The 54,324-nt window shown below is 44.5% G+C and overlaps 1 protein-coding gene across 1 annotated transcript; it reads left to right on the forward strand.

Moving 5' to 3' along the window:
* Positions 1-1,012: 1,012 nt before the first annotated feature.
* Positions 1,013-34,585, forward strand: LOC140719368 (histone H3-like centromeric protein A). The gene is made up of 5 exons (XM_073033965.1): positions 1,013-1,082; positions 7,876-8,068; positions 13,976-14,094; positions 20,157-20,234; positions 31,708-34,585. The coding sequence occupies exons 2-5, from the start codon at positions 7,888-7,890 to the stop codon at positions 31,840-31,842; spliced, it is 513 nt and encodes a 170-aa protein (XP_072890066.1). The 5' UTR covers positions 1,013-1,082; positions 7,876-7,887; the 3' UTR covers positions 31,843-34,585.
* The last annotated feature ends 19,739 nt before the right edge of the window (positions 34,586-54,324 follow it).

Genomic DNA, 54,324 nt, shown 5'->3' on the forward strand with positions numbered 1-54,324 from the left:
GAGGGAGCACCGGGAAAGGGAGGAGAGGCACTGAGGGATCACAGTTAAGGGTGAGGAATTGCATTGAGGGAGCACCGGGAAAGGGAGGGGCAGCACTGAGGGATCACAGTTAAGGGTGAGGAACTGAATTGAGGGAGCACCGGGGAAAGGGAGGGGCAGCACTGAGGGATCACAGTTAAGGGTGAGGAACTGCATTGAGGGACCACCAGGGAAAGGAATCACAGTTAAGGGTGAGGAACTGCATTGAGGGAGCACCGGGAAAGGGAGGAGAGGCACTGAGGGATCACAGTTAAGGGTGAGGAACTGCATTGAGGGAGCGGCAGCACTTAAGGATCACAGTTGAGGGTGAGGAACTGCATTGAGGGAGCACCGGGAAAGGGAGGAGAGGCACTGAGGGATTACAGTTTAAGGAACTGCATTGAGGGACCGCCGGGGAAAGGGGAGGGGTAGCACTGAGGGATCACAGGTTAAGGGTGAGGAACTGCATTGAGGGAGCGGCAGCACTTAAGGATCACAGTTGAGGGTGAGGAACTGCATTGAGGGAGCACCGGGAAAGGGAGGAGAGGCACTGAGGGATTACAGGTTAAGGAACTGCATTGAGGGACCGCCGGGGAAAGGGGAGGGGTAGCACTGAGGGATCACAGGTTAAGGGTGAGGAACTGCATTGAGGGAGCGGCAGCACTTAAGGATCACAGTTGAAGGTGAGGAACTGCGATTGAGGGAGAGCCGGGGAAAGAGGGGGATCGCACCGAAAGAGCACCAAAAACGGGGCTGCACTGACGGAACGGGGAGCACTGAGGGCGAGTATCATCGGTTGACCTAAATGTCAATCACGTGAATACTGGTACGTTATTGGAGGAAATCCATTCCGGCCCTCCCCTAAAGATCCCGCCTTCTCACTTGTCAATTATGCGGCTCCGCGCACTGATTGCGAGACGGGTGGGGACAGGTTGTCTGTCTTTTGGAAGGCGGGGCGAGAAAGCGGCCTCACCGCCCCTTCGCTGACGTCATCGGGACGTTTCAACCGTCGGCGGCGTGGTTGCCCGGGAGACGTTGGAGGCGCATTATTTGAATCTGCCGAGGTAAGGGGGCTGGGTCACGGGCCCGCGTCGCGCTCGGTGGAGGCTCGAGACGGCGGTGACGGTGAGCGGAGCGGAGCGGGGCGGGGCGGCCGTGACGGTGAGGGGAGCGGCGGGGATCGGGCCGGTCGTGACGGTGAGGGGAGCGGCGGGGATCGGGCCGGTCGTGACGGTGAGGGGAGCGGCGGGGATCGGGGCGGGGCGGCCGTGACGGTGACGGTGACGGTGAGGGGAGCGGCGGGGATCGGGCCGGCCGTGACGGTGACGGTGACGGTAAGGGGAGCGGCGGGGATCGGGGCGAGACGGGCCGGCCGTGACGGTGAGGGGAGAGGCGGGGATCGGGGCGAGGCGGGCAGGCCGTGACGGTGAGGGGAGAGGCGGGGATCGGGGCGAGGCGGGCAGGCCGTGACGGTGAGGGGAGCGATCGGGGCAGCGGTGAGGGTGAGGGAAGCGTCGGTGGGTGGAAGGAAAGGCTGCCAGTGTCGAAAGGCCTGTGCTCTGCCATGTTGACACTTTAAATGCCAGATCAAGACCTATTTATTTAACTATCTTTTTGTCTTTTCATTTTCATGTTTTTTAATGTTTTGCACTTGATCCCATTGTAAAGCAGTTTGCGCTACGTCTGTATAAAAATTGGTCTAGAAATAAGTTATTGTTGTGGGTCGACGAGGAGATGACGGGAGAGATGATGTTGCGGGCCATAAGATAGGGACAGAATTAGGCCTTTCGGTCCATCGAATCTGTTCTGACATTCCATCATGGCTGATTTATTATCCATCTCAACCCCATTCTCCTGCCTTCTCCCTTTGACATCCTGACTAACCAAGAATCTATCTACCTCCGCCTTAAATATACTCAATGACTTTGCCTCCACAGCTGTCTGTGACAATGAATTCCACAGATACATCACTCTCTGGTTAAAGACATTCCTAAATGGACGTCCCTCTATTTTAAGGCTGTACCCTCTGTACCACTCCCATTCACTATCTGAAACATCATATCAACTCTGTCTAGGCCATTCAATATTCGATAGGTTTCAATGAGATTCCCCCATCCCCATTCTAAACTCCAGTGAAAGCCCTTTAATTCCAGACATCCTTGTTAACCTTCTCCGGACACTCTACAGTTTCAGCAGATCCTTTCTCAGATAAGGGGCCAAAAACTACTTGCAATAGCCCAAGTAGGTCCCACCAGTGTCTCACAAAGCCTCAATATTATATTCCTGCTTTTATAGAAACCTAGAAAACCTACAGCATAATACAGGCCCTACGGCCCATAAAGTTGTGCCGAGCATGTCCATACCTTAGATATTACTAGGCTTATCCATAGCCCTCTATTTTTCTAAGCTCCATCTACCTATCCAAAAGTCTCTTAAAAGACCCTAATGTATCCGCCTCCACCACCATTGCCGGCAGCCCATTCCAAGCACTCACTCTGAGTAAAAAAACTTAACCCTGATATCCCCTCTGTACCTACTCCCCAGCACCTTAAACCTCTGTCCTCTTGTGGCAACCATTTCGGCCCTGGGAAAAAGCCTCTGACTATCCACATGATCAATGCCTCTCATCATCTTATACACCTCTATCAGGTCACCTCTCATCCTCTGTCGCTCCAAGGAGAAAAGGCCGAGTTCACTCAACCTATTCTCATAAGGCATGCTCCCCAATCCAGGCAACATCCTTGTAAATCTCCTCTGCACCCTTTCTATGGCTTCAACATCCTTCCTGTAGTGAGGCGACCAGAACTGAGCACAGTACTCCAAGTGGGGTCTGACCAGGGTCCTATATAGCTGCAACATTACCTCTCGGCTCCTAAATTCAATTCCACAATTGATGAAGGCCAATACATGGTATGCCTTCTTAAACACAGAGACTTGGACACCAAGATCCTCCACACTACCAAGAGTCTTACTATTAATACTATATTCTGCCATCATATGTGACCTACCAAAACGAACCACCTCACACTTATCTGGGTTGAACTCCATCTACCACTTCTCAACCCAGTTTTGCATCCTATCAATGTCCTGCTGTAACCTCTGACAGCCCTCCACACTATGCACAACACCCCCAACCTTTGCGTCATCATTTTATGTTCTGGTCCTCTGCAAATGATGGGTAACATTTCATTTGCCTGCAAGTTAACCTTTAAGGAATCCTGCATGAGGACTCCCAAGTCCCTTTGCCCCTCAGATTTTTGAATTTTCTGCCTGCTTAGAAGATAATTTATACCTTTACTCCTTCTACCAAAGTGATTGATCATACACTACCGGACACTATATTCCGTCTGTATCTTTGTTCAATCTCCTGATGTTACCAGTCATTACCAGTCCAAGTCCTTCTGCAGACTTCCTGCTTCCTTAACACCCTCTTCCCCTCCACCTATCTTTGTATTGCCCTCAAACTTGGCCACAAAGCAATTAGTTCCATCATCCATATCGTTAACGTGATATATAATATGAAAAGTAGTGGTCTCTACACTGACCCCTCCATCACACCGCTAGTCACCAGCAGCCAAGTAGAATGGCCCCCTTTATTTCTTCACTTTGCTTCCTGCCAGTCAGCCAATCCTCTATCTATGTTAGTACCTTTCCATGGGATCTCGAATGGCACTTTTGCAATGTGATACCAGATTAGGTGATTTTAGTTTATGTCCTATAGAGCATTGGACATTAACACCTGAAATTCTATAGATGCCAAAACCAGAGCGATGCACCCAAAATGCTGCAGGATTATCAAGTAGTAGGGAAATAAAGAGCTCTTACAGGGTTGGTTATCAGGGAGTGAACATCTGTAACAAGCTCAGCCGGCCTTACCCATAAAATGCAGGCCAAAGTGAACTCAACGCAAGCAAGAGTAAGTCTGCAGATGCTGCAAATCCAAGTGACGCGCGTGCGCACACACGCACAAAATGCTGGAGGAACTCAGCAGGTCAGGCAGTAAACAGTCGGAAGACCTTTCATCAGGAAATGATGACTGTTTATTCTTTTCCATTGATGCTACCTGACTTGCTGCGTTCCTCCAGCATTTTGTGTGTGTTGCTCTGAATGTAGAACAGTACAATAAAGACCCTTTGGTTCTCGATGCTGTGCCACCCTGTTAATCTACTCAAAGGTCAGTTTAGCACCTAATGAAACCAACTATATTCTAAGAAGGGTTGACAATGCAGATATTGAGACGATATTTCCTCTGGTGGGGGAATCATATCATTGTAATTGCAAAGAAAGCACTCTGTTTCCTCCGAAGGCTGCGGAGATTCAGCATGTCATCCCAAACCTTGACAAACGTCCATAAACGTGTAGTGGAAAGTGTACTGACTGGCTGCATCGTGGCCTGGTATGGGAACACTAATGCTTTTGAATAGAAAATCCTACAAAAGGTAGTGGATTTGGCCCACTGCATCACGGGTAAAATCCTCCCAACCATTGAGCACATCTGCATGAAATGTTGCTGTAGAAAAGCAGCATCCATTATCAAAGATCCTCACCACCCAGGCCATGGTCTTTTCTTGCTGCTGCCATCAGGTAGAAGGTGCAAGTGCCTCAGGACTCACCACTACCATGTTCAGGAACAGTTATTACCCCTCATCCATCAAGAACCACCATCCAGGCCATGCTCTCATCTCACTGCTGCCGTCAGGTAGAAGGTACAAGTGCCTCAGGACTCACCACTACCATGTTCAGGAACAGTTATTACCCCTCATCCATCAAGAACCACCATCCAGGCCATGCTCTCATCTCACTGCTGCCGTCAGGTAGAAGGTACAAGTGCCTCAGGACTCACCACTACCACGTTCAGGAACAGTTATTACTTCTCAGCATCAGGCTCTTGAACAACAGTGGATAATTATGCTCATTTTATTGATGTTCCCACAACCAATGGTCTCACTTTAAGGACTCTTTATCTTGTTGTTTCATGTTCTCATTACTTATTGCTATTTATTTACAGATGCATTTCAACAGTTTGCTCTCTTCTATTCTTCTGCTCTTTCATTGATCCTGTTTGCTGTGGTTCCTTTGATTTGCTGAGTAACCCTGCAGGAAATTGAAGCTCAGGGCGGTACGTACTCTGGTGATGAATTTACTTTGAACTTTGGAATCTAGTTCTAAAGCATAGATTTAGAATAAGGAGCCCTCTATCTCTTGTGCAGCTGAGGGGTAATTCATTGAAAACACTGAGAGCCAGTTTCTGGGCTCTGACAGCCAAGCGTTATGATGAAGAGGCAGATAAGTGGTACTGAGGTACTAAACAAGTACGTGATATTGGTGTTCATCAAGGAGAAGGATATGGAGGACAGTGAGATCAGAAAGGGGTGTGTTACTATCAAGAAGGAGAAAGTGTTTGATCTTCAGGAAGGACGTTCAGGTGCATAAATGCCCAGGGCCAGATGGGATCTATCCTGGATTATTGAGAGAGGCAAGAGAGGAGGGGACTGCTGGGTTCTTGATGGAAATCTCATGTTTCCATGTTAGCCATAGGCAAGGATGGGTCCGGGGGTGGTGGGGTTGTGCGAGGGGAAGAGGAATACAGCCGAAGTTGTTCAGTTAATGAATGGCAATAGAGACAAACCAGGCATTTTTCAGCTGGCAAGCCTTGTATCCATGGTAGGGAAATTAATAATAATAAAAATCTTATTTATAGTGTACCTCATACAGATAGATAGATCCCCATGGGGAAATTCAACTTTTTTTCCAATGTCCCATACACTTGTTGTAGCAAAACTAATTACATAGATAGATAGATAGATAGATAGATACTTTATTCATCCCCATGGGGAAATTCAACTTTTTTCCAATGTCCCATACACTTGTTGTAGCAAAACTAATTACATACAATACTTAACTCAGTAAAAAATATGATATGCATCTACATCACTATCTCAAAAAGCATTAATAATAGCTTTTAAAAAGTTCTTAAGTCCTGGCGGTAGAATTGTAAAGCCTAATGGCATTGGGGAGTATTGACCTCTTCATCCTGTCTGAGGAGCATTGCATCGATAGTAACCTGTCGCTGAAACTGCTTCTCTGTCTCTGGATGGTGCTATGTAGAGGATGTTCAGAGTTATCCATAATTGACCGTAGCCTACTCAGCGCCCTTCGCTCAGCTACCGATGTTAAACTCTCCAGTACTTTGCCCACGACAGAGCCCGCCTTCCTTACCAGCTTATTAAGACGTGAGGCGTCCCTCTTCTTAATGCTTCCTCCCCAACACGCCACCACAAAGAAGAGGGCGCTCTCCACAACTGACCTATAGAACATCCTCAGCATCTCACTACAGACATTGAATGACGCCAACCTTCTAAGGAAGTACAGTCGACTCTGTGCCTTCCTGCACAAGGCATCTGTGTTGGCAGTCCAGTCAAGCTTCTCGTCTAACTGTACTCCCAGATACTTGTAGGTCTTAACCTGCTCCACACGTTCTCTATTAATGATCACTGGCTCCATATGGGGCCTAGATCTCCTAAAGTCCACCACCATCTCCTTGGTCTTGGTGATATTGAGGCGCAGGTAGTTTGAGTTGCACCATATCACAAAGTCCTGTATCAGTTTCCTATACTCCTCCTCCTGTCCATTCCTGACACACCCCACTATGGCCGTGTCATCAGCGAACTTCTGCACATGGCAGGACTCTGAGTTATATTGGAAGTCTGATGTGTACAGGGTGAACAGGACCGGAGAGAGTACGGTTCCCTGCGGCGCTCCTGTGCTGCTGACCACCGTGTCAGACCTACAGTCTCCCAACCGCACATACTGAGGTCTATCTGTCAAGTAGTCCACTATCCAATCCACCATGTGAGAGTCTACTCCCATCTCTGTTAGTTTGTGCCTTAAGATCTTGGGCTGGATGGTGTTAAAGGCACTAGAGAAGTCAAGGAATGTAATCCTCACAGCACAACTGACTCCATCTAGGTGAGAGAGTGATTTGTGCAGCAAATACGTGATGTAGTTCAAAGTGTTTTGAGGCCCTCCATTCGTCAGGGTTGACCGTGGATATTGTGTTCTAGCTGTCTACGTGATATACAAGCCAGGACAGTACGATATGGAGAGCAAGTTGTTGCCCATGCGACAGGCTTGTCCTCTCTGAACAGCTGATCAATCCAATGGAACTGCAGAGACTGATACAGTTTGGCACCAGTGGCATCACAGTAGTTGCCATTCAGCATTGAACTCAACAAAGGACTGTTTTAGGGACTTCGGCTCTGGATTTTTCCTCGGGGTTTAATCCCGAAGCCATCCCCATGAGTGGGTATAGCCGCAAGGCAGCGGAGGTTTGAGATCAGAGTTTTCCTTCTCCTAGTTGAGCTGCCAACCATGGCTGACAAGCCCCATCTGCCCGAATCAAAGTGCTTTACAATGGGATAAAATGCAAATGTGAAAATAAAAGACAAAAAGTTGTTTGTTAAAAGTAAGGTTAAGTAAATAGGTTTTGTGTTGGTCCTTAAAAATGTCAACTGAGTCTGCGTCCCTTTAGTTTTTAGGTATTGCATTCCACAGTTTAGGAATGTAGTTAAAAAAAAAACCTGAAAAATCCTTTTGGTGAAGACTCTTGGTACATTTTGTAAAAGTGTAGTTGGCATAGCTCTGTGTGGGGCAGGTCATGTCTCACAAACTCAGCTGAGGATTTTTGTAGAGGGTGCAGATAATTGGAAGATAAGGCAGTGTTTGTTGTATACATGGATTAATCCTTATGAAAGGAGTTCTTGTCATTGTGCAACCTTTCTTCTGTGTTTTCATTGTCAGTGAAATATTTTCAATGTGATACCATGCAAATGGAAGAATTGGTGTGATTCACTGCAGGTAGCAACAATAATGACTGGGAGACCTCATGGAACAGCCAAGCGGAGGGGCGCAGCACCCAAGCGAAGATCACCACTGAGATTATCACCCGCAAGGTCTCCACAAAGGTTGCCGAGGTCTCCGAGAAGGTCACCAAGGGCAGAACCAGAGAGATCCCGTGGGAGACCGTCCATTAGCCCCAGAACCCTACCAAGTAAGACAGTTTCACTCCTCTTGTTTGCTTTTGTCTGTGTCTCAAATAAGGGACAGATAATGAAGACAGTCAAAAGTGAATAACTTCCTTTCTCCATGAGGTGACAGTCAATGCTATTTCCAAATAAAATTTATTGGGAGCACACTGTAATAAAGGAATAGAAAATAGAATTTCTCTAGCATTTCAACAGTATAAATTAGTTCACGTTATTTTTCTCCTTCAGAACCTGCAAGTAGGGCATAGAACAGTGCAGTGGGCCACAATGTTGTGTCAACCAAATCTACAGCTGTGTCAGTCGAACCCTTCTCTTCACGTAACCCCCCAGTTTTCTTTACTGGATGTCTCTTAGGTACAGAGCAGATGTCAAGGGTAAGTTTTTTCCGCAGAGAGTGGTGAGTGCATGGAATGGGTTGTTGACGGTGGTGGTGGGGGCGGAAGCGATAGGGTCTTTTAAGAGACTCCTGGATGGATACATGGAGCTTAGAAAAATAGAGGGCTATGAGTAACCCTAGGTAGTTCTAGGGTACGGACATATTCAGTCTATGTATCAGCCTCTATCACCACTCTTAGCAGGAAGTTCCACATGCTCACCACTTTCTGTGTAAGGAACTTGCTTTTGACATTCCCACCCCCCCCACCCCACCATACTTTCCTCCAAACTCCTTACAATTATTCCCTTGTCTTAGCCATTTCCATCTTGGGGCAAAAGTCCAGCCCATTGCCTCCTGAGCTTTGTTGATTTCCCTATTTTTCCTGTGTCTCAATGCCCTGAGACTGTTCTTCAGTTGGGTGTTCTGTGCAAGCAATCAACATGGCTGAAGGCTAAGCAACATCTACTAGAGGTGATTGAAGGAGGATTTCTGGGGTGCAAATGTGAGTCCTGGTAAAGCCACGCTACTTCAAATTTGGAACCAGACTGACTGAGGTTGGTCACAGGATTGGTGAGGGATGTGGCAGGGGGATGGCAATCGGAGTAATAGGGCTGAGGAAGGGGAAAACAGAAATAAATCAAAGTTAGCATGCAATGGAGATTATAGAAAGAATAGGCAGCAGATGAGGCAAAATCACAGCCAGTGGGATGAGTTACCGGGCAATAGAGGCATGGTGCAGTTAAAACAGAAAGCAACAAATACTGGATTGAAAATGTTCTATTTGAATGCATGCAGCATAAGAAATAAAATGGATGCTCTTGAAATTCAGCTACAGATTGGCAAGTATGACATTGTGACCATCAAGGGTGAAAAGGAGTTGTGGGTATGTAGATGTAGGCCTCTGTTAGTCTTGATAGACCATGGATTTGCACCTTGGAAAGTTTCCAGGGCGCAAGCCTGGGCAAGGTTTTTTTTATGGAAGACCGGCAGTTGCCCAAGCTGCAAGTCTCCCCTCTCCACGCCACCAATGTTGTCCAAGGGAAGGGCATTAGGACCCATACAGCTTGGCACCGGTGTCGTCGCAGAGCAATGTGTGGTTAAGTGCCTTGCTCAAGGACACACACGCAAGCCTCAGCCAAGGCTCAAACTAGCAATCTTCAGATAACTAGATGAATGCCTTAACCACTTGGCCACGCGCCAACACAGTTGTGGGTAGATATAGGGCCAATAGAAAATGATGCTGGAGATATTGTAATGAGAGATGCAGAGATGGCAGAGGAACTGAATGCTAATTTTGCATCAGTCTTCACATTGGAAGACATCTGCAGTATACCGGACATTCAAGAGTGTCAGGGAGGTGAAGTTTGTGCAGTGAAAATTACGACTGAGAAGGTGCTCAGGAAGCTCAATAATCTGAGGGTGGGTAAATCTCCTGGACCTGATGGAATACACCCTCGGGTTCTGAAGGAAGTAGCTGGAGAGATTGTGGAGGCATTAACAATGATCTTTCAAGAATCGATAAATTTTGGCAACATTACTCTACTATTTAAGAAGGGTGGGAGGCAGCAAAAAGGAAACTATAGACCTGTTAGCCTGACATTAGTGGTTGGAAAGTTGTGGGAATCGATTGTTAGGGATGAGATTACGGAGTACCTGGAGTCACATGACAAGATAGGCCAAAGCCAGCATGGTTTCCTGAAAGGAAAATCCTACCTGACGAATTTACTGCACTTTTTAGAGGAAATTACAAGCAGGGTAGACAAAGGAGATGCATTAGATGTATATTTGGATTTTCAGAAGGCCTTTGACAAGGTGCCGCATATTAGGCTGCTTAGCAAGATAAAATCCCATGGAATTACAGGGGAGTTAGTAGCGTGGGTGGAGTATTAGCTGATTGGCAGAAAACAGAGAGTGGGAATAAAAAGATCCTATTCTGGCTGGCTGCCGGTTTCCAGTGGAGTTCCACAGGGGTCGGTGTTGGGACCGCTGCTTTTTATGATGTAAGTCAATGATTTGGACTATGGGATTAATGGATTTGTGGCTGTTTGACGATGATACAAAGATAGGTGGAGGAGTGGGTAGTGTTGAGGAAACAAAGAGCCTACAGAGCAACTTAGATAGTTTCGGGGAATGGGCAAAGAAGTGGCAAATGAAATACAATGTTGGAAAGTGTATGGTCATGCACTTTGGTGGAAGATATAAATGAGCAGATTATTATTTAGATAGGGAGAGAATTCAAGATGCAGAGATGCAAGGGGACTTGGGAGTCCTTGTGCAGGATCCCCTAAAGGTTAACCTCCATGTTGAGTTGGTGGTGAAGGCAAATGCAATGTTGGCATTCATTTCTGGAGGTATAGAATATTAGAGGAAGGATGTGATGTTGAGACTTTGTCAGGCACTCGTGAGACCACACTTGGAGTATTGTGTGCAGTTTTGGGCTCCTTATTTTAGAAAGGATATACTGACATTGGAGAGAGTTCAAAGAAGTTTCACAAGAATGATTCCAGGAATGAAAGGGTTACCATATGAGTAATGTCTGGCAGCTCTTGGGCTGTATTCCCTAGAGTTCAGGAGAATGAGGGGTGATCTCATAGAAACATTCAGAATGTTAAAAGGCCTGAACAGATTAGATATGGCAAAGTTATTTCTTATGGTAGGGGAGTCCAGGACAAGAGGGCATGACTTCAGGATTGAAGGACGATCATTTAGAACAGAGATGTGGAGAAATTACTTTAATCAGAGGGTGGTAAATCTGTGGAATTTGGTGCCACGAGCGGCTGTGGAGGCCAAGTCATTGGGTGTTTTTAAGGCAGAAGTAGATAGGTTCTTGATTAGCCAGGGCATCAAAGGTTATGGGGAGTGGAGATGACTGGAAGGATTGGATCAGCCCATGATTGAATGCTGGAGCAGATTCGATGGGCCGAATGGCCTACTTCTACTCCTATATCTTATGGTCTTGTATCTGGGGAAAAAGGTGCTGGCTGTCCAATCTAATAAATGCCTATTAAATCATCTTGTATATCCCTACCAATGGCTTGCTCAATCTACACTGTAGTCCAGGCACGATCCTGGTAAATATTGTTGGTATCCTTTCTAATGAGGTGACCAGAATTGAACAGCATACTCCAAATATGGTATAACCAGTGTTTTATACAGCTGCTTTGTGATTCTTAACCTCAGTCCCTCAACGAATGAAGATCAACACACTACTTCAACTTGTACACCCTATCAACTTGCACAGCAACTTTGAGGGATCTACGCATGTGGACCCTGAGATAACTCTGTTCCTCTACACTACTAAGAATCCTGTTCTCAATCTTGCATTCTGCCTTCAAATTCAACCTTCCAAGTGAATCACTTCACACTTTTCCAGATTAAACACCATCTAGCCACTTCTCAGCCCAGTTCTGTGTCCTGTCAATGTCCCATTATAAATTATGACAACCTTCAGTAAGTATCCTGGTAAATCTTCTCTGCACCCTTACTAAAGATTCTATATCCTTTCTATCATGAAGTGACAAGAGCTGAACACAATTTTCCTAATGTGGTCTAACCAAAGTGTAACTCTCTCACTGTGCTCGTTAGCCAGCTCTGCTAACAGCCACGAGACTCACAAACGATACCCGTCTCGGGTCCGTATGATTTTGGGTTCAAAATTGCAACATCGTGATGAAAGAAACCTCGTTTAAATTAAAATTAAAAAGAAAATGTACTTACAAATCTCAGGGAAGAGAAAAGAAAATACTAAAAGGGCCCATTACAGTTAAACCAGTCCGGTGTGTGTATAAAGTTGGAGCTGATCATGGAGTTGTTGTTCACTCGCATGCTGGACCCATGATCTGCGTTGAAGCACACACCACATCTCAACTGCTCATCCATCTCGGACAAACAGGTTCTCTCGGGAGTATTGGCCCTTCCTCCTTGGAGCTATTTATCTGCACAAGACACAATGAGCTGTTTGGTCTTGTAGATCGTAAGACATAGGAGCAGAATTAGGCCATTCAGCCTATCAAGTCTGCTCCGCCATACCATCATGGCTGATTCCGGATCCCACCCAACTGCTTTCACTTGCTGTCTTGCCATATTCTTTGATGCTCTGACCGATCAGTTAAGTATCAAATTCTGCCTTAAATATACCCACGGACTTGGCCTCCACTGCAGTCTGTGGCAGAGCGTTCCACAGATTTATTTCTCTCTGGCTCAAACAAAATACCTCCTTACCTCTGCTCTAAGGTTGCCTCTCAGTTTTGAGACTGTGCCCTTTAGTTCTTGATATCTCCACCATCTGAGGAAACATCCTCTTTACATCCATCCTATCTAGTTCTTTCAACATTCGGTAGCTTTCAATGAGATTCCCCTGCATTCTTCTAAATTCCAGTGAGTGTAGGCCTAGAGCTGCCAGATGCTCTTCATATGTTAACCCCTTCATTCCTGGAATCAACCTCATGAGCCTCCTTCGAACTCTCTCCAATGACAAGACATCCCATATGGAGCCCTAAACTGTTGTTATAAAGGCTCAGCATTATCTCCTTGCTTTTGTATTCTCTTCCCCTTGAAATAAATGCAAACAGTGCACTTGCCTTCTTTATCACAGACTCAACCTGTAATTTAACCTTGTGGGAGCCTTGCACTAAGTCTCTCTGCACATCCGATGTTTGAATTTTCTCCCCATTCAGATATAGATTGTACTATTGTTCCTTTTACAGAAATGCATTATCATACATTTCCTAACACTGTATTCCATTTGCCACTTTTATCCCCATTCTTCCAATTTGTCGAAGTCCTGCTGCAATCGCATTGCTTCCTCAGCACTACCTGCCCCTCCATCTATCTTTGTATCATCTGCAAACATTGCCACAAAGTGCTCAATTCCATTATCAAAATCACTGACAAGCATCAAAAGCCCCAAACGCAGACTACTGTCCACCACAAATCTCTCTCCACCCCGTCCTCTCTAGAACTTTCTCCCAATTCTACAAACCCGATTGGAAGTCCTGCTGAAGGGTCTCGGCCTGAAATCTTTTCCATAGATGCTGCCTGGCCTGCTGAGTTCCTCCAGCATTTTGTGTGTGTTGTTGTGTTAACCATTTGGGCTGATGAATGGCAATTCAAAAAAGTGTTTCTTTGATAGTTTTTTTTTACTTTAAAAATATTTCAGACCCTTGCCAAGATACCACGAAAAAATTGACACTGCTGGAAAAAGTAGCTCTATGGGACCAAACTGAAAGTCATCCACTTGTATATTGACAGATGGCAACACTACTTCGTGCAGGAAGGCAATGAAGCCAGTCCATTACCTTTACTGATTTTCTTAATTTTCAATCAATCCAAAGAAAACAGCAGCATACACTGGATGAATTCCTCCGTCAATCGTTTAAATACATAATTTGTTACTCAGTTAAACAATCTTTTTTAACTATTTCCATGAAACCGGCTAATTGGGAGCTGCTTAATTGCGTTAAAATGTACTGGTCTCAATGTGTCCCAATTAGCCAAAATAAACATTATCAAAATGCAGACTTGCTGTGTTTTGTAGGGCCGCGCCCAGCTCCCACACGTCGGAGGTTCCGCCCGGGCACCAAGGCCTTGAAGGAAATACGCCAATATCAGAAGTCGACAAGTTTGTTGATGAACAAGCTGCCATTTAGCAGAGTGGTGAGTGGCCAGGGGCAAAAATACTGACTGCAAGGTGAAACGAAGATGCTCTTTCCAGATTGATTTGTATTGTTGTTAGCCGTGTGGACGAAGGGTTCAGCTCTGTTTGGTGTTGGGATTCAAGATTTTTAAAAGTAATTTCCAGTACACAAGTGTAAAAGAAAGCAAAGTAATTGTTACTTCAGATCCAATGCAATGCAAAAAAAAAAATCACAATAAGATATGTATAACAATAATACTAACACAATCAATATAAATACATAAGATACTGTAGCTTACATACATAGATTGTATGTCCATAAAGTGACAGGAGTGACTATACATAATGTGACTTTGACAGGAAATGATAAAATACTGGTGGGGGTGTGGACAGGGAAGTGTTGATGCTTGGGGAAAGTAAGTGTTTTTAAGTCTGGTGGTCCTGGCATGGACGCTACGTAACCTCTTCCCTGATGGGAGTGGGACAAACAGTCCATGAGTAGGGTGAGTGGATCCTTCATGACGATACTGGCACTTTTCTGTCTATACTGTACGTCCTTGATGGCAGGTTAGCTGGGACTGCTGACACATTGGGCAGTTTTGACATTCTGTTGTACTTGTACCACAATATTTTCATTTCACTTGCCAAAGGTTATCAGCTATGGGAAGCACATTTGGGTTGTTAGAGAATTGGCAGTAAATCAGAACCCGTTCAAAACAAAAGGTTGTTTGCCACGTTGTCAGGGACAATTAGGAGTGGGCAGTAAATGCTAGCTGTCGGCTTTCCTTGTGTTGGTCTCACTGATAAAACAGACTACATGTGGGTTCTGGAAATTGGGCAGAAATTTGTGCTTCATCAGTACAGAGCACTGTCTGAATTTGGGTAGCATACTTTAAGAAGTAATCAGATTAAATAAAGGATTAAGATAATATTAGCAGTGACAAGTGGCTTCTGGGATGAGAGAATCATACTTTGCACCAGAGGCCTTCTCCAATCTGATTGTTTTCTGTGATAGTAGAGCTATTTATACTTAACACTAATGGCTGTTTTTACATAACCAGCTAACCACCTGACTGTCAGGTATACAGAATCAGATTGATTATCATTAATATATGACATGTTGTGAAGTTTCATGTTTTGCAGCAGCACAGTTCAATGCATTAAAATATTACAATGTTATAATAAGAAATATGGTGCGGCAGGGCTAGAGATACGTTCTACTAAAGGAGGTGAAGGCGCTTCTTCCCTCTGCTAGCCTGCAGGTCACTCTTAGGCAAGGTGTAGCACCTGATCACACCCCCCCCCCCCCCCCCCCCCAATCAGGGTCACGTAAAGTCATGGGAGCAGTGGTATGAACAGCCAGTGCACATCACAAGCCCTGGTTATGTGACCAGTGACGCCAGGCAGACAATCTCTGAAGTATCTATAATGGCTGGGGTTACCTGTCCTGTAAAGACACTGCCCAGAAGAAGGCAATGGCAAGCCACTTAAGTCGAAAAATTTGCCAAGAACAATCATGGCCATGACGGATGGAAGATAATGTAGAAGATAATGATCGTCCACGTCATATGGCACCATACATGATGATGATGAATAAGAAATAAGAAAAATAACTAATGCAAAAAGGTAGTGTTCATGAGTTTATGGACTGTTCAGAAATCTGATGGCATTAGGGAAGAAGCTGTTCCTGACACTGTGTGGGCATCTTCAAGCTCCTGCACCAGCAACCTAATTGAAGAGGCCTTGTCCTGGATGGTGATAGTCTTTAGTGCTGGATACTGCCTTTTGAAGATGCCCTTGATGATAGGGAGGTTAGTGCCCATGACAGAGCTTGCTGTGTTTTTAACTCTCTGCAGCTTTTTCCAATCCTCTGCATTGGTGTCTCCATATCAGAAGGTAATGCAGCCAAACAGAATGCTTTCCACAGTACATCTGTACAAATTTACTAGAGTCTTTATGACATAGTCGCCTGGTGGCATAGTGGCAACAGGTCCTGATGGGCAGTAGGTCCTGAGTTCAGGTCCAGCCGGCCCCCGTGCACACTTTCCACCAGTGCTGGGTTGAGCGTCGAGCTAGTGACTCGACCTCGTAAAAAAGAAATTGCCTGCTACAGAAACCTCAACGGCAAAAAGTTGATGGCCTATGCTCTCTCATGAGTTGAAAGGCAATTTCTCTTTGGCGACATACCAAATCTACTCAAATTTCAAATGAAATATAGCTAATGGCAAGCCTTCTTTGTAATTGCCTCAGTTTGTTAGGCCAAGGATAGAACTTCAGAGATGTTGACACCCAGGAACTGACCCCTCCTAGGACTTGTCTCTGTTCTCTTGACTTCATCTTCCTGAAGTTTACAGACAATTCCTTTGTCTTGCTGATGTTAAGTGCAGATTTGTTGTTGCGGCACCAAACAGCTGATTCATTTTGCTCCTGTATGCCTCCTCGTCACCATTTGAGATTCTGCCAATAACAGTTGTGACATTGCGCCTTGCCTAGCCACACTCTTGACTGTAGAGAGAGTAGAGTAGTGGGCTAAGTATGCATCTGTGTTGACTGTCAGTGAGGGGGAGAAGCTATTTGCTATCCACACTGACTGGTTTCCTGATGGAAGTCCAGCTGCAGAGGGAGGTTTTGGAGCCTGTTGATTAGAACTGACCGGATGATGATGTTGAACATATACTAATCTTGAACTCATCATATGTTCATCGCATTTTATTCTCCTTATAGTTCCATCAATTCCCCTTGAATCTTAACACTCATCTACACGGAGGATAACTTATAGTGGTCAATTAGCCTATGAACTACATGCGTCTGGGATGTGGGAAGACCTGTCCAGTACTAATGTGCTTGAGTTTAATGCAGTCAGTGCAGAAGTCAGGATTGAGCCTGGGTTGTGGTGCTGACTGGCTCAAGCTGCTTCACTATGCCTCCCCATGTTGCATGTTGGAATGTCAACAATGGCAGAATCCAAGTGGATTTTAGAGAAGGATGCAAAATAAAAACCTGAACGATGGGAGACATTGGGTAAATGGAAAACTTAAAGCTGAAATGAACACATCAACAAGAAAGTGATACAGAGATGAAATGCTGGAGGAACTCAGCAGGTCAGACAGAATCTATATAAATGCATAAACAGTTGATGTTTCAGGCTGAGTCCCTTCATCAGGACTGGGAAAAAAATGTGAGAAGAAGCCAGAATAAAGAGTTGTGGGGTGGGGGGGGGGGAGGGGGAGTGAAGGAGGGCAAGCTAGAAGGTGATAGGTGAATCCAGTTTGATGAGGGAGGAGGCATGAAGTAAGAAGCTGGTAGGTGGGAAAAGTAAAGGGCTGGAGGGGAGGAGAGTGGACCATGGGAGAAAGGGAAGGGGGAGGTGATAGGCAGATGAGTAGAAGAGATAAGAGGCCACAGTGGGGAATAGAAGAAGAGGAAGGGGAAAGAATTACCGTAAAGACAAGTTGATGTTCATGCCATCAGGTTTAGGCTACTTTGATGGAATATAAGATGGTGTTCCTCCAAACTGAAAGTGGCCTCATCGTGGCAGAAGAGGAGGCCTTGGACTTGCGTATTGGAATGGGAATGGGGATAGGGATTAAAATGTTTGGCCACTGGAAAATTCTGCTATTGGAGTGGGGATGCTCAACAAAGTTTCAACAGGAAAGTATTTGTGATGTACGTGTTTTCTAGTATCATGAAAGGGTTGTGTTCTAAGAAAACATTCCATTAAATGAAATTTTGTGACTTGAAATTTGATTTCTAAGGGCTACTGTAAGTGCATACTGTGTTCTTTTAAAACACTGAAAGATTTTTAAATCGAAGGCACATATTCTGAACGCTGAAATGGTATTGTGTTGACATTTCACAAGTCACACATTTGTTAGTTGAGAAATGCCTATAGAAAGGTACAGAGGGACCTGGGCAGCACGATGGCGTAACACAGCAGCAGCAGCAGCATTCAGTATAGTTTGTATGTTCTCCCCTGGACTGTGATGGTTTTCTCCTGGTGCTCCAGGTTCCATCGGAGCAGGATTACACTCAACATCAGTAAGAGCAAAGAGCTGATTGTTGACTTCAGAAAAGGTAGGACATGAACCAATCCTCATAGAAGCATCAGAAGTGGAGAGAGTGAGCAATTTCAAGTTCCTGGGTGTCATCATCTCTGAGGATCTAACCTGGTCCCAACATATTGATGCACCTATAAAGAAGGCAAGACAGTGGCTATATTTCATGAGTTAGATGAGATTTGGTTGGTCACCTAAAACACTCAAGCATCTACAGATGTATCGTGGAGAGTGTTCTGACAAGCTGCATCACTCTCTGACATGGGGAGGCTACTGCACAGCATCGAAAGAGACTACAGAAAGTTGTAAGATTAGTCAGCTCCATCTTGGGTTCCAACCTCTGTCGTAAGACATCCTCAAGGAGCGGTGCCTCGGAAAGGTGGCATCCATTATTAAGGACCCCCATCACCCAGGACATGTCCTTTTCTCACTGTTATTGTCAGGAAGGAGGTACAGAAGTCTGAAGGCACACACTCAATGATTCAGGAATGGCATCTTCCCCACTGCCATCCGATTTCTAAATGGACATCGAACCCATGAACACTGCCTCATTTAAAAAAATATTATTACTGGTTTTACACAATTTTTAATCTAACTATTTAATATACACATACTTAATGTAATTGATTTACTTTTGTTCTGTATTATCATGTATTGCATTGTATTGCTGCTGCCAGGTTAACAAATTGCACCATATGCCAGTGATATTAAACCTGATTCTGAATTAGACAACTTAGCATATCGTGTCTGCCCTGCTTTTCCATGACTGATTTATTGTCCTTCTCAATCATTCTCCCTGTGACACTCTGACTAACCACAAAACTATCAACCTCCACTTTAAATATAGTCAATGTACCAAAAGTGGCAATGAACTCCACAAATTCACTACTCTGTGGCTAAAGAAATTCCTCCTCGTCTCTGTTCGAAATGGACGTCCATCTATTTTGAGGCTGTCCCCTCTAGTCTTAGACTTGTCCACTATAGGAAACATCCTCTCCACATCCAGAGGAGAAGATATTTCTTTCCATATTCCAAGGATGTTCATGTTAGTCAGTGAATTGTTCACATGGGTGTAGGTGGGCAGCGCATAGTCTGGGTCCAGAAGGATCTGTTACCGTGCTGTATCTCTAAATAAAAAGAAAAATTATCCTGCAGGTGTTTAATATAGGCACAGATTCTGCTAGCTATCACTCACAGGGAAATTGGTATGTCACCAGCGATTCTCGCATGTACTATGGAAAGCATTCTATCTGACTATATCACTGTATGCAGCCAGCTGGTGGCTTAGTGGCATCAATGCTAGGCTTTGGGGTGGAAGGTCCCGAGTTCAAATGCAGCCGGTTCCCGTGCACACTTTCCATCCATGCTGGGTTGAGCATCAAGCTAGCAACTTGACCTCGTAAAAGAGAAATTGCCTGCTACAGAAACATCAACAGCAAAATGGCCTATGCTCTCTTGTGAGTTGAAAGGCAATTTCTTATATCATTGTATGGTATGGGGGGGCACTGCGCAGGATCAGAAGAAGCTGCAAGCTCAGACAATTCCATCATGGGCACTAGCCTCCCCTGCATCCAGGACACCTTCAAAAGGCGATGGCTCTCATCATGAAGGACCCCCATTATCCTCTTTTCATTGCTACCATCAAGGAGAAGGTAGAAGCCTGAAGAGACACGCTGAATGTTTCAGGAAGAGCTTCTTCCCCTCTGCCATCAGATTTCTGAATGGACAATGAGTCCATGAACACTACCTCACTTTTTTTTTTGTTTTTTGATCTCTCTTTGCACTACTTATTTAATTTAATTTTATACATTAATATATTTATTATTGTAATTTATTTTCTTATTCTCTATTGCAATGTACTGCTGTGCAAAACAACATTTCATGACATATACTGGTGATATTAAACCTGATTCTGATAGGGTGACTAGAGTTAGCATGTGTACTCAGTGAATAATGCGAATCGTTTTATTTAATTACTTAAATAATTTAGATTTATTTGATATTTTTTTGGGGCTTTATCTTTCCAGGTTCGTGAGGTGGCTTCTCGGTTTACAAGAGGTGCCGATTTCAGATGGCAAGCAAACGCTTTGTTGGCACTGCAGGAGGTAAGGACTGCATCTACCAGAGAAGAGGCTTCCCTTGCTAATTCCTTATCATGGTTTGCCTTTCAATGACTTGCAGAAAATAAGGCAATCTGTCAGAAGTATCTCAGAGGTTAGAGCAATGCTTGGAAATGTGGGTGGGACTGAACAAACACATGAGGGAACCTTAAAACCACAGCTGGAGTTCTGCTTGGGGATTATCCAGGACAGTTCTTTCCACAACCCAACGCATTGTGGAAATGGGACACATGAGATTCTGCAGCTGCTCAAAATCCATAGCAACACACACAGTGCTGGAGGGACTCAGCAGGTCAGGCAGCATCTATGGAAATGAACAAACAGCCGATGTTTTGATCTGAGACCTTCATCAGGAATTAAGGTCCATCTGTGTAAATGCAAGTGAGGATGGAAAATCTAGTAAGCAAGTTGTAGGGTAAGGAAACTAAATAAACCAGACTTCATCACTTATGGTGCAGCAACAGGCCCTTTTGACCCAATGAGCCCACGCCACCAGATGCACCTATGTGACCAATTACCTACTACCCCTTATGTGTTTGAAATGTGGGAAGAAACTGGAGGACACAGAGGAAGCCCATGTAGTCACAGGGAGAAGTTATAAACTCCTTACAGACAGTGGCTGGAATTGAACCTGCTTCGCTGTTATAACTACTGTGCCACCCAACCACTTGTTTCCCCAAGGACTGGTAAGTCCCTCAAAAGGGGCCTGCTGCAAGAGGTCTAAGCAATTATACCTTTCTCATGGCCGGTAGCAGGAATAGGGCCAGAGGTTTGTATTTGTTTTTGGCAGTAAGCTTTTTGTTCAAGGGATTAGCTGGGCTAGTTCTTTCCACAACACAACACAGACATGACTTGCTGAAAGGCTTTTGTGCTGTAAACAGTAGAAATCTATCTTGAAAAACAAATACACTAATTTGGTCTCAGTGTGACCAAATTTCCCTAATTCTGCTCTGTCCACACCAGCAACCCCAAACAAACACCAACAATTCAGTGTAATTTACCCACCTCTTTCAGGGTGGATGGTAAGAATCTATTCTCAAGTTCAAGTTTAATTATCATCAGATGAATTCAGCCAAGTGAAACAGCATTCCTCTGGGGCCAAGTTGCAAAACAGAGCCAAGTCACATATAATGTATGGCACATATAATTAGAATGGCAGAAAAACATGCAGTGATAAAAAGAATAATAATATAGCCCAGTTCCTGAGTGACATGGCCTGCAGGTTGATGATGCATGAGATGTTGTCCTGGAGCCACGTTTCTGCAAGAACAGTCCTCAGCAGTTCCTCATGTTGCACAGCGCAGATGCAGATGAAAGCTACTTTGCAACTCTGCAGCAGAGTTGTCAGTAATCAGAAGGCAGAGGTTTAGGGTAAGGTGTAATAAGTGTAGAGGGGTTGGTTCTGTGGAAGATATGTTTTTAACTCAGTGGGTAGATAGAATCTGAAATACAAGAGGTGATGGTGGAACATCATGTACAGGATGATGAAGTTCATGTTGAAGTTGTATAAGACCATAATATATAGGAGCAGAATTAGACCACTTGGCCCATCAAGTCTTCTCAACTATTTCATCATTGCTGATCCAGTTTTCCTCTCAGCCCCAATCTCCTGCCTTCTCCTTGTATCCCTTCATGTCCTGATTAATCAAGAATCTATGAACCTCTGCCTTAAATGTACATAAAGACTTGGCCTCCACTGTGGTCTGTAGCAAAGAATTCCACAGATTTCACCACCCTCTGGCTAAAGAAATTCCTCCTCATTTCCATTCTAAAAGGACGCTTCTCTATTCTGTAGCTGTGTCGTCTGGTCTTACTCTGCCACCATAGGAAACGTTCTCTCCATGTCCACTCTATCAAGGCCTTTCACCATTAAATAGGTTTCAATGAGGTCTCTGCTCATTCTTCTGAATTCTAGTGAATACAGGCCCAGAGCCATCAAATGCTCTTCATATGACAAGCCATTCAATCCTGGAATCATTTTTGTGAACCTCCTTCAAACCCTTTCCAGTTTTAGCATATGCTTTCTAAGATAAGGGGCCCAAAACTACTCACAGTACTCCAAATCAGGCCTCACCAGTTCTAGTCCTCTTGAAATGAATGCAAACATTGCATTTACCTTCCTCACCACAGACTCAACCTGCAAATTAACCTTTAAGGAATCCTACATGAGGACTCCCAAGTCCATTTGCTATTCAGTTGTTTGTATTTGTTCTCCATTTAGAAAGTAGTCTACCCTTTCACTTCTTCTACCAAAGTTCATTTCTCGACACTGTATTCCAACTGCTATTCCTTTCCCCATTCTCTTAATCCGTCTGTCCTTCTGTAGCCTCTCCACTTCCTCAAAACTGCCTGCCCCTCCACCTATCTCTTCTCATCTTCAAACTTTGCAACAAGGTTATCAATCCCATCATCCAAATCATTAGCATATAATGTTAAAGATTCAGTCCTAACACAGACCCCTTTGAAACACCACTGGTCATCGGCAATCAGCTAGAAAATGTTCCCTTTATTCCCACTCATTGACTCTTGCCAAACAGTCAGTGCTCTATCTATGCTAGTATCTTTCCTGTAATACCACGGGCTTGTAGCTTGTCAAACAGCCCCGTGAGGCACCTTGTCAAAGGCCTTCTGAAAATCCAAGTACACAAATTCAACCGGTTCTCCTTTGTCTATCCTGCTTGTTATCTCTTCAAAGAATTCCAATCAATTTGTCAGGCAAGATTTTCTGTTGAGGAAGCTAGACTGACGACAGCCTATTTTATCATGTGACTCCAAGTACCTTGAGACCTCATCTTTAATAATCGACTCCAACATCTTCCCAACCACTGAGGTCAGACAAACTGTCCTATAGTTTCCTTCCTTCTTGATGAGGGAGTGACATTTACAATTATTCAGAACATTCCAGAATTTGGTGACTCTTGAAAGATCATTACTGATACCTCCACAATCTCTTCAGCCGCCTCTTTCTGAACTCTGGGCGGTATAACATCTGGTCCAGGTGACTTAACCACCTTCAGACCTTTCAGTTTCCCAAGAACCTTCTCTCTAGTTATGGTAACATTTCATGCCCCCTGACACCAGGAACTTCCACTATACTATTAGTGTCTTCCACAGTGAAGACTGTTGCAATCATTTTGTCCACCATTTTGTTCCCAATCACTACCTCTCCAGCATCATTTTCCAGTGGTCCGATATCCACTCTCGCCTCTTTTACATTTTATGTATCTGAAGACACTTCTGGTATAAGTCCTTGGTGAGATCAAATTTGGAGTCACCTACCTACAGGAAAAATATCAATAAAACTAAAAGAGTAGAGAGAAGATTGACATTGATGATGCTGGGACAATGTGAGTTACAGGGAAAGGTTTTATTCCCTGGAGCTTAGGAGGATGAGGGGAGTTTTGATAGAGGTTTGCAAAATTACGAGGGGTATAGATTGAGTAAATGAAGACATCCTTTTTCTACTGAAGTTGGGTAAATTTGGAACTCGGAGTCCAGATAAGAGTTCTATATGAGGTCATTCATTCTTTCGGCCATTAGGCTCTATAATGAGTCAACGTAAAGCCAGGGAAATGATGACCCTTGCTGTTAGTTTATTTGAGGTAATGCATTTTTAAAATTCCTTCTTGCTTCTCTTCTAATATTTGTATATCTGTGCTACTGAAACACTGTAATTTACTTTGGGATCAATGAAGTATATCTATCTATAGGTTAAGGGTGAAAGGTGAAACATTTAATGAGAACCTGAGGGGGGATCCTCTTCAATCAGAGTGTGTTGAGGGTGTGAAACAAGCTGCCAGCAGAAGTGGTGGATGCAGATTTGATTTAAGAAAACTTTGTGGATGGGAGGGGTATGGAGGGCTAAGGTCCAGGTGCAAGTCAATGGGACTAGGTAGAATAATACTATGGCAGGGACTAGATGGGCCGATGACCTGTAATTGTGCTGTAGAACTCTATCACTCTACTGTTTTCATGGTAGCTTAATTGACAATCAATGTAAGAAGTTATCAAGGTGCCTTGCTTAGGAAGTAAAGATGTTGAGGATGGTATAGTTGCATGGAGTAGCAGAACAAGCTGTCTTTCAGAATGGAGATGACATACACTGTTAGTGGGCAGTATAGGGCACTGTTGGGTCTATGTTCAGGGGCTGGTGACATACTCTGATAGTGGGCAGTATAGGGGACTGTTGGGTCTTTGTTCAGGGGTTTGTGACATACTCTGATAGTGGGCAGTATAGGGCACTGTTGGGTCTATGTTCAGGGGCTGGTGACATACTCTGATAGTGGGCAGTATAGGGCACTGTTGGGTCTATGTTCAGGGGTTTGTGACGTACTCTGATAGTGGGCAGTATAGGGCACTGTTGGGTCTTTGTTCAGGGGTTTGTGACATACACTGTTAGTGGGCAGTATAGGGCACTGTTGGGTGTTTGTTCAGGGGTTTGTGATGTACACTGTTAGTGGGCAGTATAGGGCACTGTTGGGTCTATGTTCAGGGGCTGGTGACATACTCTGATAGTGGGCAGTATAGGGCACTGTTGGGTCATTGTTCAGGGGTTTGTGACATACACTGTTAGTGGGCAGTATAGGGCACTGTTGGGTGTTTGTTCAGGGGTTTGTGATGTACACTGTTAGTGGGCAGTATAGGGCACTGTTGGGTCTTTGTTCAGGGGCTGGTGACATACTCTGATAGTGGGCAGTATAGGGCACTGTTGGGTCTTTGTTCAGGGGCTGGTGACATACTCTGATAGTGGGCAGTATAGGGCACTGTTGGGTCTTTGTTCAGGGGCTGGTGACATACTCTGATAGTGGGCAGTATAGGGGACTGTTGGGTGTTTGTTCAGGGGCTGGTGACATACACTGATAGTGGGCAGTATAGGGCACTGTTGGGTCTATGTTCAGGGGCTGGTGACATACTCTGATAGTGGGCAGTATAGGGCACTGTTGGGTCTATGTTCAGGGGCTGGTGACATACTCTGATAGTGGGCAGTATAGGGGACTGTTGGGTCTTTGTTCAGGGGCTGGTGACATACACTGATAGTGGGCAGTATAGGGGACTGTTGGGTCTTTGTTCAGGGGCTGGTGACATACACTGATAGTGGGCAGTATAGGGCACTGTTGGGTCTTTGTTCAGGGGTTTGTGACATACACTGTTAGTGGGCAGTATAGGGCACTGTTGGGTCTATGTTCAGGGGCTGGTAACATACTCTGATAGTGGGCAGTATAGGGCACTGTTGGGTCTTTGTTCAGGGGTTTGTGACATACTCTGATAGTGGGCAGTATAGGGCACTGTTGGGTCTATGTTCAGGGGTTTGTGACATACACTGATAGTGGGCAGTATAGGGCACTGTTGGGTCTATGTTCAGGGATTTGTGACATACACTGTTAGTGGGCAGTATAGGGCACTGTTGGGTCTTTGTTCAGGGGTTTGTGACATACACTGTTAGTGGGCAGTATAGGGCACTGTTGGGTGTTTGTTCAGGGGTTTGTGACGTACACTGTTAGTGGGCAGTATAGGGCACTGTTGGGTCTTTGTTCAGGGGTTTGTGACATACTCTGATAGTGGGCAGTATAGGGCACTGTTGGGTCTTTGTTCAGGGGTTTGTGACATACTCTGATAGTGGGCAGTATAGAGCACTGTTGGGTCTATGTTCAGGGGTTTGTGACATACACTGTTAGTGGGCAGTATAGGGCACTGTTGGGTCTATGTTCAGGGGTTTGTGACATACACTGTTAGTGGGCAGTATAGGGCACTGTTGGGTCTATGTTCAGGGGTTTGTGACATACACTGTTAGTGGGCAGTATAGGGCACTGTTGGGTCTTTGTTCAGGGGTTTGTGACATACACTGTTAGTGGGCAGTATAGGGCACTGTTGGGTCTATGTTCAGGGGTTTGTGACATACACTGTTAGTGGGCAGTATAGGGCACTGTTGGGTCTATGTTCAGGGGTTTGTGACATACACTGTTAGTGGGCAGTATAGGGCACTGTTGGGTCTATGTTCAGGGGTTTGTGACATACACTGTTAGTGGGCAGTATAGGGCACTGTTGGGTCTATGTTCAGGGGTTTGTGACATACACTGTTAGTGGGCAGTATAGGGCACTGTTGGGTCTATGTTCAGGGGTTTGTGACATACACTGATAGAGGGCAGTATAGGGCACTGTTGGGGTCTTTGTTCAGGGGTTTGTGACATACTCTGATAGTGGGCAGTATAGGGCACTGTTGGGTGTTTGTTCAGGGGTTTGTGACATACACTGATAGAGGGCAGTATAGGGCACTGTTGGGTCTATGTTCAGGGGTTTGTGACATACTCTGATAGTGGGCAGTATAGGGCACTGTTGGGGTCTTTGTTCAGGGGTTTGTGACATACTCTGATAGTGGGCAGTATAGGGCACTGTTGGGTCTATGTTCAGGGGTTTGTGACATACACTGATAGAGGGCAGTATAGGGCACTGTTGGGGTCTTTGTTCAGGGGTTTGTGACATACTCTGATAGTGGGCAGTATAGGGCACTGTTGGGGTCTTTGTTCAGGGGTTTGTGACATACTCTGATAGTGGGCAGTATAGGGCACTGTTGGGTGTTTGTTCAGGGGTTTGTGACATACACTGATAGTGGGCAGTATAGGGCACTGTTGGGTCTATGTTCAGGGGTTTGTGACATACACTGATAGTGGGCAGTATAGGGCACTGTTGGGTCTTTGTTCAGGGGCTGGTAACATACTCTGATAGTGGGCAGTATAGGGCACTGTTGGGTCTTTGTTCAGGGGTTTGTGACATACACTGTTAGTGGGCAGTATAGGGCACTGTTGGGTCTTTGTTCAGGGGCTGGTGACATACTCTGATAGTGGGCAGTATAGGGCACTGTTGGGTCTATGTTGAGGGGTTTGTGACATACACTGTTAGTGGGCAGTATAGGGCACTGTTGGGTCTTTGTTCAGGGGCTGGTGACATACTCTGATAGTGGGCAGTATAGGGCACTGTTGGGTCTATGTTCAGGGGTTTGTGACATACACTGTTAGTGGGCAGTATAGGGCACTGTTGGGTCTTTGTTCAGGGGCTGGTGACATACTCTGTCAGTGGGCAGTATAGGGGACTGTTGGGTCTTTGTTCAGGGGTTTGTGACATACACTGTTAGTGGGCAGTATAGGGCACTGTTGGGTCTATGTTCAGGGGTTTGTGACATACACTGATAGTGGGCAGTATAGGGCACTGTTGGGTGTTTGTTCAGGGGTTTGTGACATACACTGATAGTGGGCAGTATAGGGCACTGTTGGGTCTTTGTTCAGGGGTTTGTGACATACTCTGATAGTGGGCAGTATAGGGCACTGTTGGGTCTATGTTCAGGGGTTTGTGACATACACTGATAGTGGGCAGTATAGGGCACTGTTGGGTCTTTGTTCAGGGGCTGGTGACATACACTGATAGTGGGCAGTATAGGGCACTGTTGGGTCTATGTTCAGGGGCTGGTGACATACTCTGATAGTGGGCAGTATAGGGCACTGTTGGGTGTTTGTTCAGGGGTTTGTGACATACACTGTTAGTGGGCAGTATAGGGCACTGTTGGGTCTTTGTTCAGGGGTTTGTGACATACTCTGATAGTGGGCAGTATAGGGCACTGTTGGGTGTTTGTTCAGGGGTTTGTGACATACTCTGATAGTGGGCAGTATAGGGCACTGTTGGGTGTTTGTTCAGGGGTTTGTGACATACACTGATAGTGGGCAGTATAGGGCACTGTTGGGTCTATGTTCAGGGGCTGGTGACATACTCTGATAGTGGGCAGTATAGGGCACTGTTGGGTCTTTGTTCAGGGGTTTGTGACGTACACTGTTAGTGGGCAGTATAGGGCACTGTTGGGTGTTTGTTCAGGGGTTTGTGACGTACACTGTTAGTGGGCAGTATAGGGCACTGTTGGGTCTTTGTTCAGGGGTTTGTGACATACTCTGATAGTGGGCAGTATAGGGCACTGTTGGGTGTTTGTTCAGGGGTTTGTGACATACTCTGATAGTGGGCAGTATAGGGCACTGTTGGGTGTTTGTTCAGGGGTTTGTGACGTACACTGTTAGTGGGCAGTATAGGGCACTGTTGGGTCTTTGTTCAGGGGTTTGTGACATACTCTGATAGTGGGCAGTATAGGGCACTGTTGGGTGTTTGTTCAGGGGTTTGTGACATACTCTGATAGTGGGCAGTATAGGGCACTGTTTGGTCTTTGTTCAGGGGTTTGTGACGTACACTGTTAGTGGGCAGTATAGGGCACTGTTGGGTGTTTGTTCAGGGGTTTGTGACATACTCTGATAGTGGGCAGTATAGGGCACTGTTTGGTCTTTGTTCAGGGGTTTGTGACGTACACTGTTAGTGGGCAGTATAGGGCACTGTTGGGTGTTTGTTCAGGGGTTTGTGACGTACACTGTTAGTGGGCAGTATAGGGCACTGTTGGGTCTTTGTTCAGGGGTTTGTGACGTACACTGTTAGTGGGCAGTATAGGGCACTGTTGGGTCTTTGTTCAGGGGTTTGTGACATACTCTGATAGTGGGCAGTATAGGGCACTGTTGGGTGTTTGTTCAGGGGTTTGTGACGTACACTGTTAGTGGGCAGTATAGGGCACTGTTGGGTCTTTGTTCAGGGGTTTGTGACATACTCTGATAGTGGGCAGTATAGGGGACTGTTGGGTGTTTGTTCAGGGGTTTGTGACGTACACTGTTAGTGGGCAGTATAGGGCACTGTTGGGTCTTTGTTCAGGGGTTTGTGACATACTCTGATAGTGGGCAGTATAGGGGACTGTTGGGTGTTTGTTCAGGGGTTTGTGACGTACACTGTTAGTGGGCAGTATAGGGCACTGTTGGGTCTTTGTTCAGGGGTTTGTGACATACTCTGATAGTGGGCAGTATAGAGCACTGTTGGGTGTTTGTTCAGGGGTTTGTGACGTACACTGTTAGTGGGCAGTATAGGGCACTGTTGGGTCTTTGTTCAGGGGTTTGTGACATACTCTGATAGTGGGCAGTATAGGGGACTGTTGGGTGTTTGTTCAGGGGTTTGTGACGTACACTGTTAGTGGGCAGTATAGGGCACTGTTGGGTCTTTGTTCAGGGGTTTGTGACATACTCTGTTAGTGGGCAGTATAGGGCACTGTTGGGTCTTTGTTCAGGGGTTTGTGACATACTCTGATAGTGGGCAGTATAGGGGACTGTTGGGTGTTTGTTCAGGGGTTTGTGACGTACACTGTTAGTGGGCAGTATAGGGCACTGTTGGGTCTTTGTTCAGGGGTTTGACATACACTGTTAGTGGGCAGTATAGGGCACTGTTGGGTGTTTGTTCAGGGGTTTGTGACATACACTGTTAGTGGGCAGTATAGGGCACTGTTGGGTCTTTGTTCAGGGGTTTGTGACATACTCTGATAGTGGGCAGTATAGGGGACTGTTGGATCTTTGTTCAGGGGTTTGACATACACTGTTAGTGGGCAGTATAGGGCACTGTTGGGTGTTTGTTCAGGGGTTTGTGATGTACACTGTTAGTGGGCAGTATAGGGCACTGTTGGGTCTATGTTCAGGGGCTGGTGACATACTCTGATAGTGGGCAGTATAGGGCACTGTTGGGTCTATGTTCAGGGGCTGGTGACATACTCTGATAGTGGGCAGTATAGGGCACTGTTGGGTCTATGTTCAGGGGCTGGTGACATACTCTGATAGTGGGCAGTATAGGGCACTGTTGGGTCTATGTTCAGGGGTTTGTGACAGATTCTGATAGTGGGCAGTATAGGGGACTGTTGGGTCTTTGTTCAGGGGTTTGTGACATACTCTGATAGTGGGCAGTATAGGGGACTGTTGGGTGTTTGTTCAGGGGTTTGTGACATACTCTGATAGTGGGCAGTATAGGGGACTGTTGGGTGTTTGTTCAGGGGTTTGTGACATACTCTGATAGTGGGCAGTATAGGGGACTGTTGGGTCTTTGTTCAGGGGTTTGTGACATACACTGTTAGTGGGCAGTATAGGGCACTGTTGGGTCTTTGTTCAGGGGTTTGTGACATACTCTGATAGTGGGCAGTATAGGGGACTGTTGGATCTTTGTTCAGGGGTTTGACATACACTGTTAGTGGGCAGTATAGGGCACTGTTGGGTGTTTGTTCAGGGGTTTGTGACATACACTGTTAGTGGGCAGTATAGGGCACTGTTGGGTCTATGTTCAGGGGCTGGTGACATACTCTGATAGTGGGCAGTATAGGGCACTGTTGGGTCTTTGTTCAGGGGTTTGTGACATACACTGTTAGTGGGCAGTATAGGGCACTGTTGGGTCTATGTTCAGGGGCTGGTGACATACACTGATAGTGGGCAGTATAGGGCACTGTTGGGTCTTTGTTCAGAGGTTGTCTCCTTTATTACCAAGTTTGTAAAAGTAGGACAACTCTGGCAGATGGTCAACCCTGAGCACCAAGTTTTGCAAATGTCTGTCATTTATAATTTTTGAAGTGGAGGATGTTGGAAATAACGAAACAAGAACAGCAACCACTGGGGGGCGTGCACTGTACAATTGCCTAAGCATACTGTGATCACCAGGAAACCATTTGCATGTAGTTATGTAAAGTGCAAATTAAACAGCATAGAATATAACAATCATACAGTCCAATCCAACACCTCTAATTTATATTAACTGTGCAGTCCTTTGGGATTAAATTGCTCCCAGAAAAATCCCACATTAAATGACACTTAAGCAAAAATACATTTATTTTTTAATTGAATGCTTTTAGCAATTTGCTATCTATTAAAACAATTTCCAGAAGCAACTTCCATACTCACATCTGTGAGTAGACAGCCCCTTTTCCCTGCTGGTGTGATCCTCGGGTTTTTTTAATGTCTGCTATTACATTGATATAAAAAGAAGGGACTTGCCAAAAAATAACATCAACTACAAGTCTGGTTTAAAAAAAAACTGGAAGAGATTGTTTAAATCCCAAACAACAGAAAAACTGCAGATGCTGGAAATCCAAGCAACACACACAAAACAGCCCGAAATGTACTTTTTTCTATAGATGATGACTGGCCTGCTGAGTTGCTCCAGCATTTTGTGTGTGTTCCAGAGATTGTTTAATGACATTTCCTGTATACCTGTAAGGAGAATGAAATTATTCTTACTCCCGATCCAGTGCAGCACAATAACACAATGTCAAATCCATCTTGATCTGCAGTGACCAGAAATGTTGACTGATTTCGCTCTCTTTAGGTAAAAGGGTAGTAAAAAAAATTTACCTTTATTTCTGACTTGTACGTGGAAACATACAGTGAACGCATTGTTTGCATCACCGACCAACAAAGGCTAAGAGCCCTGTGGCTGGAGGCACCAACATTGCATGCTGACAACTCACTAATCCTCGCCCCTAATATGAGAGGAAGCTGGAGAACCTGGAGGGCGTAACGTCTTTTCTGCTGCCTTTAATTTTGTAATTGAGCGATTTGTTCTTGGTTGTATTCTACAGGCAGCGGAGGCGTTTCTGGTGCTGCTCCTGGAGGATGCCTACCTCTGCACCTTGCATGCCAAGCGAATCACCCTGTTCCCCAAGGACATACAGCTGGCCCGGAAGATAAGGGGAATCCAGGCGGGTTTGGGTTAACACAGCAGAACCCAGTATTTTGGCCAGTTCTTTCCCTCCCTCCTTTGTGCACCTGTGCCAAGAAAACTTCTCTCACTTCTAATAAGGAGACAGGACTTCTTACCAGAAGCAGTGGGATACATGAACTGTGTTCTGCCACTTTGTTCCTGGGTGACTCTCTGACTATACAGCATTGTGGCATGCTCATTTTAAGTAGATGCTCAGATATTGTAAGCCAGCTTTTAAACTTTAATTCTGCTGCAATGTTCTTCTAGTTGGTTGATGTCAGCAGCTGATGACACAGTGCTGCCTTCAATGTGTCTACTAATATGCCAACTGGCTAGCATTTCTTCGCCTCCCGCTCTCTGAAAGCGAGCCAACCTTACTGGATTGAGATGTGTTTGTGGAGTATATTGATCAGGCTGTGCTTGTGATTGGGCATGTGTATCTCAATTCCCACACTTGTATCTCAATCTCATCCTCTCCCGAGCACAAACTTCACCAAGGTAAATTATCACACACTTGATTAATATGAAACTGTGGGCTGTTGGCAGATATGAAAGTGAAAACATGGAGTATTTGGTAAATCTAAAAGTGATCAATGGGGTGTGGGGAGCCTTTAAAGAGCAGGCAAGTAGATTAATACTACCTTTTCTCATCACACCCCGAAGAATAAATACACCTTGCAGAAGAGGGGGAGCAAAATAACTCGGGGCCTATCTTGTCACTCCTCCAGTGGAGCTTCTGCACTTGTGCTGAGGATGATTTTATCTAATCTTTATCATGAACCAAAGGGGCAAATCAGTATTTGATAAAGTTAATGCTGACTGCTCTTGTTATTAGTAGTTCCAGCCAACAAGAGACTGACCATAGGGAGATCCTAGCCAATGAAAGTATTGTGTTTGCACTCCCTAAATTTTTTCTCAAGCTTTAAGAGCTGGTTTTAATTATTTTTCCTTTACTTTTGGTATGTAATGGATTTTACTCAATTTTTTAAACAAATATACATTTATGGTGGTTAAGTTTCCATACATTTGCAGGCAGAAGGATAGTCCCATTGGTAGTGTGGGGACTTGACTGATCTTCCCTACCATGACACCTTCATGGTGGGACCAGAGTAGTTGAAGGTTGAGAATTTGTTCCAACCCCAACATGTGCTCCCCTGACGTTGTACAGCCCTATACATTTCTTGGGGGCCTCCTCTAGTTATTATTGCCTGGTGACTTAAATCTTTTAGAAATACAGGGGAGATTTGGATAGACAGTGAAATATTGATCATTTTGTAGGCTTTATTTTAAAGATTTATTCATGGGGAAACTCTTTCTGACTGAGTTATTCTCCTCTGAAGTAGCTTTTCAGCTAACATATCATGGAAATAAAATGTTCCAAGCTAAGCAATTTTAAATATTTGTTTCCTTGTAGTAATTGTTTTAAATCGCTCAATTAATCCTTTTAAAATTTCAACTATTTTTACAAACATTTCCTATTGGCTTTTCTAAACCATCTCATAAGAAACCTTCCTCTAGTCTTCCTCTAGATCTGCCATATTTTCAACCAACCAGAAATTGGTTTGTTCTAAATTTTGACTCAAACTCTGCTGCCTTACAACTCTGTGAATGGTATAGTAGATTGCACTTGTTACGTAAGTTACATGCCAGATGCTGAGGTGGAAAAGGTTGCTCTTAATTTCTAATTATCCTTCCCACTTCAGGGCTGGTTTCTCTCTGTGTACCACCTCATTCAATGTGTGTGCAAGGGAAAGGATGAGGGGGAGAGCTATGGACTTTTACCTGTTTGTATTTTTAAAAATTGTAGTCCATTTAAAACAGTCATTACTACATATATATTTTCCATTCTTGTGTGTCCGTGGCCTATTGCCAGATCTGAAGCACTATTACTTAATAGTCATACATAAATTATGTAAAGCTCCAAACTTTCCAAGGTGTAGACCTTCTGGTCCATCATGCATGTGCTGGTTCTTTGAAAGAGATTAGCATCAGTACCCTGCCTTTTGCCTGTAAACATATCTGTCGAGCATGAGTCTTTTATATATCACTGTGGGTACACAGGTCTCATTTAATGGTGCTCCAGTTGTACCACTGGAAAATATGAAGCAAGGTCAAACTTATTGGCGGGGTCAGGAAGGTACGAAGACCAGCTAGAAGTTCAGAAGGGTATCTGTTCATGTGTTACTACTTACTGCCCGTCACGCCACTGCCGTTAAGGGCAGCAATGAAGGTCCCTCCATCTGTCTGTCTTTGGCCGCTCGGATGTAGAAGGCTTCTTTGTTGCTGTTTCCGCAAAAAATTTGTTTGACTAGTCACAGTTGTTAGCCCTGAGCTGAACTCCTGAACCTGGAGGACTGGTGGACCACACCTAGTCTGGCTCTACCCTTTGACCTGTTTGGCATGAGTGACCCTACAAAAAGCTAAAGCATAAAGCCCTGACTCCAGCCAGCATTGCTCTCTGGGTCGTTGAAATGTGCAAGCCTCCAAACCCTCATGGCTGATGTCTTACTTGTATAAAGCACAGGTATTGTAGCAAAAGCTGAGATCATGACTTTTCCCAGTCACTAGTCCTAGTTAGGGATCCTGCCATGTGTAAGAGAAATGAAATGCTGTGGAGCATGTTTCCGAGATCTGGGGTGGTAAATAGTGTTTGAACAAAACTGTTGATAATTAAGACACTGGAAAAATGTGGTTGAATTTTCCTGCTACCAAATGCAGTGAAATAAAGGTTTGAGTATTGGATTAATTTTGTAAAACCTGTCTCTTCAGATTCCTTTCAAGCAGGGATGTGGGCTATTTGACTGGGTTATAATTCAGAATGTGGTGTGTCAGGAGTGTGTGAAGTGTGGCCTATGTACGGCTGCACCTTGAATGCCTATTTTATGATCTAGTAGAAGTAGATATGTTGATACCTGCTACATAATAATTGAAAGTAGTGTTGCAGGCAGAGTCACAAACAGAGCACTGAGTATGAGTTGGGATGTTATGAGTTATGGGAACAGGTTGAATAGGTTAGGACTTTATTCTGGAGAATGAGGGGAGATTTGATAGAGGTATACAAAATTATGAGGGGTATGGATAGGTTAAATGCAGCAAGCCTTTTTTCTCTCAAGACTAGAACGAGAAGTCATACTGTAATTTAAGGGTGAAAGGTGAAATATTTAAGGGGAACATGATGGGGAACTTCTTCACCCAATGGGCAGTGAGAGTATGGGCTGAGCTTCCAGCACAAGTGGTGGATGTGGGTTTAATTGCTAAGTTTAAGAGAAGTTTGAATAGGTACATGGATATGAGGGATATGAAGGGCTATCTATGGTCCAGGTGTGGGTTGATGGGACGAACAGAGTTCAGCATGGACTAGATGGGCTGAAGAGCCTTTTTCTGTGCTTTTGTGTTTATGACTCTTATGTCCTTATTTATATTCGACACATGTATAACTTCTTCCTCTACAAAGCATGTCCAAAGCAGAATTTATGAAGGAATGAATGGGAGTTTGAGTAGTCATTTGGCATCTCAACAAAACTCTCATTCAGTGAAGTCATTCTAGAGCATTCATCTCATTTTCTCATCATGTGTCTCAAGTTGATTAGTTACAAAACCCATAGCCTTGTTAAACACAAGAGATTCTACAGATACTGAAAAGCCTTCCCGGTGACCACCCATTTCAATTTGACTTCCCATTCCCATTCTGACATGTCAGCTCACCACCTCTTCTATTGCCACAATAAGGCCAAATTCAAGTTAGGGAGAAGCACCTCCTATTCTATCTGGGCCTGAACATTTTTTTTTCTAATTTCTGGTAAATTTTTCCCCCTTCCCCTCATCTCTTCTAACATTCCCCGTTCTGGTTACCCTCTTACCCCCTTTCTTTGACCCAAACCCGCTCTGCTCCTCCTCCTCCCCTTTATTTTTGGTCCATTGTCCTCTCCTATGATTCCTTCCTCTTCAACCCTTTATCTCTTCCACCTATCACCTCCCAGGTTCTTTCTTCTTCCCCCACCCCGCCCCTACCCACTCACCTTACCCCTCACCTGGTCTCACCTATCACCTGCCAGCTTCTTCTCCTCCTCCTCCTTCCACCTCTTTATTCTGGTTTTCTGCCTCATTTCTTTTCTAGTCCTGAAACATTGACTGTTTATTTCCCTCTGTAGATGCTGCCTAACTTACTTAGTTCCTCCAGTATTTGTATTAGCCTCGAATGGGCAATGTCTGACTGGGGTAGAGAATTGCAAAGTTTTGTATCACCGAAGCTCTGAAATTCCTCATCTCTGTTCTAAATGTCTGACCCATTTAGAAGCTGAAGTTGTTTAAGATGTTGCTGAGGCCTAACATCAGTTTTGGTCACCTACCTATAGGAGAGATTAGATTAGATTCAACTTTATTGTCGTTGTGCCAAGTACAAAGCCAAATGAAATGCAGTTAGCATCTAACCAGAAATGCAGAGAATAGTGTTACTTACAAAATAGACAATAGACAATAGGTGCAGAAGTAGACCATTTGGCCCTTCGAGCCTGCACCGCCATTTTGAGATCATGGCTGATCATCTACTATCAATACCCGGTTCCTGCCTTGTCCCCATATCCCTTGATTCCCCTATCCATAAGATACCTATCTAGCTCCTTCTTGAAAGCATCCAGAGAATTGGCCTCCACTGCCTTCCAAGGCAGTGCATTCCAGACCCCCACAACTCTCTGGGAGAAGAAGTTTTTCCTTAACTCTGTCCTAAATGACCTACCCCTTATTCTCAAACCATGCCCTCTGGTACTGGACTCTCCCAGCATCTGGAACATATTTCCTGCCTCTATCTTGTCCAATCCCTTAATAATCTTATATGTTTCAATCAGATCCCCTCTCAATCTCCTTAATTCCAGCATGTACAAGCCCAGTCTCTCTAACTTCTCTGCGTAAGACAGTCTGGACATCCCAGGAATTAACCTTGTGAATCTACACTGCACTTCCTCTACAGCCAGGATGTCCTTCCTTCACCCTGGAGACCAAAACTGTACACAATACTCCAGGTGTGGTCTCACCAGGGCCCCGTACAAATGCAAGAGGATTTCCTTGCTCTTGTACACAATTCCCTTTGTAATAAAGGCCAACATTCCATTAGCCTTCTTGACTGCCTGCTGCACTTGCTCATTCACCTTCAGTGACTGATGAACAAGGACTCCTAGATCTCTTTGTATTTCTCCCTTACCCAACACTACACTGTTCAGATAATAATCTGCCTTCCTGTTCTTACTCCCAAAGTGGATAACCTCACACTTATTCACATTAAATGTCATCTGCCAAGTATCTGCCCACTCACCCAGCCTATCCAAGTCACCCTGAATTCTCCTAACATCCTCATCACGTCACACTGCCACCCAGCTTAGTATCATCAGCAAATTTGCTGATGTTATTCTCAATGCCTTCATCTAAGTCGTTGACGTAAATCGTAAACAGCTGTGGTCCCAATACCGAGCCCTGTGGCACCCCACTAGTCACCACCTGCCGTTCTGAGAAACACCCATTCACCGCTACCCTTTGCTTTCTGTCTGCCAACCAGTTTTCTATCCATGTCAATGTCTTCCTCCCAATGCCATGAGCTTTGATTTTACGCACCAATCTCCTATGTGGGACCTTATCAAAATAACTGTGAATAAAAAGCAAGTGCTACAGCACACAAATATAAAAGTACTGAGACAGTACAATATGGGTGCAATACTGCTTAGCGCTGTGATGTGAGGTTCAGCAGGGTCACAGCCTCAGGGAAGAAGCTCCCGTGGTGCGGGAGCAGAGGCTCCTTTAGCACCTACCAGATGAGAGGAGAGTAAAAAGCACATGGTTAGGGTGAGATGCATCCTTGATAGTGCTTTTTGCCCTGCTCAGGCAGCGTTTATGATAGATGTTCTCAATGGTGGCAATTGGGTGCCGATAATCCGCTGGGCAGTTTTCACCACACGTTGGAGAGCTTTGTGGTCCGATACGGGACAATTCCCATACCACACTGAGATGCAGATGGTGAGTATGCTCTCAATGGTACAGCGGAAAAAGTTCGTCAATATCCTGGGACAGAGGTGAGCTTTCTTGATGCTCCACAGGAAATAAAGGCGTTGTTGCACCTTTTTGATTAGGATGGAGGAGTTCAGGGACAGGGTGAGATCCTCGGAAATGTGGACACCAAGGAATTTGAAGCTTGATACACGCTCCACTGCAGCTCCATTGATGTAGATGGGGACGTGAGTGTGGCTTCTAGCATGCCTGAAGTCCACAATGATCTCCTTGGTCTTCTGGGTGTTAAGGGCCAGGTTGTTGTTGGCATACCACGTGGCCAGTTGCTAGTCCACGTAGGCCGTCTTGTTATCCCCTCTGATCAGGCCATCAATAAGATTGAAAGACTACAGAGTAAAGTTACAAGGATGTTGCCAGAACTTGAGGATCTGAGGTTTAGGGAAAGGATGAGTAGGTTTGGACTCTCCTCTTTCTTCTGTGTTCTCTAGAGCACAGAAGAAAGAGGAAAAATTTGATAGCATATACAAAATGGTGAAGGATATAGATAGCATAAATGCAAGCAGGCTTTTTCCACTGAGTCCGGGTGAGACTGGAACACTTTGTCAAGGGTGAAAGGTGAAATGTTAAAGGGGAACCCGAGGAGGAATTTTTTTGCTCTGGCAGTGTGGAACGGACTGTCAGTGGAAGTGGTGGATGCGAGATTGATGTCAACACTTAAGAAAAGTTTTTGGATAGGTACATGGATGGGAGGGCTCTGGAGTACATGTTCACTTCTGGTCATTTTGTTATAGGGACTGAGTTCAAGAGCTGTGAGGCTATGTTCCCTCTAAGCCGTGCGCTTGTACACACGCACACGTTTTTCAACCAGCGCACAAAGGAAATTAATGTGTGCACAAAAGGTTAGTTACCTTAAATAATGTAGTAATTAATAATTATACTTATTGAAAATAATCTTTTAGCTAACTGTTTCTGTTAACTAGTTAGTCGGTTTTACAAATACCACAATGCACGTCATTTATGTCACCTCACCTTTCCTGTTCCGGTTTGTACAGCTGCATCATGGCGGCAGCCATGTTTGGTGGACAGTGTTCATATCGTAAAGTTTACAAAGATCTGTTTCAAATGCTGTAGAGCTTACTAAGTTTTTATTGAAAAAAAATTGATTCACTATGTCAAATTCAAAAGAAGCGAAGGGCGTGAAGTGCAAAAGAACTGCAAATTTGTTTAAAGTTGAATGGCTTAACAAAATGGTAGAAACTACTACACCGAAAGCTCATGAGGTCATGAACGTTCAGCTACGAGAAATATTTATGTATGATTCGGAAACTGGAGTTATTTGTTTGTATTGTCGTGATGCGAAAGTTGCTGGAGAATTTGCTAGTGGAAAGAAGTGGGATGATATTTGGAAACTTGACTTTTTGAAGCACCATTTGGCAAGTAAATTGCATGGACAGTGTACAAAGCTCAGGCAACAGAACCCGTCATTACCCGTCACAGGAGTGCTACGCATGTTACGGTTGAATGCAGATGAGCGAGAGCGAAAACGATCAAACCCTGAAGATGAGGTACAAGAATGGTCAGTTATTGATTTAGAACCATAGAACAATACAGCACAGAAAACAGGCCATTTGGCCCTTCTAATCTGTGCCGAAACTTTATTCTGCTAGTCTCATTGACCTGCACCCAGTCCATAACCATCCAGACCTCTCCCATCCATCTATCCAATTTATTCTTAAAACTTAAGAGTGAGCCCGCATTTACCACATCAGATGGCAGCTCGTTCCACACTCCCACCACTCTCTGAGTGAACAAGTTCCCCCTAAACCTTTCCCCTTTCACCCTAAAGCCATGTCCTCTCGTATTTATCTCTCCTAATCTAAGTGGAAAGAGCCTACTCGCCCAGTAGTTTTGTAAACCTCTATCAAATCTCCCCTTATTCTTCTACGCTCCAAGGAATAAAGTCCTAACCTGTTCAATCTTTCCTGTAACTCATCTCCTGAAGACCCGGCAACACCCTAGTAAATCTTCTCCGCGCTCTTTCAACCTTACTGATATCCTTCCTATAGTTCAGTGACCAGATTTCACCACAATTGCAGATTGTGACATCACATTTGGCGATGAACAAGTTAATGCCTTATGTCTAACATATCATGATTTTCTAGCTGAAAATACTGTAATAGTTAGACAGTTTAATGATTTCAAATTTTCCATGCAAGAAAAAATTAGATCCAAACTGTTTTCAAACTTTGCTCAAATGGTGGAGTTTGTACTTCAAAATGAAGAGTTTTGTGACCTTGCACAGTTGATGGACATTGGGGGAACCTTTCTTGCATCTAGTGCGGACTGTGAGCGAGGTTTTAGCCTAATGAATCAACTCAAAAACAAGCTAAGAAACTGTTTAGGTGAATGTCATTTGGATATGTTAATGAGAATCAAAAGCTATCAATTGGATGGAAGTTCGATTAGTCTAGATAGAGTCCACAAAGAATTGGTAAATGCCAAAGACAGGAGAGAGAAAAAATAACTGAGTGACTTAAATATGTATGTTACTTTGTTGTTATTCTGTGCAGTTTTATGTCCAATATTTTGTGAACCTACATAAACTCTGCCATGTGTGCATTCAGTGCGCACATACTTTTGTCACAGGAAAAAAAACTGCACAACATAAGATTTTTGCGCACACTGACTACTAAAAATTAGAGGGAACATTGCTGTGAGGTAATGTTGTAGCTCTATAAATCCCTGGTAGACCACATTTGGAATATTGTGTTCAGTTTTGGTCGCCTCATCATAGGAAAGATGTGAAAGTTTTAGAGAGGGAACAGAGGAGACTTGCCAGGGCGATTGCCTGGATCTGAGAGCATAGATTTCAGGATAGGTTGAGCAAGCTAGGGCTTTTCTCTTTGGAGCAAAGGAGGATGAGAGTTGACTTGATAGATGTGTTTGAGATTATACGAGGCACAGATTGAGTAGACAGCCAAAGGTTTCAGTTCTGATGGCTTCATTATAGGAAGGACGTGGAAGCTTTAGAGAGGGTGCTGAAGAGATTTACCAGGATTAGAGAGCATGTCATAGTTTGAGTGCATTAGGACTTTAATTTCTGGAGCAAAGGAGTCTAAGAGATGACCTTATAGAGGTTTTTAAGATGATAAGGGCCGCCCAGTGGTGTAGTGGCATCTGCACTGGACTTCAAGGCAGAAGGTCCTCGGGTCCCAACCTGGGCAGCATCAGTATCTGCATGGACGAAAGGCCTGGCAATTTGCTTCTGTATCTTGACTAGAAAAACCCTGTGGACAGCTACACTCTCCATAGGGTCGCCGTGAGCCACTGACAACTCAACGGCACTCAACAACAACTTAAGATGATAAGAAGTGTGGACAAGTAGAGATCTTTTCCCAAGATGGAATGGCTAATATGAAGGGGGATCATAATTTTAAGATGATTGGAGGAAAGTATGGGCAGGAATTCGGAGGTGGGTGTTTTACACAGCTTGTGGTGGTGTGTGGAATACCCTGTCGAGGGTGGTACTAGAGACAAGTTTAACAGAAGCATTTAAAAGTCTCTTAGATAGGCACACGGATGAAAGAAAAGTGGAAGACCATGAAGAAAGGAAGGGTTGGATTGAACTTAGAGTAGGTTAAATGGTTGGCACAATATTGTGGGCCAAAAGGCCTGTATTGTGCTGTAATGTTTATAGCAAGTCCTGAATCTTGTGAATTGTTTCCATAAATTTTCTCAAGAAGAGCTGCTCATCTTTACACTGCTGTGGTGGTGTAGAGACAGCTATATTAGAGACATTCAAGAGACTTTGAAAGGCATATGTATGTTAGAAAAATGGCTATGTGGGAGGGAAGGGTTAAATTGATCTTAAACAGGTTGGCACAACATTGTGGACTGAAGGGCCTTTCTGTGCTGTTCTCTACGTTCTACTAAGAAAACATAATTTAGCATCTCACCCTGAAAGATGGCAACTCCAAAAATACATCTTGCCCTAGTTCCCTAGCAGAGATGTACAATGAAATCAGCTGTGTAGATTGTCAGCATTACATTTTCCACCCAAAATTAATGTTAATGCCACTCTCTCATGTGAGCTCTGGGTTCCCCATACTTTGCCTCCAGCAGTGCTCACATCTGTGCTGCTGCTGTCTCCAGTGATGACTGGAAAAAAGCCCTGTGAAGATTTACAGTTGTACTTGACAAACGCCATGAAAACATCCCCCAGAATCCAGGCCCTGCACTCTCTGCTATAGAAGAAACATAGAACAATAAAATCATTCAGGTTAATGAGTTCAATAAAATAAGGTTAGTCATTATTCCTCTGTTAGGGTATTTAGAATAGAGGACATTACAGCACAGGCCCCTTAGCACACAATATTGTGTTGACCTTTTAACCTGCTCGGAGATCAATCTAGCTCTTCCATTTTTCTGTCATCCATGTCCCTAATGTATCTACCTCCACCATCACTCCTGGTAGTGTGATCCATGTGTCCACCATTCTCTGTAAAAACCTACCTCTAATGTACACAATACACTTTCAACCAATCACCTGAAAGTTATGACCTCCAACCCCGTATAGATATTTCTGCCCTGGGAAAAAGTCTCTGGCTGCCCACTCGATCTATGCATCTTATCACCTTGTACTTCTCTGTCAAGTCATTGCTGATCCTCCTTTTCTCCAAAGTGATAAGTCAACCTTCTCACTCAACCTTTCCTCATAAAACATGCTCTCTCATCCAGGCAGCATCCTGGTAAATCTCCTAATAATGTGTTTCTTTGTTTTTACTGTGAACACCTGCTAGAAAATGAATCTCGGGGTAGTATATGGTGACATATACTGTATGTACTTCAATAATAAATTGATTTTGACTTTAGCATCGTGGTAAATCTTCTCTGCACCCTCTCCAAGCTTCCACATCCTTCCTCTAATGAGGCAACCAGAACTGAACACAATTCTCCAAGTGTTACCTAACCAGGGTTTTATAGAGCTGCAACATTACCTCGTGGCTCTTGAACTCAGTTTCCTCAGCTAATGAAGGCTGGCGCACTATACGCTTTATCAACTTCTGTGGCAACTTTGAGGATATATGCACAAGATCCCTCTATTCCTCTGCTCAGCCTCCTGCCATTAACCCTTACTCTGCCTTGTTGTTGACTTGTGCATCAGTCTTCATAATGGACCGCCTTTTAGTACTGAAATTTTCTTCCCTCAGTGGCTCAGACTGTGGCTCCTTTCTGAGTGAGTGAACTATCTTGACTACACCCTAAATTGGTCCCTTTGTGGGTTCATTGATACAGTGAGCTGAATCCCTCTCGGAGGTGTCTGCCCTCTCAGCTGAACATAAAAGGCCCCTTGGGCCACTGTTTTGCATAGGAACAGACAGGAGATGGGGGCTGGGCCCTAGAGAGTGGTGCTGTGTTCCTCCTAGAGACCCGAGCCAATGCTTTCTCAGTCAATATTACTTCTTAAAATACTAACTTTCTATAAGCAAATGTTAAAAGAAAACGAGATCAGCATACAGTGAATTGCGTCATTTTGTTTCAATGGCTAACGCAGTCTGAGGATGTGCTGGGGGCAGCCCACTAGGTCCCATGTTTCCAATACCAACATACTTGCCACAACTTACTAACCCTTACTAACTCACAGTCTTTGGAATGTGGGAGGAAACCCTTCATTAGGAATGGAAGTATAGGAGCCTTAGGTCCCACACCAGCAGGTTTAGGATCAGTTATTACCCTTCAGGATCTATCCAAACCAGAAACCCTGAATCAATGGTTCTGTGCGAGCAGCACTTACTGTGCAAGACAGAGCTTACTGGTGACCAACAGGAACTCAAAGAAATGCAGCAGTCATCAAAGTAGCAAAACGACAATACAGGGACAAGATCCAGACACAATTCTCCACCAACAACACACGCAGTTTATGGCAAGGTCTGCATCGCTGCCTCTCTCCCAGATGAGCTAAATCTTTTTTACTCCTGGTTTGATGTTGCCAACACTGATCCAGAGGAGAGTGGCCAAAGTGACCTGCACCTTGGTCATCTCTGAGGCTGAAATACGCAGGTGTTTCCAACGAGTGGACAGTCACAAGGCTGCGGGACCGGACGGCATCCCAGGGCGGGTACTCAGGATGTGCATGGCACAACTGGCAGGTATGTTTACTGACATTTTTAATCTCTCCCTCTCCCAGTGTAGAGTGCCTTCCTGCTTCAAAACATCCACCATGGTCCCTGTACCTAAAAAGTCCAAGGTAACATGTCTGAATGACTGGTGTCCTGTTGCACTCACCTCAATAATAAGCAAATGCTTTGAGAAGCTGGTCAAGGACAACATCTGCAGCATGCTACCACCCACACTGGAACCCTTACAATTCACCTACCGACACAGCTGATCGACAGATGATGTAATACCCACAGCTCTACACACCGTCCTTACATACCTTGAGAAGAAGGATGCCTATGTGAGAGTGCTGTTCTTGGACTACAGTCCAGCATTCAACACCATAATTCCCTCCAGGCTCGTCAAGAAGCTCAGAGACCTCGGCCTTGTGCAGCTGGATCCTGGACTTCCTGTCAGATTGCTGGCAGATGGTAAGAGTGGAGCTCCTCTCCTCCACCCCTCTGACCCTCAACACAGGAGCCCCTCAGGGTTGTGTACTAAGCCCCCTCCTTTACTCTCTGTATACCCATGACTGTCGCCACCCACAGCTCTAATCTACTAATTACATTTGCTGACTATACTACGTTGATTGGTCTAATCTCAAATAATATTGAGGCAGCCTGCAGAGAAGTCATCACCCCGATACAGTGGTGTCAAGAAAACAACATTTCCCTCAATGTCACAAAAACAAAGGAGCTGGTTGTGGACTACAGGAGGAATAACCACTACTGACATCAGTGGATCTGGGGTTGAGAGGGTGAATTTTCTTGACAAACACATCATCGAGGATCTCACGTGGTCTGTACATACTGACTGTGGTGAAAAAAAGCACAACAGTGTCTTTTTCACCTCAGACAGTTGAAGACGTTTGGTATGGGCATCCAAATCCTAAGAACTTTCTACAGGGGCACAATTGAGAGCATCCTGACTGGCTGCATCACTACCTGGTATGGGAACTGTACTTCCCTCAATCACAGGACTCTGCAGAGAGTGGTGTGGACAGCCCAGCATTATATTCCATCTGCTATTCCTTTGCCCATTCGCCTAATCTGACTAGGTCCTTTTGTAGCCTCTCTACTTCCTCAAAAATACCTGCCCCTCCATCTATCTTTGTACCGTCTGCAAACTTTGCAACTAAGTTATCAATTTTATCTTTAATTGTTAATTGTTTCATCAGTTAGTTGGGGCAGCCGCTTATTTAGAACAACTCTTAAAATCTAATCAAGAAAATAGACAAGTTCCCCTTTGTTTATTTGGGACACTATGCTGCTTAATTGGGATAGGAGAATGTTGCCGAACAGGTTCTAACTAGTGTCAGTAGTGTGCACTTGTGTGGCCGTTAGACGCTACACTTCTTAACACAATTGTTTTTAAGTAGTGTGTGTTTGTGTTCAAAAAGTTGAGACTTTTGTTACTGATGGGTGGCGAGAAATAAACAGTAAGACAATTCCAAACTGTTTTGCACACTGTAGTTTCAAGCATTCAAGCTTGGAGATGCCAAAGATAGCCAGGAGTGAAAATGAAATTATTTCACTACATCAAGTTGGGAACTACAACGAGTTTGAAGGCACACATTCATCTTGAAAGTTACAATGAAAATGAAGATTTGGAAGCTAGGTGGATTTTATTCATTGTATATTCTGGATGAACTTCTCTGTTGATAACTATTAGGAATGAATGCACAGTTTTATAGTACTGTAGTTGTATTGGTAGTGATGATTTTATGGCACCAGGTTTTCAGTCTCCCTCCTATATGCTGATTCAGCACCATCTTTGATTCAGCCAATGACAGTGGTGTCATTGGCAAACTTAAAAATGGCACCGGAACTCTGCTTAGCCAAGTATAAAGCAAGTGGAGCGAGGTGGAGGGGTGGAGAAACTTGGAATAAGTTTCCAAGAAGTTGCTGCAGAACTTATACAGATTTGAAGGATGTGTTGTCATTGGAGAGAGTGCAGAGGAAGTTCATGAGGATGATTCCGGGAATGAAGGGTTTAAATATGAGGAGTGTTTGTTGGCTTTGGGCCTGTACTCACTGGAATTCAGAAGAATGCAGGGGAATCTCATTGAAACCTACTGAACATTGAAAGGACGAGATAATGTGGACATGGTCGGGATGTTTCCTATGTCCAGAGCTAGAGGGCAAAGTCTCAAAATTGAGGGGCAACCTTTTAGAACAGAGGTAAGGAGGATTTTTAGCCAGAAGGTGGTGAATCTGTGGAATGTTCTGCCTCAGACTGGTGGTGCCAAGTCTGTGGATATATTTAAGGTGTAAGTTGATAGTTTCCTGATTGGTCAGGGAATCAAAGGATATGGCGAGAAGGTAGGTGTGTGGGGTTGAGTGGGATGCAGGATCAGCCACGATGGCATAGCAGAGCAGACTCGGTTGGCTGAAAGGCCTAATTCTGCTCCTATGTCTTATAGTCTTATTTATTTAATTTAACTTTCTATAATATATATACTTACTATAATTTAGTTGTTATTATTAGGTAGGGCAATATACTGCTGTTGCATAACCAGGTCTTGCACCATTAGGTTCAAGAACAGGGAATACCCCACAACCATCAGGCTGTTGACAGGGGTTAACTACATTCACTTGCCCCATCCTTTGAAATTTCATGTCCTCTTTATTTATTGCCCTTTATTTATATTTGCATTTTCATAGCTTGTTGTTTTCTGCACTCTAGTTCATCTTTCATTGATCCTGTTATAGTTGCTTTTCTATAGATTTGTTGAGTATGACTGCAGGAAAATGAATCTCAGGGTTGTGTATGATGACATACTGTGTTTGTACTTTGATAATAAAGTTTACTTTGAACTTTAACAACAAATTTCACAAGATATGCCAGTGATGGCAAACCTGATTCTCAGCCTGATCTTCCTCCTGGGATCACTCTTTCTAATGGGGATAAATTTCTAGTGTACTTCTGACAGGAATACAATTAGAAATAGCAAGAATGAATGAACTAAGGGCTTTCAGGATGAGCCAAAGTGTTTCACAGCTAATGTGTCTTTTCTGAAATTGTAATGAAGGCAGCTGAACAGTAATTTCCACACAGTAACCGAATGTAAACAGCAACACAGTGATGATTTGTCAAAAACCATCGGACAATATACCAGAGAAATACAAACAAGAAAATCTGCAGATGCTGAAATAAAATAATAGACAAAATGCTGGAGGAACTCAGTAGGACAAGCAGCATGTATGGAAACGAATAAACAGTCAGTGTTTCAGGCTGAGACCTTTCATCGGGACTGCCAAGGAAGGGGGAAGTTGCCAGAATAGAAAGGTGGGGGTGGGGGAGGGGATGAAGTAAGAAGCTGGACGTTGATTGGTGAGAAAGGCAAAGGCTGGAGGAGAAGGAATCTGGTAGGAGAGGAGAGCTGACCAGGGGAGAAAGGGAAGAAGGAAGGGCGCCAGGGGGAGGTGATAGGCAAGTGAGAAGGAGAGGTAAGAGGCCAAAGGGGAGAATTGAAAACGGGTAGGGAGAGGGAAAACCTAGTGGGAGTTAGAGAAATGGATGTTCATCAATTTCAATGGCTTATGAGGCAAAGGGATGGTTGAGAGACTGAGTGTGTAGAGGGAAAATATCCATCAAATAGAGATGAGAAGGTGGTTTACCTGTTTAATGCTGTGAGACATTGTTCTGGTATTCCACCGAAGACAAGCACATTTCCACAGAGGTATCACAGACAGCATTCTGACTGGTTGCATCAGCACCTCACGTGGAGGTTCCACCTCACAGGATTGGAAATGAAACTTCAGAGGGTTGTGAACTCACCCAGTTCCATCATGGGCACTAGCCTCCCCAGCATCGAGGACATCTTCAAAAGGCGATACTTCAAGAAAGTGGCATCCGTCATGAACGACACTCATCACCCAGTGCAGGCACTCTCCTCGATAGAGGAGTCTGAAGAGGCACACTCAATATTTTAAGAGCAGCTTCACCGGTGTCAGATTTCTCAATAGTCCATGAACCTAACTATTTGCTCTCTTTTTTGCCCTTTTTCTTTATATGCTCAATACTGTTTCTAATAAAGTGCTCCGTCACATCCACTTCCAGGTTTGACATACTGTGTATTTTGAGACACCACTGTCGGAAAGTGTGGTTATTAGAGTTACCGTCGCCTTCCTGTCAGCTTGAACCAGTCTGGCCATTCACCTCTGATCTCTCTCACTAACAAGACATTTTTGCTCACAGAACTGCTGCTCACTGAGTTTTTTTGTTTGCTTGTTTTTCTTTACACCATTCTCTGTAAATTTTAGAGAATGTTGTGTGTGAAAATGGGAAGTATGCCTTATGAGAATAGGTTGAGTGAACTCGGCCTTTTCTCCTTGGAGTGACGGAGGATGAGAGATGACCTGACAGAGGTGTATAAGATGATGAGAGGCATTGATCGTGTGGATAGTCAGAGGCTTTTTCCCAGGGCTGAAATGGTTGCCACAAGAGGACACAGGTTTAAAGTGCTGGGGATTAGGTACAGAGGAGATGTCAGGTGTAAGTTTTTTTACACAGAGAGTGGTGAGTGTGAGGAATGGGCTGCCGGCAATGGTGGTGGAGGCGGAAATGTTAGGGTCTTTTAAGAGACTCCTGGACAGGTACATGGAGCTTAGAAAGATAGAGGGTTATGGGTAATCCGAGGTAATTTCTAAGGTAAGGACATGTTCGGCACAGCCTTGTGGGCCAAAGGGCCTGTAATGTACTGTAGGTTTTCTATGTTTCTAAAATCCCAGCAGTTTCTGAGAATCTCAAACCACCCTATCTGAATGACCAACAATCATTCCATGGTCAAAGTAACTTCAATCATATTTCTTCCCCATTCTGTTGTTTGGTCTGAACAACTGAACCTCTTGACCATGTTTATGTATTGAGTTGCTGCCACTCAACTGGCTGATTAGATAATTGCATTAATGAGCAAGAGCACATTGTATCTAATAAAGTTGCCACTGAGGTACATTCTTATTGTAATTTGTAATAATCTTTACATATTGTATTTACTGCTGCCACAAAGCAACAAATGTCATGACCTATGTGGAAACAGAAACATAGAAAACCTACAGTACAATACAGGCCCTTCGGCCCACAAAGTTGTGCCGAAAATGTCCCTACCTTAGAAATAACTAGGCTTATCTATAGCCCTCTATTTTACTAAGCTCTGTGTACCTATCCAAAAGTCTCTTAAAAGACCCTATCGAATCCGCCTCCACCATCATTGCCGGCAGCCCATTCATCACACTCACCACTCTCTGTGTAAAAAAACTCACCCCTGACATCTCCTCTGTACCTACTCCCCAGCACCTTAAACCTGTGACCTCTTGTGGCAACCATTTCAGCCCTGGGGAAAAAGCCTCTGACTATCCACACGATCAATGTCTCTCATCATATTAGACACCTTTCAACTTCCTTCGCTCCAAGAAGAAAAGGCAGAGTTCACTCAACCTATTCTCATAAGGCATGCTCCCCAATCCAGGTAACATCCTTGTAAATCTCCTCTGCACCCTTTCTATGGCTTCCACATCCTTCCTGTAGTGAGGTGACCAGAACTGAGCACAGTACACCAAGTGGGGTCTGACCAAGGTCCTATATAGCTGCAACACTACCTCTCTGCTCCTAAATTCAATTCACAATTGATGAAGGCCAATACACCATACACCTTCTTAACCACAGAGTCAACCTGTGCAGCTGCTTTGAGCATCCTAATGGACTCAGACCCCAAGATCCCTCTGAGTCTTACCATTAATACTATATTCTGCCATCATATTTGACCTACCAAAATGAACCACTTCACACTTATCTGGGTAGAACTCCATCTGCCACTTCTCATTCCAGTTTTTCATCCTATCAATGTCCTGCTGAATCCTTTGACAGCCCTCCACACTATCCACAACACCTCCAACCTTTGTGTCATCAGCAACCTTACTAACCCATCTCTCCACTTCCTCATCCAGATCATTTATAAAAATCATGAAGAATAAGGGTCCCAGAACAGATCCCTGAGGCACACCACTGGTCACCAACCTCCATGCAGAATATGACCCGTCTACAACCACTCTTCGCCTTCTGTGGGCAAGCCAGTTCTGGATCCACAAGGAATGTCCCCTTGGATCCCATACCTCCTTACTTTCACAATAAGCCTTGCATGGGGTACCTTATCAAATGCCTTGCTGAAAGCCATATACACTACATCTACTGCTCTTCCTTCATCAATGTGTTTATGTCAGTGATAATAAACCTGATTCTGATTTTGCCCAGTAAAAGAGGCTGTAAAGTTTATGAAAATTTGGGAGTGGAAGAGATTTGTTGGGTAAGTGGCTTCTATTGATTGGAGCCATGTGGTTCAAAGTTCAAAGTACATCTACAAACCTGAGATTCATTTCCTTGCTGGCATACTCAAAATCTATAACTATAATAACAGAATCACCCAACTGAGCCGTTCAGCCAGGGTGCAGAAGACTACAAGCTGTACAAGTACAAAGAGAAGAAACAACACTAATGAATATACAAACATCAATTATTGAGAACAAGAGATGAAGAGTCCCTGAAAGTAAATTCATAGGTTGTGGGAACAGTCCAGTGTTGGGGTGAGTGAAGTTATCTCCTTTGATTCAGGAGCCTGATGGTTGACAGGTGGTGTGAGTCCTGAGTCTCCTGTATCTTCCTGATGGCAGTAGCCAGAAGAGAGCATGTCGTGGATGGTGGGATTTCCTGATGCTAGATGCTGTCTTTGTAAAGTAATTGAGCACATGGTGTAATTGATTGCGCGTGGGATATGTCTCAAGGGAGACGGTTCCGTGTGAGTGCACCTCTTGTATTGCACAACAAATACAGGTTAAAAAAATTGCCCAATTATCCTGAGCCCTGATAGCTTGACAAGGGTGCGATTGTTAGGTGGGATCGCACTGCTTTAATGAATACAGGGTTGCCACCGTCTAGGAATGTGCTTGCCACACCAATTGTCCTCCTACTCTCTTCCTCTCTGACTTTTGCCTCCAGTTCACATTGAGAAGTGATGACTGTCGATTGTACGCAGTCGTTAATTGCAAATTGCCGATGTTCACCTGGCAACTCAATCCCCACGGAAGGAGGGAGCACATCTCTCAGGATTGTCAAGAATAAAGCAATAATTAGCCTGGGAGCAATTAGTGTTTGACGTGTTAACATGGTGTATCTTCATGGAGCAGGGCCAGTAGAATATTGTTTATTCCCTACCCCCATCCTTGGTCCTCGTCTCCCTACAGAGTTAAGCCTGCTCTTAGCTGTTCTCGTCTCTTAACTAAAAGAAACATATGATTATATTGACTTTACCCCCAAAAATATGCTTTAATTATAAATTTACATTTAACATATTTATGACTGTTACGACATATTTAATTTGCTTGTCAGATTTATATTATAAAGCGAAGCTTTGGAGAGGGTACAGAAGAGGTGTCTGGATTAGAGGGCATGTGCTATAACGAGAGGCTGGACAAGCTTGGGTTGTTTTCTCTGAGCAGTGGAGGCTGAGGGGAGAGCTGATAGAGGTTTTGTTATGGCAGGCATAGATAAAGTAGAGAGACAAAATCTTTTTCCTAGGCTTGAAATGTCTAATACTCAAGGGCATGCATTTAAGGTGAGAAGGGGTAATTTCCAAGGAGATGTGAGGGGCAAGTGTTTTACACAGAGAGTGGTGGGGTGGTGCTAGAGGCAGATACATTAGGGACTTTTAAGAGCTGTTTAGATAGGCGTATGAATGTGAGGAAAATGGACGGATCGTGTAGGCAGAAGGGATTAGTTCAGTTGGCTGCTTGATCACTAATTTAATCGCTGTAGGTCAAAGGGTGTGTTCCTGTCTATGCTGTACTGGTTTATGTCCTATGTAAGAACACTTCAGCCATTTAAACTACCCTAAAAGGATCTAGTGCTTTCTCAGCGTATATGACGAACAAACTCTTCTCAGGCTTCCAGTTGGGTACGGGTATCGATTATAATCAATGTTTCAGTGACAATCTCTGCCATCTTCAACTCTGATTTGTCATGGAAACGTGGGTTATAATCAATACCTGCACCCAGCTGGAAGCCTGAGAACAGTTTATCAATCTAACCCTTCCCTTTTTTGAACCATGTGTCCATAGATTTGTTGAGTATACCTACAAGAAAGTGAATGTCAGGGTTGTGTATGGTGACATTTTGAACTTTGATACACCTCCACCCCTAGCAGGGCATTCCACAAACTCACCATTCTCTGTGTAAAACCTACCTCTGAAGAAGAAGAAAGCCCTTAACTCTGAGTGGAGTTACTGGGACGTTGTCGTGATGGCGTTTTTTTTTAGCAGGCCTTCTTGCTTTTACAAGGCCAAGCTGCTAGCTCGACGCTCAACCCAGCACGGATGGAAAGCGTGCAAGGGAGCCGGCTGGATTCGAACTCGGGAGCCTTTGCTCCAAAGTCTGGCGCTGTTGCCATTAATGTCTCTGGCGTGGTAACAGGCCCTTCAGGTCCAACAAGCTTGCGCTGCTCAATCTCACTGATTAACTTATTCACCTGCACAGTTTGAGGAAGCTGAGGTACCCAGACAAGACCCATGTGCTCACAGGGAGAACGCTGACAGACAACAGCAAACGGGACCCGGGTCGCATTACACTGAGCTCTTCACCACCGTGCTGCTCACTCACCCAAGGGGAGAAATTGATATTATTATGATATAAGAGAGGGTGCCAGCATGCTGCCTGGATGAGAGAGCATGTTTTATCAGGAAAGGTTGGGCAAGCTAGGGCTTTTCTCTTTCAAGCTAAGGAGGATAAAAGGTGATTTAAAGGAGGTGTACAAGATGATAAGAGGCAGAGATCAAGTGGACAGCCATAAACTTTTTCCCAAGGCAGAAATGGCAAATATGAGAGAGCGTAATTTTAAGATGATTGGAGGCAGGTATGGGGGGCGGGGGGTGGGGTATGAGGTAGTTCCTTTGTGCAGAGAGTGGTGAATGTGTGGAGCACCCTGTCAGGGGTGGTGGTAGAGATAGGTACGTGGTTTGTAGAATAATGGAACTCTATGTGGGAAGATTGATCTTGGCTTAGCTGAAGGGATCAGCACAACACTGTGGGCCAAATAGCCTGAATGCTATATGATTGGTCAATACCTAAACGGCCACCACTTTGTCATTATCACTTCTGGGACCTTGCTGTGTTCTTTCAATGTCCTTCAATAAAACAGTGACAAGAAATGCCTCGTTAGCTGTGAGGTGTTTTGGGACATCCTGGCAATGTGAGGTGTGGCTGCCTCTGACATTGCACCAATCGAATTGCAGCCCACTTGTTTATGACACCCTTGCTCGAGCGCCTTTCTAAATCCTGGTGCTGTCTGGTGCCTGTCTCCCGGCTCCCGCTGACTTCGCCCTGCGCCCCCCCCACACCGTATCCCTGAACTGCCAGCTCCAGCTCGGGAGGTCCCAGGGAGGATTCAGAGTTAGTGCTTACCTGGATGAGGATGGGGTGGGCTGTGGCTCCCACGATTATGCAACCTCGTGGGCCAATTCTATTCTCCAGTACCTGTAGGCTACAATTAAGCAGGCTGTTATTCAGAGTGGGCAGGTTGTCACTGCAGACAGTTCTCAGTGAGTTCTGAAAGCTGACTGTCTCACCACTGTTTACAGCTTAATCATTCGATACGCTCTCTTCCTACTCTCATAGAACAGAAGCAACAAGCTGGCTTAAATGGTCTATGTTGTCTGCCTACCTCCTTCCAACCCTCCCTGTTGTACACCCCATCAGAAGCAGGATGAGGTTCAGGTGGGAATGAAACGGTTAATGTATGAGGAGTGGCATAAAGCGATGCTCAGACTGTATTTGGAGTATTGTGAGCAGTTCTGGGCCCCTCATTTAAGAAAGGATATGCAGGCATTGTAGAGGGTGTGGAGAAGGTTCACGAGAATGATCCCAGGAATGTAAGAGTTGGCATATGAGAGCATTTGATGGCTGACTCTAGGTCTGTAATCATTGGAGTTTAGATGAATGAGGAGTGTCTCATTAAAACCTATAAAAGTTTGAAAGGCCTAGATAGAGTAGATGTGGAGAGTGGGGGAGTCTAGGACCAGAGGGCACAACCTTAGAATAAAGGGACAGAGATGAAGTGGAATTCTTTAGCTAGAGGGTGGTGAATCTGTGGAATTCATTGCGACAGATGGCTGTGGAGGCCAAGTCATTAGCTCCATTTAAAGCGGAAGTTAGCAAGGGCATCATATACATTGATAACGGGTTTCCTTTGACTTTGACTTCATCATTGATTGTCCGGGTTCTGGTCTTGACCAGGAGGAGAAGATCTTCACCATGAGAGTGTAGAGAAACAGCAGGATCTTGGGATCCACTTCCATGG

The sequence above is a fragment of the Hemitrygon akajei genome, chromosome 2, assembly GCF_048418815.1.
Source record: "Hemitrygon akajei chromosome 2, sHemAka1.3, whole genome shotgun sequence".
NCBI classification, from domain to species: domain Eukaryota; kingdom Metazoa; phylum Chordata; class Chondrichthyes; order Myliobatiformes; family Dasyatidae; genus Hemitrygon; species Hemitrygon akajei.

What these genes read in the sequence shown, in the direction of transcription:
- LOC140719368 (XM_073033965.1), top strand. Translation starts at nt 7,888, where the DNA reads ATGACTGGGAGACCTCATGGAACAGCCAAGCGGAGGGGCGCAGCACCC. An exon ending in TAGCCCCAGAACCCTACCAA is followed by an intron (nt 8,069 to 13,975) that starts GTAAGACAGTTT and finishes TGTGTTTTGTAG; the next exon opens with GGCCGCGCCCAGCTCCCACA. An exon ending in CTTTGTTGGCACTGCAGGAG is followed by an intron (nt 20,235 to 31,707) that starts GTAAGGACTGCA and finishes TGTATTCTACAG; the next exon opens with GCAGCGGAGGCGTTTCTGGT.